The 72,089-nt window shown below is 61.1% G+C and overlaps 1 protein-coding gene across 1 annotated transcript; it reads right to left on the reverse strand.

Moving 5' to 3' along the window:
* Window positions 1-4,721: 4,721 nt before the first annotated feature.
* Window positions 4,722-14,018, reverse strand: LOC132389234 (fibroblast growth factor 12-like). Its single transcript, XM_059961728.1, has 5 exons — window positions 13,955-14,018; window positions 12,751-13,041; window positions 8,370-8,473; window positions 5,900-6,098; window positions 4,722-4,843 (listed from the first exon to the last, which is right to left on the reverse strand). Exons 1-5 carry the CDS (start codon window positions 14,016-14,018, stop codon window positions 4,722-4,724), a joined length of 780 nt encoding a protein of 259 aa, XP_059817711.1.
* Between the last annotated feature and the right edge of the window lie 58,071 nt (window positions 14,019-72,089).

A 72,089-nucleotide genomic window follows, 5' to 3' on the forward strand; every position in this document is an offset into this window, starting at 1 on the left:
TTCCTCCAACCTGAGTTTGGATTCATTTTGACAATAGAGGAGGCCATGGATAGACATATCAGAATGGGAATGGGACGTGGAATTAAAATGTGTGGCCACTGGGAGATCCTGCTTTCTCTGGCGGACCGAGCAACCATTCAGGGCCCCAGACAGTTCTTCCAGGTGAGGCGACACTTCACCTGTGAGTCGGCTGGTGTGGTATACTGCGTCCGGTGCTCCCGGTGTGGCCTTTTATATGTTGGTGAGACCCGACGCAGACTGGGAGACCATTTCGCTGAACACCTACACTCGATCTGCCAGAAAAAGCAGACCATTTACTCAATGGTGCCCCTGTGGAAAGTTCTTAGGATTTGGGGGCCCACACCAAAGTTCCTCAACCGTCTGAGCTGAAAGAGGCGTTGTTGTGCCCTCTTCACCACACAGCCGGTATGTACAGACCACGTGAGATCCTCAGTGATGTGTATGCCGAGGAACTTGAAGCTGTTCACCCTCTCAACCCCAGATCCATTGTTGTCAATAGGGGATTAGCCCGTCTCCATTCCTCCTGTAATCCACGACCAGCTCCTTTGTTTTTGCAACATTGAGGGACAGGTTGTTTTCTTGACACCACTGTGTCGGGGTGATGACTTCTTCCCTGCAGGTCACCTCGTTATTGTTTGAGATTAGGCCAATCAATGTAGTGTCGTCAGCAAATTTAATTAGCAGATTAGAGCTCTGGGTGGCAACGCAGTCATGGGTATACAGGGAGTAAAGGAGGGGACTTAGTACACAGCGCTGAGGGGCTCCTGTGTTGAGAGTCAGAAGAGTGGAGGTGAGGGAGCCCACTCTTACCACCTGCTGGCGATCTGACAGGAAGTCCAGGATCCAGCTACAATAAGGCAGAGGTCACTGAGCTTCTTGTCAAGCCTGGATGGAATTACAGTGTTGAATGCTGAACTGGAGTCCAAGAACAGCAATCTCACATAAGCATCCTTCTCCTGCAGACGTGGAAGAAGGGAACCGGTTGGGAACTTAGGGTGAGCACTAGTCTCCATTTCTGAGAGTGTTACAAGGATCCACCCTTCAGTAATAATGGTCAGAAAAGCACAGAGAGAACCTGTAAATACCGACAAGTACCTTTACTGTCTCCACAGTAAAGATCCGAGGTCCCCATGTTCTTTAACATTCCCTAGGGGTCTACATACAAGACCTCTGAGCAAGGCAGCCAGCCTCGCAGTGTCTCCGGAGAGGAATGACCAGTCGATGCCTCCGTCGTGAGTGGGTGAAGGGTCTTGGACCAGTCCAGGTGAAGGGCAGCAGGCTTTCACTTTTCTCCCCTGAGGCAGCCTGACCTGTTGAGTTCATCCAGCATTATGCATAGGTTTTGCCCTGACTCCCAGCATCTGCAGAACCTCTTGTGACATCCCAGGGCACAGATGTCCACGCAGAAGTCTACCTTGGTTTGTCTTCGTGGCTTCTTGGAGTGTAGATCTCACTCAGCTTTAGAGGGCTCATCCAGCTTGGTGCAGGCCAGGCTGAGTTTCCCAACATGTCCCAGAATAATTTGATTCCTACCCATCCCTGCAGGTCACCATCTGAGTCAAAACTTCATTCATTGGCCAACCAACGAGGGTGTTGTCATGTGACTGAATTCTGGCCAATCACGGTTAAGGTGCTATAATTGAACCCCAGTGTGACCAATGGGTGTGTGATGTCAGTCAAGACACAAGCACAAAGTTCTGGTTAACCTCGGCACCGCACGAGGGTGCCCCTTTATTTACACCATATGTCCAGATAGGATTGTAAGAAAAATAAATGCGATAAGAATAAATATACATTTTTAAAAAGGACAGCTCCACAGGTGACGTCAGAGTGGCTACTGCCAGGACCTTGTAGGAGACCATCCTGGGAGATGGAAGAGCAGAATTGGCCTTTGGTTTCAGGTTGGCTCATAAAAGTCCTGGATACTGAAGGAATTCAGACCAAAAAACACCCTGTTGTATGATTTTGAGCTTATATTTCTATGTATGTCTTGTTAAATCACACACACAGACATGCCATTCCGATAGGCCGGGTCTTCACTCTAAATGGCATTGACCATTCAATAGGACATCGGCCATTACACACTCACACGCTCACGCACACACTCACACACGCACACACACACTCAGGGATACATTCACACACGTACACACACTCAGGGATACACTCACACACGCATACACACACTCAGGGATACATTCACACACGTACACACACACTCAGGGATACACTCACACACGCACACACACACTCAGGGATACATTCACACACGTACACACACTCAGGGATACACTCACACACGCATACACACACTCAGGGATACATTCACACACGTACACACACTCAGGGATACATTCACACACGTACATACACACAGGGATACATTCACACACGTACACACACACACTCGGATACACTCACACACGTACACACACACTCAGGGATACATTCACAAAATGCTGGAGGAACTTACAGGTCAGGCAACATCTATGGAGAGGAATAAACAGTCGATGTTTTGGGCTGAGATCCTTCATCGGGGGTGCACGAAACATCAACTGTTTATTCCCCTCCGCTGATGCCTGCTGAGTTCTGTGTGTGTGTTGCTCAAGATTTCCAGCATCTGCAGAATCTCTTGTGTCAGACAGACATTCACCCTCATGCGGTTTGATACATGCTTCTGACATAAACCCAACCCTCCCCCCACCCTTCCCACCCAAAACCCTGCCAATTTGCGACGATGGGGTACAGAGTCAGTTACCCACATCGGAAGGCCAGTAAGCACCAGGGAGCCAGAGATGGGCCTAGCCTCCGGGCACGGGCAGTGATCCGACCCCGAGGGCAGTGTGAGAACAGGAGAGATGGTCCCACTGAAACAGAGAGGGATTCAACGGTTGGGGAGCAAAGGGCTGGGCATGTGTGGGGCTACTTCAAAGAGCCAGCATATCCACGATGGGCCGAACAGGTCACTGGCTTTGGAAAAACTTTCAAGCATTGGGAAGTTGGGCCTGAAACAGGCAGAGGTGGATAATCACACAGGGAGATGAGGACTGTGTGGACACAAAACATCCTGTGGCTCAGGGGTTAGTGATGAGGTGATCATTAACCTAACTTCATGGATGTATGTGATTAACTTGTGGACAGACACCGGTCTGTGGGGAGAGAGTGGGACAGTGGGATTAGTTTGGAGACTGATACAGGTCTGTGGGGAGAGAGTGGGATGGTGGGATTAGTTTGGGGACTGATACAGGTCTGTGGGGAGAGAGTGGGACAGTGGGATTAGTTTGTGGACTGATACATGTCTGTGGGGAGAGAGTGGGACAGTGGGATTAGTTTGGGGACTAATACAGGTCTGTGGGGAGAGAGTGGGACAGTGGGATTAGTTTGGGGACTGATACAGGTCTGTGGGGAGAGAGTGGGACGGTGGGATTAGTTTGGGGACTGATACAGGTCTGTGGGGAGAGAGTGGGACAGTGGGATTAGTTTGGGGACTGATACAGGTCTGTGGGGAGAGAGTGGGATGGTGGGATTAGTTTGGGGACTGATACAGGTCTGTGGGGAGACAGTGGGACAGTGGGATTAGTTTGGGGACTGATACAGGTCTGTGGGGAGAGAGTGGGACAGTGGGATTAGTTTGGGGAGTGATACAGGTCTGTGGGGAGAGAGTGGGACAGTGGGATTAGTTTGGGGACTGATACAGGTCTGTGGGGAGAGAGTGGGACAGTGGGATTAGTTTGGGGACTGACACAGAGCTGTGGGGAGAGAGTGGGACAGTGGGATTAGTTTGGGGACTGATACAGGTCTGTGGGGAGAGAGTGGGACAGTGGGATTAGTTTGGGGACTGATACATGTCTGTGGGGAGAGAGTGGACGGTGGGATTTGTTTGGGGACTGACACAGAGCTGTGGGGAGAGAGTGGGACAGTGGGATTAGTTTGGGGACTGATACAGGTCTGTGGGGAGAGTGGGACAGTGGGATTAGTTTGGGGACTGATACATGTCTGTGGGGAGAGAGTGGGACGGTGGGATTAGTTTGGGGACTGATACAGGTCTGTGGGGAGAGAGTGGGACAGTGGGATTAGTTTGGGGACTGATACATGTCTGTGGGGAGAGAGTGGGATGGTGGGATTTGTTTGGGGACTGACACAGAGCTGTGGGGAGAGAGTGGGACAGTGGGATTAGTTTGGGGACTGACGCAGGTCTGTGGGGAGAGAGTGGGACGGTGGAGTGCTTGGGGTCTTCACTGTCACTGGGAGCCCTGACGGTGGAGGGTGGGTCTGGGGGAGTGACGGTGGAGGGTGGGGACTGTGTTCTACCCTTCGGGGCAGTGTTCTGCAAGGGGGAGCCAATCTTTGCAACTCCAGGTGGCAAAGTCTGACTGATGGTCTGGGTTAGGATGGGTCACCCCTGTTTCTCATGCCACTGCTCTTTGCCCTCTCCCCACCACCCCCAGCTGATGTCTGCTGTCTGTCATGGAGCTGACTTTAGACAGTTTGGCACCCAAGTGTGCTGCGGAAAGTTGACTTGGACCTGGGTTTGTACAGTGGTTGACAGTGGAACCCTCTGGAGGGAAGCATCGCGGGGTGACTAACGTGGCCAGGATTTGGCAGGAGTCCTGACGGACAGACGCCCGCCCACACCCTTCCCCTTCCCGTTGCCCGCCATCGACAGTGTCGCCTCGTCACCCTCCCGGAGGGTGGGGGGGCTACGCCTCCGTCTTCAGTTTGGCCCCCTTCCCGCCGTTCATGGCCGCTGTCTTGGCTCCCTTCTTTGCCTCCGGCTGGTCCTCGCTCAGCTCGTGGAGGGAGGGCTCCTGGTAGAGGGCAGCTGGAAGAGACGGGGGTGGGGGGGAGAGGACCGTGAGAAACCCACGAGGACACCGCTCACATTGCCACCGGTGCCCTCCCCTTCCCGTTGGGCAGGTTGGGAGTTCAGTCACTGGGGAATCAGGTTGAATGTCACTGGTGTCCACCAGTTCATGTTCTGGTGTGTTTCTGCCTTCTGAGCGAGATTGAGCAGGGCAGACTTGCGCTGTCGCCTGCAGATAACCAGGGACATGGCGGCAGATTGAGCTGAGCTCAGCTGAACAGCTCATGCCGGGATTCCTTCCACGTCTCGGGGTTTCGTATTCTGCATTCCACGCCCATTTGTTTCCTTGCTGTTTGTGAGACTTGTTCCTTTTTCACTTTGAATGTTTGGGTCTGCGAAATTTGTCGATTTTGGAAAGACTTACATGAGTTATGAAGGGCGTGGACAGGTGAACGCACATGGCCATCTTCCCAGGGTCGGGGAATCAAGAACTCGAGGGTGCAGGCTTACGGTGGGAGGGGAGAGATTTAAAAAGAATCTGAGGAGCCCCAGCGGCTTACTGGACATTATCGATCAGTCAGTAAGGAAGGCAAAGCTGAGGTGGGTTACACAATGTTATTGATCGATTGGTAAGATGGACGGAGTGGTGGCAGATCACAGGGTCAGGAAGATGGGCCGAATGGCAGCAGGTTACAGGGTGTTGTAATATATATAGAATAAATGCATGCAGATCTTTTCCGCCGAGGTTGCGTGGGACTGCAACTAAAGGGTGAACGGTGAAAATTTTAAGAGGAACACCAGGGCAAACTTCTTCCTCAGAGGGAGGTGAGAGTGTAGAACGAGCTGGCAGCACAGGTGGTGCGTGCGAGCTCGATTTCAATGTTTAAGGGAAGTTTGATGTTTGGGGTGTGGAGGGCTACGGTCCCGATGCAGGTTGACGGCAGTAGGCAGTTCAAATGGTTCAGGACGGACTGGATGGGCTGAAGGGCCTGCTTCTGTGCTGTACTTTCTGATGACTCTATGAATCTAAATGGGGGAGTCAGTTTGGTAGGGTGAGGCTGCCCGGTACCGTACCTTCGACGAGCTTGGGCAGGAAATGTGCCGCCCTCTTGGTCTTCTTCACCCGGTTCCCCTTCATGGTCTGGCCGTCCTTGTCAATGCCGAGGTACCAGGAGCGCCCGGAGCCCTGCTGCCGGTACAGCACCGAGGAGTAGGTCACGTAGTAGTTCTCGAAAACGCACTCCTTGAACTTGCACTCGGGGGTGAAGTGTTCCTGTCAAGGGGGCGGTGGGGGGCAAGAGTCACAGAAAGTCCAGCAGCCACCTGCCCCTTCCCGGAATTCCGTGCCACAGCTCGGTCTGGGTGGGAGTCCTCCTCCCGATGGTGGGGCACTCCCACAGACCCCACCCTCCACCATCACTCCCCCAGACCCCACCCTCCACAGTCACTCCCACAGTCCCCACCCTCCGCCGTCACTCCCAGTCCCCACCCTCCGCCGTCACTCCCACAGACACCACCCTCCGCCGTCACTCCCACAGACCCCACCCTCCACCGTCACTCCCACAGACCCCACCCTCCGCCGTCACTCCCACAGTCCCCACACTCCGCCGTCACTCCCAGTCCCCACCCTCCGCCGTCACTCCCACAGACACCACCCTCCGCCGTCACTCCCACAGACCCCACCCTCCACCATCACTCCCACAGACCCCACCCTCCGCCGTCACTCCCACAGTCCCCACCCTCCGCCGTCACTCCCACAGTCCCCACACTCCGCCGTCACTCCCACAGACACCATCCTCCGCCGTCACTCCCACAGACCCCACCCTCCACCGTCACTCCCCCAGACCCCACCCTCCACCGTCACTCCCACAGTCCCCACCCTCCGCCATCACTCCCCCAGACCCCACCCTCCACAGTCACTCCCACAGTCCCCACCCTCTGCCGTCACTCCCACAGACCCCACTCCCCACAGTCACTCCCACAGACCCCACTCCCCACAGTCACTCCCACAGTCCCCACCCTCCGCCGTCACTCCCACAGACCCCACTCCCCACAGTCACTCCCACAGTCCCCACCCTCCACCGTCACTCCCACAGACTCCACCCTCCACCGTCTCCCACAGACCCCACCCCCCACAGTCACTCCCACAGTCACCACCCTCCACCGTCACTCCCACAGACCCCACCCCCCACAGTCACTCCCACACTCCCCACCCTCTACCGTCACTCCCCCAGACCCCACCCTCTACCGTCACTCCCTCAGACCCCACCCTCCACCGTCACTCCCCCAGACCCCACCCTCTACCGTCACTCCCTCAGACCCCACCCTCCACCGTCACTCCCCCAGACCCCACCCTCTGCCGTCACTCCCACAGACCCCACCCTCCGCCATCACTCCCACAGACCCCACACTGTCATTACTCCCACAATCCTCACCCCCTACCATCACTCCCAGATCCCCCACCTTTTGTCATCACTCCAACGGCCTCCACTCTGCACCCTCACTCCCACAGACCCACCACCTTCACTCCACACCCTCCACATCTCTCCCACACTTCCCTCACACCGGTGTCACTCCCCGCCCTTCATCGTCAGTCCCGCAGTCCCACACTTCACCATCACACTCACTCTCACCGCACCCTGGTGTCACTCCCATGTTCCCCTTCCTCCACTGTCACTCCCATCTGCCATGACTCTTACAGTTTCCACCCTCTGCCATCCCTCCCAGTCTCTCCACCTTTCGTCATCACTCCCACCGTTACTCCACACCCACCACAGTTACTCCGACAGGCCCACCCACCGTTGTCACTCCCACCGTCATTCCACACACACCACAGTTACTCCGACAGGCCCACCCACCATCATCACTCCCACCGTCATTCCACACACACCACAGTTACTCCGACAGGCCCACCCACCATCATCACTCCCACCGTCATTCCACACACACCACAGTTACTCCGACAGGCCCACCCACCATCATCACTCCCACCGTCATTCCACACACACCACAGTTACTCCGACAGGCCCACCCACCATCATCACTCCCACCGTCATTCCACACACACCACAGTTACTCCGACAGGCCCACCCACCGTTGTCACTCCCACCGTCATTCCAGACACACCACAGTTACTCCGACAGGCCCACCCACCGTCGTCACTCCCACATTCCCCATCGCTTTCACTCTCCTGGGGCTTTCCTCTTTGGAGCTGAGCAGGATGAGAGGAGATTTGATAGAGGGTTGAGAAACATCAGTCAAATGGATGGCCAGAGTCTTTTTCCCGGGGCACATGAGAAGTCATAATTTTAAGGAGATTGAAAGGAAGTACAGGCAGGTTGTTGGAGAGAGGTGTTTGACCCAAAGTGGTGGGTGTGTGAATGGGGTTAGACACAGTATGAAGGCCCGCCTGCCCTGTCCCAGTGGGTTAGTAGAGCACAACAAGGCACGGGTCTGCTATCTCTGCGATATTGCACCCGGTACCTTCAGACGGGGACAGAGTGGAGAGCCCCTTGCCCCCAGCCCACCCCGCTGGGTCACCCACCGATGTGTAGAGGTATCCGTTGCAGTTCATGGCGATGTAGAGGCCAGTCTTCACTCCCTGGATTGCCACCACCCGCAGACCCACAGGAATGAGATTGAAGAGTGCTGCGGGAAAGGAGAAGAAGTCAGCGATCAGCTCCTCCCCCGATGACAAGAATCCCCCTCACCTCTCTGTCCTATGCTAATCATGTCCCCCCCCCCAGTACTTTCCCACACAAGGTCTATGTTATCAATTTCTACAGCTCAGAAACAGGTCCATCGGCCCATCATGTCAATGCTGACCATGATGGCGGTTCCAGTGCGCAGGATCGAAAAAGGCACAAATACAGAAATCTTAGGCACATGTATACGTAGCATTCCTACTTTTAACAAAACAAAGAAGCCATTTTGATTAACATACGCAGTAACAAAGAAAAAGAAGAAACCCCCTTTACTGTGGTGTGCTATTGTTGGCGGGCTTTTGGGGAGTCGGGGCGAGGGGGGAGAGAGAGAGGACGTGATGCTGTAAGCTGGGCGACAGAACGGACCCCAAACAGGGGTCCGAGGCCAGGAGGTTCGGCGAGGAGAGGAGACGAAGACAGACGTGTCGGGGGTGCTTGGTTGATCACTTTGGGTTGAGGAAGACTGAGGGGATCGAGTGGTGGCCAGAAGACTTTGGTAATTGAGCTCCAACGGTTGTGCACAAAGTGGTTTGGACTTTGATAAGTTTTGGCACCTTTTCTTTATTTTCTTTTCCTTCATATATACTGTATCGTTATTAATCACTTAGTTCTTGTAAGATCTATAAAGTGTAATCATTTAATCGCATATGGTGTACTGTCTGGTTTTGGGCGAGGCGGGGACATCACACAGCATCCACACCAGCTGATTACCCAGTTTGGTGGGGCCGAAGGCTGCTCCCCCTAGACAGAAGCGAGCTGAGCCAGCCTGAGGCGACCCAGGGGGCGACATATACGTAGGCCTAAGGCTTTTGCACAGTCCTGTATTTGTCAACGTGGAGCGGAGAGCAAGTTTGTAAATCTGGTGGGAGCAAAGGATGTTGGGAATGGTGGGGGTGGAGCACCGCGGGAGGGGTGTGGGGCAGGTGTCAGGGGAGCAGTGCCAGTGGTGGGATGTGTGGCGTGGGTGCAGTCACACCCAGCCCTGAGGCACCAGCCAAGGCCATTTGATTCTAAACCATTGATTACTGATCATTACAGAATGTATCTCTGTTCCCTCGTCTCTCCCTTCCCCTTTTCCCAACCATGATTCCCCTCTCCCTGCCCCTTCCCATTCTCAGCCCACAACAGAGACCCAGATCAGAATCAGGTTTATCACTCACACATGTCAAGAAATTTTTGTTTTTGTAGCAGCAATACAGTGCAATACGTAAAATTACTACAATTCTGTGCAAAAGTCTTAGAAACGCTGGCTATATATATGTGCCAAAGACTTTTGCACGGTATTGTAAATCAGTGACAATAAAACGTGATTCTGTTTCTGATGCCTATCTAAGCCGATCTTATTTGACCGCGTTTGGCCAATATCCCTCCAAACCAGGGCTTCTGCAACCTTCTACAATGCCATGAACCAATCCCATTAACCAAAGTTGGGACCCACTGCTTTAAAGCTTTCGTATAATGCACCAGTCCAACTGCTTTTTAAAATGTTGTTCATGCACCTGCCTCAATCACTTCCTCGGGCAGTTCGTTCTGTATACGGACCAACGCCTGGGTGAAAAAGTTCCTATAGAATCTCTCCCCTTTAAACTTTAAACCTGTGCCCTCCTGTTCTTGATTCCCCGACCTGGGGAAAGAACGAATGGGTTCAGCCTGTCTCTGCCTCAGCTCAGTAAGGTTAGCCCACAGCCTCCCGTGCTCCAGTGAGTAAAGCCCCAGCCTATCCAACTCCCCCCATGGGTCAGGCCCTCAGGTCCTGGCAATATTCATAGGTCTCGGCACTCTTTCCTGCTCAATTACTTCTTTTAGGGATGCACTCAGCATTTAACACCATCATTCCCACAATCCTGATTGAGAAGTTACAGAACCTTGGCCTCTGTACCTCCCTCTGCAATTGGATCCTCAGCTTCCTTAACCAGAAGACCGCAGTCTGTGTGGATTGGTGATAATATCTCCTCCTCGCTGACGATCAATACTGGCGCACCTCAGGGGTGTGTGCTTAGCCCACTGCTCTACTCTCTCTATACCCCTGACTGTGTGGCTAGGCACAGCTCAAATACCATCTATAAATTTGTTGATGATACAACCATTGTTGGTAGAATCTCAGGTGGTGACGAGGAGGTGTACAGGAGTGAGATATGCCAACTAGCGGAATGGTGCCACAGCAACAACCTGGCACTCAAACTTCAGTAAGATGAAAGAGCTGATTGTGGACTTCCAGAAGGGTAAGACGAAGGAACACATACCAATCCCCATAGAGGGATCAGAAGTGGAGAGAGTGAGCAGTTTCAAGTTCCTGGGTGTCAAGATCTCTGAGGACCTAACTTGGTCCCAGCATATCGATGTAGTTATAAAGAAGGCAAGACAACGGCTATACTTTATTAGGAGTTTGAAGAGATTTGGCATGTCAACAAATACACTCAAAAAGTTGTATAGTTGTACCGTGGAGAGCATTCTGACAGGCTGCATCACTGTCTGGTATGGAGGGGCTACTGCACAGGACTGAAAGAAGCTGCAGAGGGTTGTAAATCTAGTCAGCTCCATCTTGGGTACCAGCCTACAAAGTATTCAGGACATCTTCAGGGAGCGGTGTCTCAGAAAGGCAGCGTCCATTATTAAGGATCCCCAGCACCCAGGGCATGCCCTTTTCTCACTGTCATCATCAGATGGGAGGTACAGAAGCCTGAAGGCACAAACTCAGCGATTCAGGAACAGCTTCCTCCCCTCTGCCATCTGATTCCTGAATGGACATTGAAGCTTTGAACACTACCTCACTTTTTTTTAATACACAATATTTCTGTTTTGAATGTTTTTTTTTAAACTAATCAATATTTGTAATTGATTTTCTTGTTTGTTTATAATTATTTTTATTTTATTTATTATTTTTTCTCTTCTATTTCCGTATGCATGCCACATGCTGGGGATAATAAACTTGATTCTGATTTTGAACCTTCCAAGTTATTCTTCTTGCCCCGTTAATTGAGTTTAGTAGTTGAGAGTTAATTTCTGTCTTTACTCTGTCCTGGTGCCACAAAACATGATGAATGTCAGTGTCAGTGGTTATAGAGTCAAAGAGGACCACAGCCCAGAAACAGGCCCTTCGGCCCATCTAGTCCGTGAAAGCCTGCTATTCTGCCTAGTCTCACCTACCTATACCTAGACCATAGCCTTTCATACCCCTCTAAATTTCTCTCAAATCTTACAATCGAAACCTTGTTCACCATCTCCGCTGGCAGCTCGTTCCGCAGTGGCAGTGCCCTCTGAGTGGAAAAGATCCCCCCCTCAGATCTTTCACCTTTCACCCTAAACCTCTAGTTCTCGTCTCAGCAATCTGAGTGGAGAAAGCCTGCATGCACACTCACCCTATGTATCATCACCATCGTTATGCATCGTGTTACACGGTGCGGGTGATCGTGGTCTTTCCTTGACCATGATTGTTCTTGGCAAGTTTTTCTACAGAAGTGGTTTGCCATTGCTGCCTTCTGACAGCGTCTTTACAAGAGGGGTGACCCCAGCCATTTTCAATTCTCTTCAGAGATTGACGTCAGTGGTTGCCTAACCAGGACTTGTGATCTGCACCAGCTGCTCGTACTACCATCCACCACCTGCCCCCATGGCTTCACGTGGAGGGATGAAGCACCTTACACACATCTCCTTTAATAGAGTAGAGACACATCTCCACCCCTCCGTCTATACCCCTATACTCTATAAGATTTCCCCTCATTCTCCTGCACTCCAGGTTTAAGGTCCTAAATTACTCCTCCTTTCCCTCTCCCTTGGGTCCTCAAGTCCCAGCAACACCCTTGTACATTTCCTTTGCCCCCTTTCAATCATATTGATATCGCTGCATTGACCAGAACTGCACACAATGCTCCAACTGCGACCTCACCAATGTCTTATACAACTTCACCATAACATCCCACCTCCTGTACTCAGTGCCCCAGGATTCTGTCCGGTTCTGCTGATCGCAAATCTGTCTGTACAATGTATATCTGACTGTACACACAAGAATACAAAGCAATTTTGTATACAATCTTGGTGTCTGGGCAATATCCACCCACATTTCCCTTCCTTACTGCTTGTACATTGCAACGGAGACACAACATAAACATTTTTGCTCTCTCATGTTGTGAAATGGATGTAAGAAATAGGATAAATCTTAATTTTAACTCTAGTTCTAACTCCTGACGTGGGAATGATGTTGCTCCCCAGACCCTGACTTACCGTACAAACTCATCTCATCCTCGGTCCCATCCAGTCTCCCCCCCGGCGTCAGGCGCAGGTAGTAACCGAGCTGGCAGAAGAGCTGGCTAACAATCCCCTTCAACAGGCCGTCTGGAAGGGCAGAGAGAAACAGTGTTTGGAATGCTCCACGGAGGCCCAGCACATCGACACACGCGCAAGGAAGACTCGCCAGCCTCTTAGGAGCACCCGACCAAGCTGCTGCAGGTGTACCGCTGGAAGCACCCTGACCGGCTGCACCAAGGTCTGGTCTGGCAATTCTAACGTAAGAAGCTGCAGATATTCAGTGCAGCGGTTAGCACAACGCTTTACAGTGCAGTTCAATTCTCGCCTCTGCTTGGAAGGAATTTGTACGTTCTCCACATGACGGTGTGGGTTTCCTCCCACAGTCCAAACACCTACCGGTTGGTAGGTTAATTGGTCATTGTAAATCGTCTGGTGATTAGGCTGGGGTTAAATCAAGGGACTTTGGTGGCACAACTCGAAGGCTGGAAGGGCCTATTCTGCCACTGTGGCTTAATTAATAAATAAATATTAGTGGACTTAGTCCAATACATCACAGACACATTCCCCAACCCCCTCTGGTAGTATCTACAGAAGTGGTTTGCAGTTGCCTTCTTCTGGGCAGTGTCTTTACAAGACGGGTGACCCCAGCCACTATCGATACTCTTCAGAGATTGTCTGCCTGGCGGCAGTGGTCACATAACCAGGACTTGTGGTCTGCACTGGCTGCTTGTACGACCATCCACCACCTGCCCCCATGGCTTCACGTGACCTGTATTGGGGGGGTGGGAGTGATTAAGATGGGGGGGTGCTAAGCAAGTGCAACACCTTGTCCAAGGGTGACCTGCAGGCCAGCGGAGGGAAGAAGCAGCACTTTGATAGGGTCGTATCTCCACCCACCATCTATACCCCTGACAATTCTGTAGACATTGCCTGTTCATTCATTCCCACAGATGTTGCCTGACCTGCTGAGTTTCTTCTATTTTCCAAGACTACAAAAGTTTACTTACACTAAAATAGACAAGATACAAACATCAAGTATTTGCAAGACAGTGAACAAATTCAAAATTAAAATATGATTCTTAATGTCTATAAAACAGTCAATTCCCTGGGGGGGGCCACTGTCACCAGAAATTCCCCACTGTACCCATCGTGACTGCACGTCCCCTCCCCAAGGACACACGTGCACGAGCGTATCCATGGGCGGTTGGACCTGTCAGAGCCCTCGACTGCCCGTCAATGACCATCCTGGTCTGGCACAGGAGCAAGCCCACCAGTAGATCCCCTGGGCGGCACCTCCACCGTGCTGGGTGCCGACAGGCAAAAGCTGTGCAGCAGCCCATTCAGATCCTGCGCAACACACACAAAATGCTGGAGGAACTCAGCAGGTCAGGCCCCATCTATGGGAAAGGGTACGCAGTCGACGGTTTGGGCTGAGACCCTTCTTCAAATGCGCTGAATAACTTCTACGCCCGGTTTGAGGCGGAAAATGACGTGGCAGCGAGGAAGTCCACCCCTCCTATGAATGACCAGGCGCTGTGTCTCTCCATGGCCGATGTGAGAAGAACCCTGTGCAGGGTCAACCCACGGAAGGCTGCTGGACCAGACAACATCCCTGGTAGAGTGCTCAGAGGATGAGCAGACCAGCTAGCAGATGTTCTCACTGACATCTTCAACATCTCCCTGAGCAGCGCCACCATTCCAACGTGCTTCAAGGCCGCCACCACCGTCCCTGTGCCGAAGAAGTCTTCACTGTCCTGCCTCAATGACCCGTCCCGTTGCACTCACATCCATCATCACGAAGTGTTTCGAGAGGCTCGTCATGAGGCATATCAAGACCCTGCTGCCCCCCTCACTGTACCCACTGCAGTTTGCGTACCGTCCCAACCGCTCAACACACGACACCATTGCCATCACCCTCCACCTGGCCCTGACCCACCTGGACAAAAAAGACACATACGTTCGGATGCTGTTCATAGACTTCAGTTCAGCATTCAACACCATCATCCCTCAGAAACTGATTGGAAAGCTGAGCCTATTGGGCCTGAACACCTCCCTCTGCAACTGGATCCTGGACTTCCTGACTGGGAGATCTCAGTCAGTCCGGATCGGGAGCAGCATCTCCAACACCATCACACTGAGCACGGGGGCTCCCCAGGGCTGTGTGCTCAGTCCACTGCTGTTCACTCTGCTGACCCATGACTGTGCTGCAACACACAGCTCGAACCATATCATCAAATTCGCTGATGACACGACCGCGGTGGGTCTCATCAGCAAGAACGACAAGTCAGCATAGAGAGGAGGTGCAGCAGCTAACGGACTGCTCTTTATGCAGTCCAGTGTAGGTCTGTAGTCTAGTGTAGCTTTCTCTGTGTTGTTTTTTACGTAGTTCAGTCTAGTTTTTGGTACTGTGTCATGTAACACCATAACTGTCTGCGCCAGCGGACAATGAGACCGAGGGTGACGTCCCACAAAACTGTTTCCTTCCCTTCACTTATGTCTTCCTTTTCTTTCACATGTGGCTCTGCTACTGCTGGAGCCTGTGATCCACATTTTGGTGGAGTATTTTCGTCTGGCACTTTGCTGTCTCCAAGGGAGTTTGGTGAGGTTTGGAGTGAAGTGTATGGATTCGAGGCCAAGAAGCCCGGAGGCGAGGTGCCAGCCCAGGATTGACTCCATTTCTTACCGATCTCATTGATTAAAGTGTCGAGGATGAGAACGGACGGCAGGCCGGTGTTCAGCACTGTCTACCTGTGTGTGTCCGCTCTCTGTCTCTCTCCCTCTCGCCTGCTGCTCCCGGAGGAAGCTTCCTGGGTTTGAATGGTCTCTCTCACTTGATGCTGCCGGACTCCTGGGTCTCGGGCGAGGTTTAATCGGCACGGTTTGTGGATCGGACTCTGTGGCTCATGTTATGATGTGTTTCTGGTTTCCGGTCGCTCCTTTTTGCTGTTTTGATCGGGGGTAGACTGGCTCTGCAGGCTGAAGTTGGCTTTTGACTCAGCGCTAGATTGAACTGAATACGCCTGGAGCCTCTCGATGACTTTGTGGTTTGGTGTTTCATTTTGTGTGTTTCTCGCTCATTTTTTGCTGTTTGCACTTTGTTTTTTTTTGCATGTGGGTGGGGTGGGGTTGGTAATGATTTCTCTTTGAACGGGTTCCATGATGTTTATTTGCTTCGTGACCATCTGTAGGTAGACAGATCTCAGGGCTCTGAATCTTTGAAAGGTTGTTGATGCGGAGACACAACAGACACCGGGATCTGAAGCAGACGTCTGCAGGAAAACTCAGTGGGCTAAGCAGCCTCTCCGGTGGAAGGAATAGTCGACGGCCAGGTCACGACCCCGCATCCAGTGGCACTGAGGTCAAAGAGCAGCCATGATCTTACCGATTGGGGTGGAGGCTGAATGGCTTCCTGTGTCGTTAGAACAGCAGAGATGCTCCCAGCGCAGTCAGCCATGCCGGTGGTGAAGGGGCCGAGAGACCTACCCCCTCTCTTGTTCCCTGGTCCCTGTCCCTGATAGCCCACCCTTTGGTAACAAAGGCCAGCACCTTCCACCCTGACCGGCAGCTTACAGCTCTCCCCCCTCAGCACTGAATTCAAGAAACTACAGAGAGCTGTGGACGCAGATACCAGCCCCCCCTCCAAGGAGTCCGTCTACACTTCCAGCTCTCTAGGGCATGCAGCGGGCATAATCATAGACCCCTCCCACCCCGGACATTCCCTCTCCTCCCCCTCCTCCCACCCCGGACATTCCCTCTCCTCCCCCTCCTCCCACCCCGGACATTCCCTCCTCTCATCCCGGACATTCCCTCTCCTCCCCCTCCTCCCACCCCGGACATTCCCTCTTCTCCCCCTCCTCCCACCCCGGACATTCCCTCTCCTCCCCCTCCTCCCACCCCGGACATTCCCTCTCCTCCCACCCCGGACATTCCCTCCTCTCATCCCAGACATTCCCTCTCCTCCCCCTCCTCCCACCCCGGACATTCCCTCTTCTCCCCCTCCTCCCACCCCGGACATTCCCTCTCCTCCCCCTCCTCCCACCCCGGACATTCCCTCTTCTCCCCCTCCTCCCACCCCGGACATTCCCTCTCCTCCCCCTCCTCCCACCCCGGCCATTCCCTCTTCTCCCCCTCCTCCCACCCCGGACATTCCCTCTCCTCCCCCTCCTCCCACCCCGGACATTCCCTCTTCTCCCCCTCCTCCCACCCCGGACATTCCCTCCTCTCCCCCTCCTCCCATCCCGGACATTCCCTCTTCTCCCCCTCCTCCCACCCCAGATGTTCTCTCTTCTCCCCCTCCTCCCACCCCGGACATTCCCTCTCCTCCCCCTCCTCCCACCCCAGACATTCCCTCTCCTCCCCCTCCTCCCACCCCGGACATTCCCTCCTCTCATCCCGGACATTCTCTCTTCTCCCCCTCCTCCCACCCCGGACATTCCCTCTCCTCACCCTCCTCCCATCCCGGACATTCCCTCTCCTCCCCCTCCTCCCACCCCGGACATTCCCTCTCCTCACCCTCCTCCCATCCCGGACATTCCCTCTTCTCCCCCTCCTCCCACCCCGGACATTCTCTCTTCTCCCCCTCCTCCCACCCCAGACATTCCCTCTTCTCCCCCTCCTCCCACCCCGGACATTCCCCCTTCTCCCCCTCCTCCCACCCCGGACATTCCCTCTCCTCCCCCTCCTCCCACCCCGGACATTCCCTCTTCTCCCCCTCCTCCCACCCCGGACATTCCCTCTTCTCCCCCTCCTCCCACCCCGGACATTCCCTCCTCTCATCCCAGACATTCCCTCTCCTCCCCCTCCTCCCACCCCAGACATTCCCTCTCCTCCCCCTCCTCCCATCCCGGACATTCCCTCTCCTCCCCCTCCTCCCACCCCGGACATTCCCTCCTCTCATCCCGGACATTCCCTCTCCTCCCCCTCCTCCCACTCCGGACATTCCCTCCACTCATCCCGGACATTCCCTCTTCTCCCCCTCCTCCCATCCCGGACATTCCCTCTCCTCCCCCTCCTCCCATCCTGGACATTCCCTCCTCTCCCCCTCCTCCCACCCCGGACATTCCCTCCTCTCCCCCTCCTCCCACCCCGGACATTCCCTCTTCTCATCCCGGACATTCCCTCTTCTCCCCCTCCTCCCACCCCGGACATTCCCTCTCCTCCCCCTCCTCCCATCCCGGACATTCCCCCTCCTCCCCCTCCTCCCACCCCGGACATTCCCTCCTCTCCCCCTCCTCCCATCCCGGACATTCCCTCCTCCCATCCCGGACATTCCCTCTTCTCCCCCTCTTCCCACCCCAGACATTCTCTCTTTTCCCCCTCCTCCCACCCCGGACATTCTCTCTTCTCCCCCTCCTCCCACCCCAGACATTCTCTCTTTTCCCCCTCCTCCCACCCCGGACATTCCCTCTTCTCCCCCTCTTCCCACCCCAGACATTCTCTCTTTTCCCCCTCCTCCCACCCCGGACATTCCCTCTTCTCCCCCTCTTCCCACCCCAGACATTCTCTCTTTTCCCCCTCCTCCCACCCCGGACATTCTCTCTTCTCCCCCTCCTCCCATCCCGGACATTCCCTCTTCTCCCCCTCCTCCCACCCCGGACATTCCCTCCTCTCATCCCGGACATTCTCTCTTCTCCCCCTCCTCCCACCCCGGACGTTCTCTCTTCTCCCCCTCCTCCCACCCCGGACGTTCTCTCTTCTCCCCCTCCTCCCACCCCGGATGTTCTCTCTTCTCCCCCTCCTCCCACCCCGGACATTCCCTCTTCTCCCCCTCCTCCCATCCCGGACATTCACTCTTCTCCCCCTCCTCCCACCCCGGACGTTCTCTCTTCTCCCCCTCCTCCCACCCCGGACGTTCTCTCTTCTCCCCCTCCTCCCACCCCGGACGTTCTCTCTTCTCCCCCTCCTCCCACCCCGGACATTCCCTCTTCTCCCCCTCCTCCCATCCCGGACATTCCCTCTTCTCCCCCTCCTCCCACCCCGGACATTCCCTCCTCTCCCCCTCCTCCCATCCCGGACATTCCCTCTTCTCCCCCTCCTCCCACCCCAGACGTTCTCTCTTCTCCCCCTCCTCCCACCCCGGACATTCACTCTTCTCCCCCTCCTCCCACCCCGGGCATTCCCTCCTCTCCCCCTCCTCCCACCCCGGACATTCTCTCTTCTCCCCCTCCTCCCACCCCAGACGTTCTCTCTTCTCCCCCTCCTCCCACCCCGGACATTCTCTCTTCTCCCCCTCCTCTCATCCCGGACATTCCCTCTTCTCCCCCTCCTCCCACCCCGGCCATTCTCTCTTCTCCCCCTTCTCCCACCCCGGACATTCCCCCTTCTCCCCCTCCTCCCATCCCGGACATTCTCTCTTCTCCCCCTCCTCCCACCCCGGACATTCCCCCTTCTCCCCCTCCTCCCACCCCGGACATTCCCCCTTCTCCCCCTCCTCCCACCCCGGACATTCCCTCTTCTCCCCCTCCTCCCACCCCGGCCATTCTCTCTTCTCCCCCTCCTCCCACCCCGGCCATTCTCTCTTCTCCCCCTCCTCCCACCCCGGACATTCCCTCTTCTCCCCCTCCTCCCACCCCGGACATTCTCTCTTCTCCCCCTCCTCCCACCCCGGACATTCCCTCTTCTCCCCCTCCTCCCACCCCGGACATTCCCTCTTCTCCCCCTCCTCCCACCCCGGACATTCCCTCTTCTCCCCCTCCTCCCACCCCGGACATTCCCTCTTCTCCCCCTCCTCCCATTGGGCAGAAGACATGAAAGTTTGAAAGCACATACCACCAGGCCCAAGGACAGCTTCTATCCCACTGTTATCAGACTGAAAGGTCCCCTGAGATGACAAGATGAACAATTGACTTCAGGCTCTACCTCGTAATGACCCTGCCCCTGGTTGTCTTCCTGCGCTGCCGTTTCCCTGTAACTGTAACGCTTTATTCTGCAATCTGTTATTGTTCTACCACAATGCACTGTGTAGTGATCTGTTCTGTGTGAACGGTTGGCATGACAAGCTTTTCACGGTATCTCGGTACACGTGACAATAATAAACCAATTTACCGAAGAAGGAGTGAGAAGTGCCTTTTCTGCTTGAGTCCAAATTTAACAAATCTCTGATGTTTGCTCAATTGTTTCCCTTCCTCCAGTGCCGTGTTTCTGGATTTTATTTCAGGTTTCCAGCATCTGCAGGGTTAACCTACCCACGGTAACGCCCAATCACTTTATAGCAGCATCTGTGAGATCGAGGTTCGATTTCTGCTGATGCCAGTATCCGACTCGTCATTCTCCGCAACCTCTGCCATCTTCAAAGGGATCCTTACTCACTGTCCATTACACCACGGACGTTTGGGGCAGCAGTGAAGCCCCTCCATCTCTGGTGGTGTCCAGGGCTTCCCTCATCGTGTCAGTAGCTTCCTCTCGGCTCTCAGTCATGTAAGTCCCAGGTGGAGATTCACACGCAGATGTAGAAGGAATTTTCACTGCTATTTCCAGAACAATTTTGTTTTACCAGTAAGAGTTGTTAGCCCTGAGCTGAACCCCTGGACTTGGAGGACCAGTGGACCACTCCTAGTCTGACCTCTACCCTTTGACCTGTTTGACATGGGTGACCCTACTAAGAGCCAAAGCATAAAGCCCTGACTCCAGCCAACATAGCTCTCCGGGTCATTGAGGCACACGAGCCTCCAAACTCATGGTTGTGATCCTCGTGGAGGCAAAAGGGTCCTACCTCCAAACATATCTTTACCTCTTACCCCCTCTCTCCGCACCCTCCGCTTTTTGCAAGGATTACTCCCTATGTGATTCCATTGTCCATTTGTCTCTCCCACTAATTTCCCTCCAAGCACTTATGACTGCAAGTGGGCAAAGTCCCCGTTCCCTCTTCCCTCACCTCCATTCAGGGCCCAGACAGTCCTTCTAGGTGAGGCAAAACTTCACCTGTGAATCTTCCCTCTTCCCTCACCTCCATTCAGGGCCCAGACAGTCCTTCTAGGTGAGGCAAAACTTCACCTGTGAATCTTCCCTCTTCCCTCACCTCCATTCAGGGCCCAGACAGTCCTTCTAGGTGAGGCAAAATTTCACCTGTGAATCTGCTGGGGCCATCTCCTCTACATTGGGGAGACCAGTCGTAAATTGAGGGGACCGCTTCTCCAAGCACCTCCACTCCATCTGCCACAAGTGGGACTTCATGGCGGCCAACATTTTAATTCCAATTCCCATTCCCTTTCAGACATGTCTCTCCATGGCCTCCTCTTGTGGTGTAAGTCCTGAGACTCCTGTAACTGTACCACCCTCAGGAAGCAAGAGCAACACCTTATATTCCATCTGGGTAGCCTCCAACCTGATGGCATGTACATCGATTTCTCCTTCCAGTCCAAAAAAACTTGTCTTCCCCTCCCTCTTCTTCTATTCCCCACTCAAGCCTCTTACCTCTTCTCACCTGCCTATCAGCTCACCCTGGGTCTCTCCTCCTTCCCTTTCTCCTATGGCCCACTCTCCTCTCCTAACAGATTCCTTCCTCTCCAGCCCTTGACCTTTTCTACCCACCTGGCTTCACCAATCACCCTCTAGCTATCCTCCTTCCCCTTCCCCCCACCTTTTTATTCTGGCGTCCTCCCCCTTCCCTTCCAATCCCGAAACGTTGACTGTTTATCCATCTCCATAGATGCCGGCTGGCCTGCTGAGTTCCTCCAGCATTTTGTGTGCTACTCTGGATTTACAGCACCCGCAGACTTTCTCACGTTCTCCGTGAGAAGTCTGTACGTTCTCCCCTTGATCGCATGGGTTCCCTCCCGCTGCTCTGGTTTCTTCCCACAGTCCAAAAACGTACTGGTTAGGGTTAGAGTAAGTTGTGACCATGCCGGCAACATGGCGACCAGCGGGCTGCCCCCAGCACCATCCTCGCTGATTTCACTGTATGATTCATCGTACATGGGACAAACAAAATGAATCTTTATTTTTTCTTTCACTCCCTAGAATCTTCAGCTATGTCCCCTAGTCTAGTCTCACCTTCTATAGATGTGTGATGGGAAGTATATTGACAGGCTGCATCACGGCTTGGTATGAAAACACCAATGTCCTTGAATGGAAAATCCCACTAAAAGTAACGGATACTGCCCAGTACGTCACAGGTAAAGCCCTCCTAACCATCTACATGAAACACTGTCGCAGGAAAGCAGCATCCATCGTTGGAGACCCCACCACCCAGGACATGCTCTCTTCTCGCTGCTGCCATCAGGTAGAAGGTACAGGAGCCTCTGGACTCACACCACCAGGTTCAAGAACAGTTCCCATTCCTCAACCATCAGACTCTTGAACTGAAGGGGATAACTTCACTTGCCCCATCATTGAACTGTCCCTAAAACCTAAGGATTCACTTTCAAGGACTCTTCATCTCATGTTCTTGATATTTATTGCTTATTTATTTATAATAATTATTATTATTATTATTATTTCTTTTTGCGTTTGCACAGTTTATTCTCTTCTGCACCCTGGCTGATCTTTCATTGATCCTGTTACAGTTACAACTCTATAGATTTGTAGGAAAATGAATCTCAGCGTTGTATATGTAGTTTGATAATAAGATTTGCTTTGAACTTTGAATTTAATGTTTCTCATTTCTTTCACATTAGGGGGATCTTGCATTCATCCCCGGCTGAGGTGCTACGTAAATGGAAGTGTGGTCCTTTAGGAGAGTGACCCTGGGGGCATGGGGAGGGGGGAGGAGACGAAGGATTAACCACCGGTGGGGGGGTCGAAGCCAGGATTTACTCGTCAGGGTGCTGCCAGTTCCCAGAGGCACGAGTCATTTCGAGGAAGCTTTTAAAGGAGCACGCAGGGCGTGATTCATGGGCATTCCTGACAGGTCAGTTCATCAACTGATGGTTGGCAAAGCCTCAACTACCTCGTTATTTATCAGCCGCCGACAACTACCGTCAGCACTTTGGAGCCATTACTTTCCTGTTTATCCGAGGAGCCAACAGGGAAGCGGAGGGTTGGGGGAGTGAAGGGGAGGGTGGGGTGGGGTCAGATTCTGGGCATCAGGCTCAGTACCCCTTATCAGTCTCCTCCACTTCCACCCTCTCTATTCTTCACTCTCTTCCCCTCTATTTCTCTCACTCTCTTTCTCCATTTCATTCCCTTTATCCCTCTCTTGTTCTTCCTGCCTCCTCTCCCTCTCTCCATCTCACTCTTGCTCCTTCTTCTCCCTGCCTCCGCTCCCTCCTCTACCTCTCACTCACTCTCCCTTTCCTCTCACCTTTTCTCTTTCTCCCTCCGAGTCACTTCCACTCGCTCTTTCTCTCTGCCTCATCTCCCCCCTGGTTCCTGCAGGTCGTTATAGCCGGGGGTGATAATGGGCACAAGCTCCCAATGGTGAGTCACTCAGGTAGCCTTTGACAACCAAGATCAGTTCCTTCACGAGTGGCTTAGCTACTGAGCCCAGCAGAACCGATTCTACTGACAGAAGAAGGGATTCTGGCACCTTAAAACCAGCTGCTTTGTGCAGGTGGGGCTCATCGGCCGTGGTTGGCAGCTCAACTAGGAGAAGAACTCGATCTCCGCTGCCTTGCAGCTACACCCACTCATGGGAAGGGCTTTGGGAGTAAACCCCGAGGGAAAGATCTGGAGCTGGGTCCCTAAGGCAGTCCTACATTGAGTTCAACGCTGACTGGCGACTCATGTGATGTTGCTGGTGCCAAACTGTATCGGTCTCTGCCGTTCCTTTGGGTTCATCAGCTGTGTGGAGAGGGGGAGCTTCCTGCATGGGCAACGGCCTGCCCTCCATATTGTGTTGCCCAGGCTTGTGTATCTAGACGGCTAGGATCCAACATCTGTGGTTGACCCCGACTGACAGAGGCCCTCTCTCATTTCTCTCTTCTCTTTTATTCCCTTTCTCTTTCACTCCTTCCTCTCACCTTCTCTCCCCCCACAACAGAGATTCAGCATTATAATGCTGCCTGGTTTAGAGGGCATGTGTTACCACGAGAGGCAGGATAAACTTGGGTTGTTTTTACTGGTGAGCCGGTGGCTGAGGGGAGATCTGATAGAGGTCTACTCGATTATGAGAGTCCTAGAGTACACAGGGAGTAAGCGGTTGAGTCCATGCATTGAAGGTGGGAGGTGATAAGGTGAGTTTTTCCACTGATTGGTAAGTTGCAGAACCTGCGCCTCTGTACCTCCCTCTGCAATCGGATCCTCGACTTCCTAACCGGAAGACCGCAGTCTTTGCGGATTGGTGATAACATTTCCTCCTCGCTGACGATCAATACTGGCGCACCTCAAGGGTGTGTGCTTAGCCCACTGCTCTACTCTCTCTATACACATGACTGCGTGGCTAGGCACAGCTCAAATACCATCTATAGATTTGCTGACGATACAACCATTGGTGGTAGAATCTCAGATGGAGATGAGAGGGCGTACTCGTCACGGGTGCTGCCAGTTCCCAGACTGTTCCCATGCCAACTAGTGGAATGGTGTCACAGCAACAACCTGGCACTCAACGTCAGTAAGACGAAAGAGCTGATTGTGGACTTCAGGAAGGGTAAGACGAAGGAACACATACCAATCCCCATAGAGGGATCAGAAGTGGAGAGAGTGAGCAGTTTCAAGTTCCTGGGTGTCAAGATCTCTGAGGATCTAACTTTGTCCCAGCATATCGATGTAGTTATAAAGAAGGCAAGACAGCGGCTATACTTTATTAGGAGTTTGAAGAGATTTGGCATGTCAACAAATACACTCAAAAACGTCTATAGTTGTACCGTGGAGAGCATTCTGACAGGCTGCATCACTGTCTGGTATGGAGGGGCTACTGCACAGGACTGAAAGAAGCTGCAGAAGGTTGTAAATCTAGTCAGCTCCATCTTGGGCACCAGCCTACAAAATACCCAGGGTATCTTCAGGGAGCGGTGTCTCAGAAAGGCAGTATCCATTATTAAGGACCTCCAGCACCCAGGGCATGCCCTTTTCTCACTGTTACCATCAGACAGGAGGTACAGAAGCCTGAAGGCACAAACTCAGCGATTCAGGAACAGCTTCCCCTCTGCCATCCGATTCCTAAATGGACATTGAATCTTTGGACACTACCTCACTTTTTTAAAATATACAGTATTTCTGTTTTTGCACATTTTTAATCTATTCTATATTCGTATACTGTAATTGATTTACTTATTTATTATTATTATTTTCCTCTCTCTCTTCTATATTATGTTTGCATTGAACTGCTGCTGCTAAGTTAACAAATTTCACGTAACATGCCGGTGATAATAAACCGGATTCTGATTCTATCTCACTACGTTTTTGCACTTCTTATTTAATTTAACTATTTAATGTATATACTTACTGTAATTCTTAGGTTTTGTGCTGATATATTGCAATGTACGGCTGCCACATAATAACAGATCTCGTGACATATGCCAATGATATTAAATTTGATCCTGATTCTCCTCCAAGAGGACTACAACTTTGTCGTAGGGTTTGGAGGCTTGCATGCCTCAATGACCCGGAGAGCTGTGCTGGCTGGAGGCAGGGGTTCACTCTTTGGTCTTGGTAGGGTCACTAACGCTAAACAGGTCAAAGGTTAGAGGCCAGACTAAGAGTGGTCCACCGGTCCTCCAGGTTCAGGGGTTCAGCTCAGGGCCAACAACCCTGACAGGTGAAACAAAATTATTACAGAAACAGCAACGAAGAATCTCTCTACATGTGAGTGTGACGGTATTCCTGAGTCTCCACCCGGGACTTGTGTGACTGACAGTAGTGAAAACCGAGAGGAAGCTACTGACAGGATGAAGGAAGCCCTGGACACCGCCAGAGATGGAGGGGCTTCATTGCTGCCCCGAACGCCAGCGGTGTAACGGGCACTGAGTAAATAAGTGATTCTGATTCTGCCCGGCACTGCACTGTAAAGCTTTATTCTGCATTCTGTAATTGCTTTTCCCATAACATACTGATACCATAACACGATCTGTACGCACGGCAAGCAAAACAGAGCTTTGTATTGTACAACGGTACACGGCATGAAAATCAATAACCAATTACCAAAACCAATCGGATTGTCCCTGCCTCTGGATCCAGCCCAGTCCTTGTTATATCCAGCAACTTCAAAACATTAAACTCCTCCAAAAGAGTCTGAACTGTCGGTCTAATTTAGTGCTTACTTTAAGCATGTCGTGCACGTATCACATGGTAGCGTGATGACACGTACTTTTACTTATAATCCGCTATGAAATATTTAAAGGAACAAGAATGCTTAATTAACATATATACAGGTTTACTCAAGTTATAGAGCCATAGAAAAATACAGCACAAAACAGGCCCTTTGGCCCATCTAGTTCATGTGGAACCATTTAGACTGCCTACTCTCACCGGCCTGCACCAGGACCATCGCCCACCATGTACCTATTACATTGAAATCGAGCTCGCATGCACCACTTGCACTGGCCGCTCGTTCCACACTCTTACCACCCTCTGAGTGAAGAAGTTTCCCCTCGTGTTCCCCTTAAACCTTTCACCTTTCACCCTGAACCCATGACCTATGACTGTAGTCACACTCAACATCAGTGGCAAAAGCCTGCTGACGTCAGCTCTATTTCAACCCCTCCATAATTTTGTTTACATCGATTGAATCTCTGCTCAGTCACCTACATTCCAAGGAATTCAACCTTTCCCTATAACTCAGGTCCTCCAGCCTTGGCAACATCCTTGTAAATTTTCTCTGTACTCTTTCAACTTTATTTACATCTTGCCTGTAGGTCGGAGACCAAAACTGCACATAATACTCCAAAGTATTACTGGGATATTAAACACGCCATCTTCTTGCCCTCTGCCCTGCGGCCAGAGCCCCCACCCCCCACTGGGTGGCCCTCATTTGTGAGAGTGACCCCGTCGGATCCCGGGAGCGTGCGGCGCAGAAGTGTCAAGCTGATCGTCACCTGCCCGAGCGCATGTACGCGCAGGGGCAATGGAAGCTTACTCGCAGGAGCCTCACAGGCACGCAGTATCAGACACAACGCTCGCAAGAAAAACGTGATTCAAACATGGATTATGGACGCAATGGCTCCTTAAGGTTGTTATAACAAGGGGTGGTAATAGGGACAAGCTCCCACTACTTATTAAATGCTCCCACTGACGGGCATTCGCAAGGACGTTGATAGATAATTGGGGGGGGGGGGGGGCAGTTCAGTTACGTTAGAGGCCTATTCGGGACAAAACTACAAAACACTGTGTTTCTCTCCCGAACCCGAAAGGACCGGACTGGACCGTGCTGGAGCAGCCTCCATTAGGGGATTACTGTGCAGAACCTGGGTAGATTTCTATTACTTCAGAGGAGGGATGCTTTTAAATGCGCTGTTACTGGTGTGATGAATTGCCAGTTCCCTCGTAAAAGCACGCATTCAATTAGTTAGTAGTCATTCCTGACTGTGCTGGCAGTGACCCAGTGATCAATGGTGCAGTGTGTGGAGAAGTTTTCAGAACAATCCATCAGTGTCACATGGCATCTGAGGCGTCAGACAGAGTGAATCTCCCTCTACACCGTCCCATCACAAACTCCCGGGGTCAGACACAGAGTGAAGCTCCCTCTACACTGTCCCATCACACACTCCCAGGGTCAGACACAGAGTGAATCTCCCTCCACACCGTCCCATCACACACTCCCGGGGTCAGACACAGAGTGAATCTCCCTCTACAGTGTCCCATCACACACTCCGGGGTCAGACACAGCGAATCTGTTCTGAATCCGCTGGGAGAAATCGAGGAAAATCTACTGTATGAAGGTCGTGATTTACTTGGAGTTGGTTTGAAACGCCTTTTGCACATCTAAGCGAGCGGCTGGTTTAGTGTGGAAGCTTCGTTTGGAGTTTTTCTGCCAGTTTGGACTGGGTTCGTTGACGGCTGCGAGCTGCATAGCACCCTGCTGTGGCCGCTGGCAACTCGCCAGGAAGCAGGGCCGCTCCAAAAACCGGAGACAAAAGCCGTCATTCCCCCACTGACATCGGGACAACCTCCTTCCATCTTTACCGTCGGGATTCTCGTTCGGTGCAGGAGCCGAAGCATCGTTTGAGACGTCTCGACCTCTCACGGCCTGGAGATTCTGCAGGATTAACGGAGCCTTTCCTGGCGTTGGAATTTCTGGCGCTGAGCCAGCAAGGTATTCCGGCCAGTTACTCAACTCGATCCAGGACTTTATAACCAGCACCACCACCGTATCATTCTCGATTCAGACATTGAACCAACATGCCGGACCAGTCTCCAGGAGTCGCAGGCCTTCGGGGAGTTATGCAAAGGCGGCTGCCTCTCCAGCCTCGGACAACGCCCTGTTTCGGACGGTGAAAGTTGAACGCGGGGTGCAATGTATTTTGCATCCTGGAACTACTCTGGAAAAGTGCGCGGAGGCTATGGAGGAATTGTTGGGGAGAGATGCTGTTTTGGCCACTGAGAAAGAGTTCGGGAAGGCGGTGTTTTATCTGAGGAATGATGAGTTGGTGCATCGGGCCCTCAGTAGAGGGATCACGGTGGAGAACATCTTTTTACAGATGGAGCTGGTGACAGCTCCCACACAAATTATCGTCCTCGGTCACGTAAAGCCTTTCATCCCCAACGAGGACCTGCTTCCCGCACTGGCCTGCCTGGGGCAAGTACGGTCAGAGATAACTGCCATCAGGCACAAATTCAGGAGACGCACCCTCCGGACCGTAATCTCTTTCCGGCGACAGGTATTCATGAAACTGGAAAGGGAGGATGAAGTTGAGGGCCGGTTTACTGTCAGGCACGAGGGGGTAGATTATCAGGTGTATTGGAGCTCTGAGCGCCCACGGTGCCATGCGTGCGGGGAGGTGGGGCACTTTCGGAGGGACTGTCCTAGCACCCGAAAACCCAGGGAGTCCACTTCGGGAACTAGTGCCCTAGGTACCTCTGCCCCTGATCCCATTCCTGCGCCTACACCTGTGCCGGCCCCTGCTCCTGCCCCTGACCCTGTCTCTACCCCTATGTCTGTTCCAGTCTCTGCTCCTACCCCTGTGGTTCAGGAGGGTGATCCTGGGGCTACGTGCAGGGAGGTTCAGGCGAGGGACGGTGTGGAGCCTGTGCGGGGAAGGAAAGCGAGGCAGAAATCCAAGCACATGAAGAAGTCGGCCCCCGAGACCGCAGAGCTCACGCCCATTTGCCCTGAAGTGGAGCGGGAGGCTCGGGGAAGTGCACAGTTGGACGGGGTGATGGAAGTGGAGAGTAATGTTCCGTCGGTGAATCCCGCACCTGTGTGCTCCTCCCGCTTGAAGAGAAGGGAATGCTCCCCCAAGAGGGCAGGGAATGTAGATGAGGGGAGTCCCAGAAAGGGGTGGGGATCCGGATGGGAGTTGTGTCTAACCCTGAATCCCCAGATGTAGACACCAGTCCTGGGGTGGGTGGTGTGGTTGTGCAGGAAGCTAGTGCTGGGCCTGTTTGCACAACTAAAACAGACCTGGAGCCCTCCACCCAGGACTTAGCAGTCAGCGCCTCCCTGGAGGGAAATGTATTAAGTAGTACAGGTGGAGAGGAGACCAGGCTCTCTCACAGTCAGCATCAGGCTGCCAGTGAATCCCTTGGACCAGAGCTGCTGGGGTCCCCTTCATACCTGTCTCCTGGGGAGAGTGATATAACCTGCATGCCGACCCCATCCACTAATGGCCTACAGGGAGTTCCTGGGGATTTCCCTCCATCGTCGTAACTGTGGATAAGACTGATGTGACGGTGGAGCTGGAAGGTATAGGGGAGGTACCCGCTGCGCAGTGTGGGTTCCAGGGGCAGAAACCTTATACACCACCTGAGGAGGACGGTGAGGGATCTGTCTGCAGTGAGGGGTTGGAGGGAGATTCTATTGATAGCGAGACAATGGACATCCTCACCCCTCCAGAGAAATCCCCATTGATACCTGTGGAGGAGATCAGAGAGTTTACTCACTCCTCTGTGGGTGCAAAGCATCGGCCTAAACGAGCCTCGCTTCGCTGGCCTAGCATGCCGAGGCTGGTGAAGTCCCTGAGGGTCATCCTCAGACGGAAGGGGAAGGGGAAGAGGAATGCTGTGTCGGGGAACGACAGGCGGCAGCTGAAATCCTTCCTGGATGACCTGGTGCGGGACATCAGGATGAGAAGCAGCCTCGCTCCTTCGGGAGATGGTGGGTCACAGGGTAGCGATGGTAGCAGTCGGGCCCGGAAAGCGAAGGATATTCTCGGTTTTCTTCGGGAGAGTGCGGCTGAGGGCGCCATCGCTCTCAGTGGGAAGGGGACTGGTGCTGAGGCCTAGTGTGCTCCCGACATGAAGCTTACCATAGCTAGTCTCAATGTGAACGGTAGCAGGGGTTCTCTCAGCAGGTTTAACAATCTCTCAGTCCTCAGGGACGGGAGATACGCGGTGAGTTTCCTGCAGGAAACCCATACCACCCCGGGGGACGAGTCCGCTTGGCTCCCGGAGTGGCAGGGCGGGGTCTACATGAGTCACCTTAGCTCCAACTCTAGTGGGGTGGCGATCCTGTTGGCCCCAACCTTCCGGCCAGAAATCGTAGGAGTCCAAGATGTTGTGCCCGGCCGTCTGCTCCACCTGGCTGTGCGCCTGGATGGAGTACCGTTACATTTTATCAACGTGTACGCTCCGAGGCGCGGGGTGATGCAGACGCGCCTATTCTGTCAGCTGTCCACCTTGCTGAGTTCCATCGACCCGGGGGACTGCCACATCCTCGGGGGAGACTTCAACTGTACCCTCGAGGTGGAGGACCGCTCGGGCCTCCAACGCGACCCGGCATCGGCGAAAAAGTTAAAGGAGCTGGTCGGCTCCTTTGACTTGGTGGACAGCTGGCGGAATCTTCACCCCGACTCTAGCGCCTTCTCCAGAAGATCGAGAGGGGGGTTCCCGGATAGACCGCCTGTATATCTCTCGGGCCTATGTCTCCCGCGTGTCGGATTCCTCCATGCGGCCGGTGTCGTGCTCGGATCATCACCTTGTGTGGATGGAATTTACTCCTCTGCACCCTCGGGTGGGATCCGGGTATTGGCACTTTAACAACCGGCTGCCGGAGGACAGCCGGTTCCGGGATTCATTCCGAGCGTTCTGGGCCACCTGGAGAGGGAGACGGAGAGAGTTTGGCTCCCCACGGCTGTGGTGGGATGTGGGCAAGGCCCAAATCCGGTTTTTATGTCGGGAGTACACTAGGGGGTCGACAAAGAGGCGGGGCTCTGAGATTGAGCGGCTTGAGAGAGCGTTGCTTGACCTAGAGTCCCGTCTTGGTCCGACCGGTGGCGACCAACAGCTGTGGCAGGAATACCAGGAGAAGAAAGACGCACTCAGGAATCTGCAGCTTCAGCAGTCCCGAGGTGCGTATGTGAGGTCGCGGATCCAAATGCTGCAAGATTTGGACCGCGGCTCACCCTTCTTCTACTCGTTGGAGAAGTGGCGGTGTGTTCAAAAGCAGCTGGTGGAGCTACTAGCTGCTGATGGCTCCTCCATCATGGACCCTGACGAAATTATCAAAGTCCGCACTTTCTATCGGTGCTTATTCTCACCGGATCCGTCCAATGCGGGGGCGTGCAGTGAGGTCTGGGAAGATTTGCCAAAGGTCAGCCCAGAAGACACAGCGCGTCTGGACGCCTCCCTTACTCGGGAGGAGCTGTCTGCTGCCCTTCGGCAACTCCGGAGGGGTAAATCCCCTGGCTTAAATGGTCTGAGTGTAGAGTTTTATCAGGCTTTATGGGATGTCCTGGGGGTCGATTACAGCCTTGTTCTAGGGGAGAGCCTAGCCACCGGGGAATTGCCCCTCTCATGGCGGAGAGCAGTCGTGGTCCTGCTGCCCAAGAAGGGAGACCTTCGCCTGCTAAAGAACTGGCGCCCGGTCTCCCTCTTGTGTGCGGACTACAAGATCTTCGCCCGGGCAATGGCCAACCGTCTTGGTTCAGTACTGAGACAGGTGATTCATCCTGACCAATCCTACACGGTCCCGGGCCGCTCCATCCAGGACAATGTCCACCTAGTACGGGACCTGATCCACCTGCACCAGGAGACTGGGTCCCCGGCAGCGTTTCTTTCTCTTGACCAGGAGAAGGCGTTTGACCGGGTAGACCACAGTTTCCTGGTGGGCACTCTGCAGGCCTTTGGGCTCAGACCACACTTTGTGGCCCGAGTTCGGCTCCTATACTCTGCCGCAGAGTGCCCTGTTAAGGTCAATGGATCACTGGCAGCGCCCATTCCCTGCAGGAGGAGAGTATGTCAGGGGTGCCCCATGTCCGGTCAATTGTACGCGATCTGTGTCGAGCCATTCCTGAGCCTCCTACGGCGAAGGCTGACAGGTCTGGTTCTGCGTGAACCGGCCTACGCCGATGATGTACTCCTCATGATGACAGATCCCAATGACCTGCGGAAGATGCGCGAGTGCCAAGACATTTTCTCGGCAGCATCCTCCACCAGGATCAACTGGGCGAAATGTTCCGGACTCTTAGTGGGTCAGTGGCAGGTGGACTCCCTGCCGGAGGAGATGAGAGCTTTTGAGTGGAGCACTAGACGTCTCCTCTATCTGGGAGTCCACCTGAGTCCTTCTGGGGAGACCTGGCTGGCGAACTGGCAGGACCTGGAGACGAAAGTCATGGCCCGGCTGGGGTGCTGGTCAGGCCTTCTCAGGGTGCTTTCCTATCGAGGCAGGGTGGTGGTCATAAACCAGCTGGTGGCCTCCATGTTGTGGTATCGTATGGGCACCTTGGCCCCTCCTGCCCCGTTTGTTGCAAGACTGCAGAGGAAATTAGTGGACTTCTTCTGGGGCAACAGGAACCACTGGGTCTCTGCAGCGGTCTTGAGTCTCCCAGTGGGAGAGGGCGGACAGTCGCTGGTGTGCGTCCGAACGCAGCTGGCGGCTCTCCGCCTCAGGACTCTGCAGAGATTCCTGTACGCCGAGCACCCTCCCAGGTGGCACGTGTTGGCGACTTTCTTCCTCCGGAGGGGCTGCTGTCTTCACGAAGACATGCGGCTACCACCGGCGGGTGTCAGCCGTACTGCTTTGCGGAGTCTGCCCGGCTTCTATCAGGACCTACTGAGAGTCTGGAACGTGGTTGCCTCAGGCCGGGAATCCCCTCCTCAGGCGGAGGGCGGTGTCCTGGCCGGCCCTTGCCCTACCTCAATGGCTGTCGGTGCGGCTCAGTTGTGTGGACCGACTCAGGCCGAGCTGCTGGTCGGGCGCAGACCCCGCAATCTTCTCCGGGAGCCGTGTCCACACAACTTGAGCCGTCTCTCATCGATACCCACAGTCCCGTTCAGGGATGCAAGTAGGAGGTATCTGTATGGGCTGCTACTCCACATCCTCCACTTCCTTGCCCTTGTACACCATCCCGACACACCATGGCGGTCGGTCCTTCCACCCAGAGGTGAGGAGGGTCCCCACTGGAAGTCCCTTTACGCCGGGGTTCTTCCCATGCACCTGGGGGATCTCAGCTGGAGGGTACTGCATAGGGCAGTGCCCTGCAATAAGTTTTTCAGTTTGTACATGGACTTCCCACCCACACGCCACTTCTGCGGGCTGGAGGAGACCGTGTACCACATGTACATGGAGTGTGTGAGGCTGCAGCCTCTTTTTGCATATTTACGTAGGCTGCTTCTCGCCTTCTGGCTGCATTTTAGCCCCACCCTGTTTATATATGGTCATCCAGTAAGGAAGGGGGCATGGAGGGATGAGGATGTCCTAGTCAACTTGCTCCTGGGGCTGGCGAAATCCGCCATCCGTGGGTCTTGGAAACGGGTGGCGGGAGGATCTCCCCGGGCAGACTGCCTGGCAATGTTTAGGGGGTATGTTCGTGCCCGGGTAACTATTGAAAAGGAACACGCGCAGTCCACAGCGGCCTTGGAGGAGTTTCGAGACCGTTGGGCTCCGCGGGGTGTAACTGCCATCGTGGATAGAGATGGCAACATTCTGCTGTAATGTCTATTGTCTATTTGTAGTGCAGTAATTGTGTTTGCCACTGTTTTGTATATATTGTATAGCACCGAAATTTGTAATAAAGGATTTTGTAATAAAAAAAAAGGGTCAGACACAGAGCGAAGCTCCCTCCACACTGTCCCATCACACACTCCCAGGGTCAGACACAGAGTGAAGCTCCCTCCACACTGTCCCATCACACACAATCCCAGGGTCAGACAGAGTGAAGCTCCCTCTACACCGTCTCATCACGCACTCCCAGGGTCAGACACAGAGTGAAACTCCATCTACACTGTCCCATCACACACTCCCAGGGTCAGACACAGAGTGAAGCTCCCTGTAGCATCATAGCTCCCTGAATCCATGCACAGTTTTAGGAAGAGACTTTTGGTAGAGGGACTGTGGTGTTGACTGGGATGAGTGAGGTGAGCTCAAGGGCTGATCAGGCACATTGGATGGGACAGTGTGTGAGTGTGGAGGCAGAGCCATTCCCCTGTCCTGCTGCCCGCGTCCCTTTCCGGTGGCCGGGCTGATGGGTTTGGGGGTGGCTGTCTGTGTCGACGGTCGAGGGACAGAGGTGTGTTTTCCAGCTACAGTGGGAGTGTTCCGGAGGTAGATGGGGTGCCGATCGAGGTGAGTGTGTGTTCTGGACGGTGCTGAAATGTTTTGTGGCCCTTTGAGCTGCTCCGACCTGTAGCCCAGCCTAATCACGGGGCAATTTACAATCACCAATTAACTTACCAACAGCTATGTCTTTGGACTGTGGGAGGAAACCGGAGAACCCGGAGAAAACCCACACGCACTGGGAAGGAATGTACTAATGACCCCGCGATTGAACTCTGAACTCTGACGCCCCCGGCTGCGATAGTGTCGTGCCAGTTTCTCGAGTGTTGTTGGAGTTGCACTCACTCAGTGGCGAGTGTTCCATCGCACTCCAGACTGGTGCCTTGTAGACGGGGGACAGGCCTCGGGGTGTCAGGAGGAGTCACCCGCCACAGGATTCACAGTCACTTCTCACACATACATTGAAACGTACGTGTTACAGAAACAGCAAAGAAGAAGCTTTAGAAGAGGTTTACCAGGAGGGCCTAAGAGGCCGGATAAACTCGGGTCATTTTCTCTGGAGTGCCGGAGGCTGAGGGGAGATCTGACAGAGGTTTACAAGATTATGAGAGGCATCGTTAGAGTGGACAGTGAGTATCTGTTTCCCAGGGTAGAAATGTCTGATACCAGAGGGGATGCATTGAAGGTGAGAGGGGGGAGGTTCAAAGGGGATGAGGGGTAAGTGTTTTACTCAGAGGGGTGGATGTCTGGAATGCTCTGCCCGGTATGATGGTAGAGGCAAATACATTAGAGGCTTTTAAGAGGCATTTGGATGTGAGGAAGATGGAGGGATATGGACATGGTGTAGGTCGGAGGGATTAGTGTTTGGGTGTTTCTGATTTGCTTTTTAGCTGGTTCAGTACAGAATTGTGGGCCGAGTGGCCTGATCCCATGAGGTACTCCTCTGTGTTCTATGTTCTGTCTGAGTGAGTCTCAACCCGGGACCTGTGTGACTGACAGTGGTGAAAACCGAGAGGAGGCTACTGACAGGATGAAGGAAGCCCTGGACACCGCCATGGATGGAGAAGCTTCATTGCTGCCCCGAACGCCAGCGGTGTAACAGCAATGAGTGAGGGTTGAAACGTGCAGTGAAACGCCGCATTTGTGTTAACATAAATATGTGCTGGGGGAAGCCCGCACTGTTGCCACTCTTTCTGCCTCCACAACACAAATCAAAACCACCAAACCAAGCCCCTTGCCCACTCTCCCACCCCCACTCCCGCTGCACCCACTCCCCACCCCCACTCCCCCTGCACCCACTCCCCACCCCCACTCCCCCTGCACCCACTCCCCACCCCCACTCACCCTGCACCCACTCCCCACCCCCACTCCCCCTGCACCCACTCTCCCCCACCCCACAACTCTCCGACCCCCACTACCCCTGCACCCACTCTACCAACCCCACTCGCCCTGCACCCAACTCTCAGACCCTCACTCCCCCTGCACCCACTCCCCACCCCCACTCCCCCTGCACCCACTCTCCCCCACCCTCACTCCCCCTGCACCCACTCTCCCCACCATTCAACTCTCCCATCCCCACTCCACCTGCACCCACTCTCCCCCACCCCCAACTCTCCTACCCCACTCCCCCTGCACCAAATCTCCCACCCCACTCCCCCTGCACCCACTCTCCCACACCCAATCCCCCTGCACCCACTCTCCCACACCCACTCCCCCTGCACCCACTCTCCCCCACCCCCCAACTCTCCCACCCCCACTCCACCTGCACCCACTCTCCCCCACCCCCAACTCTCCTACCCCACTCCCCCTGCACCAAATCTCCCACCCCACTCCCCCTGCACCCACTCTCCCACACCCAATCCCCCTGCACCCACTCTCCCACACCCACTCCCCCTGCACCCACTCTCCCCCACCCCCCAACTCTCCCACCCCCACTCCCCCTGCACCCACTCTCAAACCCCCCAATTCTCCCACCCCCACTGCACCCACTCTCCCACCCCCACACCTCCTGCAACCACTCTCCCCCACCCCCAACTCTCCCACACCCACTCCCCATGCAGCCACTCTCCCACCCCCACTCCCACTGCACCCACTATCCCCCACCCCCACTCCTCCTGCACCCACTCTCTTCCACCCCCAACTTTCCCACCCCACTCCCGCTGCACCCACTCTCCCACCCCCACTCCCCCTGCACCCACTCTCCCCCAACCCCCAATTCTCCCACCCCCACACCCCCCTGCAGCCACTCTCCCACCCCCACTCCCACTGCACCCACTCTCCCACCCCCACTCCCACTGCACCCACTATCCCCCACCCTCCAACTCTCCCACCCCCACTCCCCCTGCACCCACTCTCCCCCACCCTCCAACTCTCCCACCCCCACTCCCCCTGCACCACTCCCCCCTGCACACACTCTCCCCCACCCCCCAGCTCTCTGACCCCCACTCCCCCTGCACCCACTCTCCCAACCCCACTCCCCCTGCACCCACTCTCCCACCCCCACACCTCCTGCACTCACTCTCCCACCCCCACTCCCCCTTGCCCACTCTCCCACCCCCACTCCCCCTGCAACCACTCTCCCCCACCCCCAACTCTCCCACACCCACTCCCCCTGCAGCCACTCTCCCACCCCCACTCCCACTGCACCCACTATCCCCCACGCCCAACTCTTTCACCCCCACTCTCCCTGCACCCACTCTCCCCCACCCCCAACTCTCCCACCCCCACTCCACCTGCACCCACTCTCCCCCACCCCCAACTCTCCTACCCCACTCCCCCTGCACCCACTCTCCCACCCCCACTCCCCCTGCACCCACTCTCCCACCCCACTCCCCCTGCACCCACTCTCCCCCACCCCCCAACTCTCCTACCCCACTCCCCCTGCACCCACTCTCCCAACCCCACTCCCCCTGCACCCACTCTCCCACCCCCACTACCCCCTGCACCGACTCTCCCCCAACCCCCAACTCTCCCACCCCCACTCCCCGTGCACCCACTCTCCACCACCCCCAACTCCCTCCTGCACCCACTCTCCCCCACCCTCACTCCCACTGCACCCACTCTCCACCACCCCCCAACTCTCCTACCCCACTCCCCCTGCACCCACTCTCCCAACCCCACTCCCACTGCACCCACTCTCCCAACCCCACTCCCCCTGCAACCACTATCCCCCAGCCCCCAACTCTGCCACCCCCACTCCCCCTGCACCCACTCTCAAAGCCCCCAATTCTCCCACCCCCACTCCCCCTTGCCCACTCTCCCACCCCCACTCCCACTGCAACCACTCTCCCCCACCCCCAACTCTCCCACACCCACTCCCCCTGCAGCCACTCTCCCACCCCCACTCCCACTGCACCCACTATCCCCCACGCCCAACTCTTTCACCCCCACTCTCCTCCACCCCCAACTCTTCCACCCCCACTCCACCTGCACCCACTCTCCCCCACCCCCAACTCTTCCACCCCCACTCCACCTGCACCCACTCTCCCCCACCCCCAACTCGCCTACCCCACTCCCCCTGCACCAAATCTCCCACCCCCACTCCCCCTGCACCCACTCTCCCACACCCACTCCCCCTGCACCCACTCTCCCCCACCCCCCAACTCTCCCACCCCCACTCCCCCTGCACCCACTCTCAAACCCCCCAATTCTCCCACCCCCACTGCACCCACTCTCCCACCCCCACTCCCCCTGCAACCACTCTCCCCCACCCCCAACTCTCCCACCCCCACTCTCCCTGCACGCACTCTCCTCCACCCCCAACTCTTCCACCCCCACTCCCCCTGCAACCACTCTCCCCCACCCCCAACTCTCCCACACCCACTCCCCATGCAGCCACTCTCCCACCCCCACTCCCACTGCACCCACTATCCCCCACCCCCACTCCTCCTGCACCCACTCTCCCTGCACCCACTCTCTTCCACCCCCAACTCTCCCACCCCACTCCCCCTGCACCCACTCTCCCCCAACCCCCAATTCTCCCACCCCCACACACCCCTGCAGCCACTCTCCCACCCCCACTCCCACTGCACCCACTCTCCCACCCCCACTCCCACTGCACCCACTATCCCCCACGCCCAACTCTCCCACCCCCACTCCCCCTGCACCCACTCTCCCCCACCCTCCAACTCTCCCACCCCCACTCCCCCTGCTGCCACTCTCCCACCCCCACTCCCACTGCACCCACTATCCCCCACGCCCAACTCTCCCACCCCCACTCCCCCTGCACCCACTCTCCCCCACCAACTCTCCCACCCCCACTCCCCCTGCACCACTCCCCCCTGCACACACTCTCCCCCACCCCCCAGCTCTCTGACCCCCACTCCCCCTGCACCCACTCTCCCAACCCCACTCCCCCTGCACCCACTCTCCCACCCCCACACCTCCTGCACTCACTCTCCCACCCCCACTCCCCCTTGCCCACTCTCCCACCCCCACTCCCCCTGCAACCACTCTCCCCCACCCCCAACTCTCCCACACCCACTCCCCCTGCAGCCACTCTCCCACCCCCACTCCCACTGCACCCACTATCCCCCACGCCCAACTCTTTCACCCCCACTCTCCCTGCACCCACTCTCCCCCACCCCCAACTCTCCCACCCCCACTCCACCTGCACCCACTCTCCCCCACCCCCAACTCTCCTACCCCACTCCCCCTGCACCCACTCTCCCACCCCCACTCCCCCTGCACCCACTCTCCCACACCCACTCCCCCTGCACCCACTCTCCCCCACCCCCCAACTCTCCCACCCCCACTCCCCCTGCACCCTCTCAAACCCCCCAATTCTCCCACCCGCACTGCACCCACTCTCCCACCCCCACACCTCCTGCACTCACTCTCCCACCCCCACTCCCCCTTGCCCACTCTCCCACCCCCACTTCCCCTGCAACCACTCTCCCCCACCCCCAACTCTCCCACACCCACTCCCCCTGCAGCCACTCTCCCACCCCCACTCCCACTGCACCCACTCTCCCACCCCCACTCCCACTGCACCCACTATCCCCCACCCCCAACTCTTTCACCCCCACTCTCCCTGCACCCACTCTCCTCCACCCCCAACTCTCCCACCCCCACTCCACCTGCACCACTCCCCCCTGCACACACTCTCCCCCACCCCCAACTCTTCCATCCCCACTCCCCCTGCAAACACTCTCCCCCACCCCCAACTCTCCCACACCCACTCCCCCTGCAGCCACTCTCCCACCCCCACTCCCCCTGCACCCACTCTCCCCCAACCCCCAATTCTCCCACCCCCACACCCCCCTGCAGCCACTCTCCCACCCCCACTCCCACTGCACCCACTCTCCCACCCCCATTCCCCCTGCACCCACTATCCCCCACGCCCAACTCTCCCACCCCCACTCCCCCTGCACCCACTCTCCCACGCCCACTCCCACTGCACCCACTATCCCCCACGCCCAACTCTCCCACCCCCACTCCCCCTGCACCCACTCTCCCCCACCCTCCAACTCTCCCACCCACACTCCCCCTGCAGCCACTCTCCCACCCCCACTCCCACTGCACCCACTATCCCCCACGCCCAACTCTCCCACCCCCACTCCCCCTGCACCCACTTTCCCCCACCCTCCAACTCTCCCACCCACACTCCCCCTGCAGCCACTCTCCCACCCCCACTCCCACTGCACCCACTATCCCCCACGCCCAACTCTCCCACACCCACTCCCCCTGCATCCACTCTCCCCCACCAACTCTCCCACCTCCACTCCCCCTGCACCACTTCCCCCTGCACCCACTCTCCCCCACCCCCCAGCTCTCTGACCCCACTCCCCCTGCACCCACTCTCCCAACCCCACTCCCCCTGCACCCACTCTCCCACCCCACTCCCCCCTGCACCCACTCTTCCCCAACCCCAACTCTCCCACCCCCACTCCCACTGAACCCACACTCCCCCACCCCCCAACTCCCACCCCCACACCCCCTGCACCCACTCTGCTCCACCCCCCAATACTCCCACCCACACTCCACCCTGCACCCACTCTCCCCCACCCCCAACTCTCCCACCCCCACTTTCCCTGCACCCACTCTCCCCCACCCCCCAACTCTCCCGCCCCCACTCTCTCTGCACCCACTCTCCCACCCCCACCCCCTGCACCCACTCTCCCCCACCCTCAACTCTCCCACCCCCACTCCCCCTGCACCCACTGTCCCACCCCCACTCCCCTGCACCCACTCTCCCCCACCCCCACTCCCCCTGCACCCACTCTCCCCACCCCACTCCCCTCTGCACCCACTCTCCCCACCCCCCAACTCTCCCACACTCCCCCTGCACCCACTCTCCCACCCCCACTCCCCCCTGCACCCACTCTCCCCCACCCCCAACTCTCACCCCCACTCCCCCTGCACCCACTCTCCCACACCCCCAACTCTCCCACCCTCACTCCCCCTGCACACACTCTCCCCCACCCCTCAACACTCCCACCCCAACTCCACCTGCACCCACTCTCCCCCACACCCCAACTCTCCCACCCCACTCCCGCTGCAACCACTCTCCCACCCCCACTCCCCCTGCACCCACTCTCCCCCAACCCCCAATTCTCCCACCCCCACACCCCCTGCACCCACTCTTCCCAACCCCAACTCTCCCACCCCAACTCCCCCCTGCACCCACTCTCCCCCACCCCAACTCTCCCACCCTCACTCCCCCTGCACCCACTCCCCCACCCCTCAACTCACTCACCCCCACTCCCCCTGCACCCACTCTCCCCCACCCCCAACTCTCCCACCTCACTCCCCCTGCACCCACTCTCCCACCCGAACTCCCCCTGCACCCACTCGCCCACCCCCACTCCCCCTGCACCCACTCTCCCCCAGCCCCCAACTCTCCCTCCCCCACTCCCCCTGCACCCACTTTCCCACCCCCACTCCCCCTGCACCCAATATCCCCCACCCCCACTCCTCCTGCACCCACTCTCCCACCCCCACTCCCCCTTGCCCACTTTCCCACCCCCACTCCCCCTGCAAGCACTCTCCCCCACCCCCCAACTCTCCCACCCCCACTCCCCCTGCACCCATTCTCCCACCCTCACTACCCCTGCACCCACTCTCCCACCCCCACTCCCCCTGCACCCATTCTCCCACCCCCACTCCCCCTGCACCCATTCTCCCACCCCCACTCCACCTGCACCGTCCCCCTGCACGCACTCTCCCAACCCCACTCCCCCTGCACCCACTCTCCCACCCCCACTCCTCCTGCACTCACTCTCCCACCCCCACTCCCCCTTGCCCACTCTCACACCCCCACTCCCTCTGCAACCACTCTCCCACACCCCCCAACTCTCCCACCCCCACTCCCCACTGCACCCATTCTCCACCCCCACTACCCCCTGCACCCACACTCCCCCTGCACCCACTCTCAAACCCCCCAATACTCCCACCCACACTCCCACTGCACCCACTCTCCCACCCCCACACCTCCTGCACTCACTCTCCCACCCCCTCTCCCCCTTGCCCACTCTCCCACCCCCACTCCCCCTGCAACCACTCTCCCCCACCCCCAACTCTCCCACACCCACTCCCCCTGCAGCCACTCTCCCACCACCACTCCCCCTGCAACCACTCTCCCCCACCCCCCAACTCTCCCACCCCCACTCCCCCTGCACCCACTCTCCCACACCCACTCCCCCTGCACCCACTCTCCCCCACCCCCCAACTCTCCCACCCCCACACCTCCTGCACTCACTCTCCCACCAGCACTCCCCCTTGCCCACTCTCCCACCCCGACTCCCCCTGCAACCACTCTCCCACACCCCCCAACTCTCCCACCCCCAGTCCCCCTTGCCCACTCTCCCACCCCGACTCCCCCTGCAACCACTCTCCCCTACCCCCAACTCTCCCACACCCACTCCCCCTGCAGCCACTCTCCCCCACCCCTCAACTCTCCCACCCCTACTCCACCTGCACCCACTCCCACACCCCCCAACTCTCCCACCCCACTCCCCCTGCACCCACTCTCCCACCCCCACTCCCACTGCACCCACTCTCCCACCCCCACACCCCCTGCACCCACTCTTCCCAACCACAACTCTCCCACCCCTACTCCCCCCTGCACCCACTCTCCCCCACCCCAACTCTCCCACCCTCACTCCCCCTGCACCCACTCCCCCACCCCTCAACTCACTCACCCCCACTCCCCCTGCACCCACTCTCCCCCACCCCCAACTCTCCCACCTCACTCCCCCTGCACCCACTCTCCCACCCGAACTCCCCCTGCACCCACTCGCCCACCCCCACTCCCCCTGCACCCACTCTCCCCCAGCCCCCAACTCTCCCTCCCCCACTCCCCCTGCACCCACTCTCCCACCCCCACTCCCCCTGCACCCAATATCCCCCACCCCCACTCCTCCTGCACCCACTCTCCCACCCCCACTCCCCCTTGCCCACTTTCCCACCCCCACTCCCCCTGCAAGCACTCTCCCCCACCCCCCAACTCTCCCACCCCCACTCCCCCTGCACCCATTCTCCCACCCTCACTACCCCTGCACCCACTCTCCCACCCCCACTCCCCCTGCACCATTTCTCCCACCCCCACTCCCCCTTGCCCACTCTCACACCCCCAATCCCTCTGCAACCACTCTCCCACACCCCCCAACTCTCCCACCCCCACTCCCCACTGCACCCATTCTCCCAACCCCACTACCCCCTGCACCCACACTCCCCCTGCACCCACTCTCAAACCCCCCAATTCTCCCACCCCCACTCCCACTGCACCCACTCTCCCACCCCCACACCTCCTGCACTCACTCTCCCACCCCCTCTCCCCCTTGCCCACTCTCCCACCCCCACTCCCCCTGCAACCACACTCCCCCACCCCCAACTCTCCCACACCCACTCCCCCTGCAGCCACTCTCCCACCCCCACTCCCACTGCACCCACTCTCCCACCCCCACACCCCCTGCACCCACTCTTCCCAACCCCAACTCTCCCACCCCAACTCCCCCCTGCACCCACTCTCCCCCACCCCAACTCTCCCACCCTCACTCCCCCTGCACCCACTCCCCCACCCCTCAACTCTCTCACCCCCACACCCACTGCACCCACTCTCCCCCACCCCCAACTCTCCCACCTCACTCCCCCTGCACCCACTCTCCCACCCCAACTCCCCCTGCACCCACTCTCAAACCCTCAATTCTCCCACCCCCAATCCCACTGCAACCACTCTCCCACCCCCACTCCCCCTGCACCCACTCTCCCCCAACCCCCAATTCTCCCACCCCCACACCCCCTGCACCCACTCTTCCCAACCCCAACTCTCCCACCCCAACTCCCCCCTGCACCCACTCTCCCCCACCCCAACTCTCCCACCCTCACTCCCCCTGCACCCACTCCCCCACCCCTCAACTCACTCACCCCCACTCCCGCTGCACCCACTCTCCCCCACCCCCAACTCTCCCACCTCACTCCCCCTGCACCCACTCTCCCACCCGAACTCCCCCTGCACCCACTCGCCCACCCCCACTCCCCCTGCAACCACTCTCCCCCAGCCCCCAACTCTCCCTCCCCCACTCCCCCTGCACCCACTCTCCCACCCCCACTCCCCCTGCACCCAATATCCCCCACCCCCACTCCTCCAGCACCCACTCTCCCACCCCCACTCCCCCTTGCCCACTTTCCCACCCCACTCCCCCTGCAAGCACTCTCCCCCACCCCCCAACTCTCCCACCCCCACTCCCCCTGCACCCATTCTCCCACCCTCACTACCCCTGCACCCACTCTCCCACCCCCACTCCCCCTGCACCCATTCTCCCACCCCCACTCCCCCTGCACCCATTCTCCCACCCCCACTCCCCCTGCACCGTCCCCCTGCACGCACTCTCCCAACCCCACTCCCCCTGCACCCACTCTCCCACCCCCACTCCTCCTGCACTCACTCTCCCACCCCCTCTCCCCCTTGCCCACTCTCCCACCCCCACTCCCCCTGCAACCACACTCCCCCACCCCCAACTCTCCCACACCCACTCCCCCTGCAGCCACTCTCCCACCCCCACTCCCACTGCACCCACTCTCCCAACCCCACACCCCCTGCACCCACTCTTCCCAACCCCAACTCTCCCACCCCAACTCCCCCCTGCACCCACTCTCCCCCACCCCAACTCTCCCACCCTCACTCCCCCTGCACCCACTCCCACACCCCTCAACTCTCTCACCCCCACACCCACTGCACCCACTCTCCCCCACCCCCAACACTCCCCCTGCACCCACTCTCCCACCCCAACTCCCCCTGCACCCGCTCGCCCACCCCCACTCCCCCTGCACCCACGCTCCCCCAGCCCCCAACTCTCCCTCCCCCACTCCCCCTGCACCCACTCTCCCACCCCCACTCCCCCTGCACCCAATATCCCCCAACCCCACTCCTCCTGCACCCTCTCCCACCCCCACACCCCCTTGCCCACTTTCCCACCCCCACTCCCCCTGCAAGCACTCTCCCCCACCCCCCAACTCTCCCACCCCCACTCCCCACTGCACCCATTCTCCCACCCTCACTACCCCTGCACCCACTCTCCCACCCCCACTCCCCCTGCACCCATTCTCCCACCCCCACTCCCCCTGCACCGTCCCCCTGCACGCACTCTCCCAACCCCACTCCCCCTGCACCCACTCTCCCACCCCCACTCCTCCTGCACTCACTCTCCCACCCCCACTCCCCCTTGCCCACTCTCACACCCCCACTCCCTCTGCAACCACTCTCCACACCCCCCAACTCTCCCACCCCCACTCCCCACTGCACCCATTCTCCCACCCCTACTACCCCCTGCACCCACACTCCCCCTGCACCCACTCTCAAACCCCTCAATTCTCCCACCCCCAATCCCACTGCACCCACTCTCCCACCCCCACACCTCCTGCACTCACTCGCACCCCCTCTCCCCCTTGCCCACTCTCCCACCCCCACTCCCCCTGCAACCACTCTCCACCACCCCCAACTCTCCCACACCCACTCCCCCTGCAGCCACTCTCCACCCCCACACCCACTGCACCCACTCTCCCAACCCCACTCCCCCTGCAACCACTCTCCCCCACCCCCCAACTCTCCCACCCCCACTCCCCCTGCACCCACTCTCACACACCCACTCCCCCTGCACCCATTCTCCCCACCCCCCAACTCTCCCACCCCCACAACTCCTGCACTCACTCTCCCACCCCACTCCCCCTGCACCCACTCTCCCCCAACCCCCAACTCTCCCACCCCACTCCCCCTGCACCCACTCTCCCAACCCCACTCCCCCTGCACCCACTCTCCCACCCCCACTACCCCCTACACCGACTCTCCCCCACCCCCCAACTCTCCCACCCCCACTCCCCGTGCACCCACTCTCCACCACCCCCAACTCCCCCCTGCACCACTCTCCCCCACCCTCACTCCCCCTGCACACACTCTCTCCCACCCCTCAACTCTCCCACCCCAACTCCACCTGCACCCACTCTCCCCCACACCCCAACTCTCCCACCCCACTCCCGCTGCAACCACTCTCCCACCCCCACTCCCCCTGCACCCACTCTCCCCCAACCCCCAATTCTCCCACCCCCACACCCCCTGCACCCACTCTTCCCAACCCCAACTCTCCCACCCCAACTCCCCCCTGCACCCACTCTCCCCCACCCCAACTCTCCCACCCTCACTCCCCCTGCACCCACTCCCCCACCCCTCAACTCACTCACCCCCACTCCCCCTGCACCCACTCTCCCCCACCCCCAACTCTCCCACCTCACTCCCCCTGCACCCACTCTCCCACCCGAACTCCCCCTGCACCCACTCGCCCACCCCCACTCCCCCTGCACCCACTCTCCCCCAGCCCCCAACTCTCCCTCCCCCACTCCCCCTGCACCCACTCTCCCACCCCCACTCCCCCTGCACCCAATATCCCCCACCCCCACTCCTCCTGCACCCACTCTCCCACCCCCACTCCCCCTTGCCCACTTTCCCACCCCACTCCCCCTGCAAGCACTCTCCCCCACCCCCCAACTCTCCCACCCCCACTCCCCCTGCACCCATTCTCCCACCCTCACTACCCCTGCACCCACTCTCCCACCCCCACTCCCCCTGCACCCATTCTCCCACCCCCACTCCCCCTGCACCCATTCTCCCACCCCCACTCCCCCTGCACCGTCCCCCTGCACGCACTCTCCCAACCCCACTCCCCCTGCACCCACTCTCCCACCCCCACTCCTCCTGCACTCACTCTCCCACCCCCACTCCCCCTTGCCCACTCTCACACCCCCACTCCCTCTGCAACCACTCTCCCACACCCCCCAACTCTCCCACCCCCACTCCCCACTGCACCCATTCTCCCACCCCACTACCCCCTGTACCCACACTCCCCCTGCACCCACTCTCAAACCCCCCAATACTCCCACCCACACTCCCACTGCACCCACTCTCCCACCCCCACACCTCCTGCACTCACTCTCCCACCCCCTCTCCCCCTTGCCCACTCTCCCACCCCCACTCCCCCTGCAACCACTCTCCCCCACCCCCAACTCTCCCACACCCACTCCCCCTGCAGCCACTCTCCCACCACCACTCCCCCTGCAACCACTCTCCCCCACCCCCCAACTCTCCCACCCCCACTCCCCCTGCACCCACTCTCCCACACCCACTCCCCCTGCACCCACTCTCCCCCACCCCCCAACTCTCCCACCCCCACACCTCCTGCACTCACTCTCCCACCCCCACTCCCCCTTGCCCACTCTCCCACCCCGACTCCCCCTGCAACCACTCTCCCCTACCCCCAACTCTCCCACACCCACTCCCCATGCAGCCACTCTCCCCCACCCCTCAACTCTCCCACCCCTACTCCACCTGCACCCACTCCCACACCCCCAACTCTCCCACCCCACTCCCCCTGCACCCACTCTCCCACCCTCACTCCCCCTGCACCCACTCTCCCACCCCCACACCCCCTGCACCCACTCTTCCAACCCCAACTCTCCCACCCCAACTCCCCCCTGCACCCACTCTCCCCCACCCCAACTCTCCCACCCTCACTCCCCCTGCACCCACTCCCACACCCCCCAACTCTCCCACCTCACTCCCCCTGCACCCACTCTCCCACCCGAACTCCCCCTGCACCACTCGCCCACCCCCACTCCCACTGCACCCACTCTCCCCCAGCCCCCAACTCTCCCTCCCCCACTCCCCCTGCACCCACTCTCCCACCCCCACTCCCCCTGCACCCAATATCCCCCACCCCCACTCCTCCTGCACCCACTCTCCCACCCCCACTCCCCCTTGCCCACTTTCCCACCCCCACCCCCTGCAAGCACTCTCCCCCACCCCCCAACTCTCCCACCCCCACTCCCCCTGCACCCATTCTCCCACCCTCACTACCCCTGCACCCACTCTCCCACCCCCACTCCCCCTGCACCCATTCTCCCACCCCCACTCCCCCTGCACCCATTCTCCCACCCCCACTCCCCCTGCACTGTCCCCCTGCACGCACTCTCCCAACCCCACTCCCCCTGCACCCACTCTCCCATCCCCACTCCTCCTGCACTCACTCTCCCACCCCCACTCCCCCTTGCCCACTCTCACACCCCCACTCCCTCTGCAACCACTCTCCCACACCCCCAACTCTCCCACCCCCACTCCCCACTGCAGCCATTCTCCCACCCCCACTACCCCCTGCACCCACACTCCCCCTGCACCCACTCTCAAACCCCCCAATACTCCCACCCACACTCCCACTGCACCCACTCTCCCACCCCCACACCTCCTGCACTCACTCTCCCACCCCCTCTCCCCCTTGCCCACTCTCCACCCCCACTCCCCCTGCAACCACTCTCCCCCACCCCCAACTCTCCCACACCCACTCCCCCTGCAGCCACTCTCCCACCACCACTCCCCCTGCAACCACTCTCCCCCCACCCCCCAACTCTCCCACCCCCACTCCCCCTGCACCCACTCTCCCACACCCACTCCCCCTGCACCCACTCTCCCCCACCCCCCAACTCTCCCACCCCCACACCTCCTGCACTCACTCTCCCACCCTCACTACCCCTGCAACCACTCTCCCCCACCCCCAACTCTCCCACACCCACTCCCCCTGCAGCCACTCTCCCACCCCCACTCCCACTGCACCCACTCTCCCAACCCCACTCCCCCTGCAACCACTCTCCCCCAGCCCCCAACTCTCCCTCCCCCACTCCCCCTGCACCCACTCTCCCACCCCCACTCCCCCGGCACCCAATATCCCCCAACCCCACTCCTCCTGCACCCTCTCCCACCCCCACACCCCCTTGCCCACTTTCCCACCCCCACTCCCCCTGCAAGCACTCTCCCCCACCCCCCAACTCTCCCACCCCCACTCCCCACTGCACCCATTCTCCCACCCTCACTACCCCTGCACCCACTCTCCCACCCCCACTCCCCCTGCACCCATTCTCCCACCCCCACTCCCCCTGCACCGTCCCCCTGCACGCACTCTCCCAACCCCACTCCCCCTGCACCCACTCTCCCACCCCCACTCCTCCTGCACTCACTCTCCCACCCCCACTCCCCCCTTGCCCACTCTCACACCCCCACTCCCTCTGCAACCACTCTCCCACACCCCCCAACTCTCCCACCCCCACTCCCCACTGCACCCATTCTCCCACCCCTACTACCCCCTGCACCCACACTCCCCCTGCACCCACTCTCAAACCCCTCAATTCTCCCACCCCCAATCCCACTGCACCCACTCTCCCACCCCCACACCTCCTGCACTCACTCCCACCCCCTCTCCCCCTTGCCCACTCTCCCACCCCCACTCCCCCTGCAACCACTCTCCACCACCCCCAACTCTCCCACACCCACTCCCCCTGCAGCCACTCTGCCACCCCCACACCCACTGCACCCACTCTCCCAACCCCACTCCCCCTGCAACCACTCTCCCCCACCCCCCAACTCTCCACCCCACTCCCCCAGCACCCACTCTCACACACCCACTCCCCCTGCACCCACTCTCCCCACCCCCCAACTCACCCACCCCCACACCTCCTGCACTCACTCTCCCACCCCACTCCCCCTGCACCCACTCTCCCCCAACCCCCAACTCTCCCACCCCACTCCCCCTGCACCCACTCTCCCAACCCCACTCCCCCTGCACCCACTCTCCCACCCCCACTACCCCCTACACCAACTCTCCCCCACCCCCCAACTCTCCCACCCCCACTCCCCGTGCACCCACTCTCCACCACCCCCAACTCCCCCCTGCACCCACTCTCCCCCACCCTCACTCCCCCTGCACACACTCTCCCCCACCCCTCAACTCTCCCACCCCAACTCCACCTGCACCCACTCTCCCCCACACCCCAACTCTCCCACCCCACTCCCGCTGCAACCACTCTCCCACCCCCACTCCCCCTGCACCCACTCTCCCCCAACCCCCAATTCTCCCACCCCCACACCCCCTGCACCCACTCTTCCCAACCCCAACTCTCCCACCCCAACTCCCCCCTGCACCCACTCTCCCCCACCCCAACTCTCCCACCCTCACTCCCCCTGCACCCACTCCCCCACCCCTCAACTCACTCACCCCCACTCCCCCTGCACCCACTCTCCCCCACCCCCAACTCTCCCACCTCACTCCCCCTGCACCCACTCTCCCACCCGAACTCCCCCTGCACCCACTCGCCCACCCCCACTCCCCCTGCACCCACTCTCCCCCAGCCCCCAACTCTCCCTCCCCCACTCCCCCTGCACCCACTCTCCCACCCCCACTCCCCCTGCACCCAATATCCCCCACACCCACTCCTCCTGCACCCACTCTCCCACCCCCACTCCCCCCTTGCCCACTTTCCCACCCCCACTCCCCCTGCAAGCACTCTCCCCCACCCCCCAACTCTCCCACCCCCACTCCCCCTGCACCCATTCTCCCACCCTCACTACCCCTGCACCCACTCTCCCACCCCCACTCCCCCTGCACCCATTCTCCCACCCCCATTCCCCCTGCACCCATTCTCCCACCCCCACTCCCCCTGCACCGTCCCCCTGCACGCACTCTCCCAACCCCACTCCCCCTGCACCCACTCTCCCACCCCCACTCCTCCTGCACTCACTCTCACACCCCCACTCCCCCTTGCCCACTCTCACACCCCCACTCCCTCTGCAACCACTTCTCCCACACCCCCCAACTCTCCCACCCCCATTCCCCACTGCACCCATTCTCCCACCCCCACTACCCCCTGCACCCACACTCCCCCTGCACCCACTCTCAAACCCCCCAATACTCCCATCCACACTCCCACTGCACCCACTCTCCCACCCCCACACCTCCTGCACTCACTCTCCCACCCCCTCTCCCCCTTGCCCACTCTCCCACCCCCACTCCCCCTGCAACCACTCTCCCCCACCCCCAACTCTCCCACACCCACTCCCCCTGCAACCACTCTCCCACCCCAACTCCCACTGCACCCACTCTCCCAACCCCACTCCCCCTGCAACCACTCTCCCCCACCCCCCAACTCTCCCACCCCCACTCCCCCTGCAGCCACTCTCCCACCCCCACTCCCACTGCACCCACTATCCCCCACCCCCCAACTCTCCCACCCCCACACCTCCTGCACTCACTCTCCCACCCCCACTCCCCCTTGCCCACTCTCCCACCCCGACTCCCCCTGCAACCACTCTCCCCTACCCCCAACTCTCCCACACCCACTCCCCCTGCAGCCACTCTCCCCCACCCCTCAACTCTCCCACCCCTACTCCACCTGCACCCACTCCCACACCCCCCAACTCTCCCACCCCACTCCCCCTGCACCCACTCTTCCCAACCCCAACTCTCCCACCCCAACTCCCCCCTGCACCCACTCTCCCCCACCCCAACTCTCCCACCCTCACTCCCCCTGCACCCACTCCCACACCCCTCAACTCACTCACCCCCACTCCCCCTGCACCCACTCTCCCCCACCCCCAACTCTCCCACCTCACTCCCCCTGCACCCACTCTCCCACCCGATCTCCCCCTGCACCCACTCGCCCACCCCCACTCCCACTGCACCCACTCTCCCCCAGCCCCCAACTCTCCCTCCCCCACTCCCCCTGCACCCACTCTCCCACCCCCACTACCCCTGCACCCAATATCCCCCACCCCCACTCCACCTGCACCCACTCTCCCACCCCCACTCCCCCTTGCCCACTTTCCCACCCCCACTCCCCCTGCAAGCACTCTCCCCCACCCCCCAACTCTCCCACCCCCACTCCCCCTGCACCCATTCTCCCACCCTCACTACCCCTGCACCCACTCTCCCACCCCCACTCCCCCTGCACCCATTCTCCCACCCCCACTCCCCCTGCACCCATTCTCCCACCCCCACTCCCCCTGCACTGTCCCCCTGCACGCACTCTCCCAACCCCACTCCCCCTGCACCCACTCTCCCATCCCCACTCCTCCTGCACTCACTCTCCCACCCCCACTCCCCCTTGCCCACTCTCACACCCCCACTCCCTCTGCAACCACTCTCCCACACCCCCCAACTCTCCCACCCCCACTCCCCACTGCACCCATTCTCCCAACCCCACTACCCACTGCACCCACACTCCCCCTGCACCCACTCTCAAACCCCTCAATTCTCCCACCCCCAATCCCACTGCACCCACTCTCCCACCCCCACACCTCCTGCACTCACTCGCACCCCCTCTCCCCCTTGCCCACTCTCCCACCCCCACTCCCCCTGCAACCACTCTCCACCACCCCCAACTCTCCCACACCCACTCCCCCTGCAGCCACTCTCCCACCCCCCACACCCACTGCACCCACTCTCCCAACCCCACTCCCCCTGCAACCACTCTCCCCCACCCCCCAACTCTCCCACCCCCACTCCCCCTGCACCCACTCTCACACACCCACTCCCCCTGCACCCATTCTCCCCACCCCCCAACTCTCCCACCCCCACAACTCCTGCACTCACTCTCCCACCCCACTCCCCCTGCACCCACTCTCCCCCAACCCCCAACTCTCCCACCCCACTCCCCCTGCACCCACTCTCCCAACCCCACTCCCCTGCACCCACTCTCCCACCCCCACTACCCCCTACACCGACTCTCCCCCACCCCCCAACTCTCCCACCCCCACTCCCCGTGCACCCACTCTCCACCACCCCCAACTCCCCCCTGCACCCACTCTCCCCCACCCTCACTCCCCCTGCACACACTCTCTCCCACCCCTCAACTCTCCCACCCCAACTCCACCTGCACCCACTCTCCCCCACACCCCAACTCTCCCACCCCACTCCCGCTGCAACCACTCTCCCACCCCCACTCCCCCTGCACCCACTCTCCCCCAACCCCCAATTCTCCCACCCCCACACCCCCTGCACCCACTCTTCCCAACCCCAACTCTCCCACCCCAACTCCCCCCTGCACCCACTCTCCCCCACCCCAACTCTCCCACCCTCACTCCCCCCTGCACCCACTCCCCCACCCCTCAACTCACTCACCCCCACTCCCCCTGCACCCACTCTCCCCCACCCCCAACTCTCCCACCTCACTCCCCCTGCACCCACTCTCCCACCCGAACTCCCCCTGCACCCACTCGCCCACCCCCACTCCCCCTGCACCCACTCTCCCCCAGCCCCCAACTCTCCCTCCCCCACTCCCCCTGCACCCACTCTCCCACCCCCACTCCCCCTGCACCCAATATCCCCCACCCCCACTCCTCCTGCACCCACTCTCCCACCCCCACTCCCCCTTGCCCACTTTCCCACCCCACTCCCCCTGCAAGCACTCTCCCCCACCCCCCAACTCTTCCACCCCCACTCCCCCTGCACCCATTCTCCCACCCTCACTACCCCTGCACCCACTCTCCCACCCCCACTCCCCCTGCACCCATTCTCCCACCCCCACTCCCCCTGCACCCATTCTCCCACCCCCACTCCCCCTGCACCGTCCCCCTGCACGCACTCTCCCAACCCCACTCCCCCTGCACCCACTCTCCCACCCCCACTCCTCCTGCACTCACTCTCCCACCCCCACTCCCCCTTGCCCACTCTCACACCCCCACTCCCTCTGCAACCACTCTCCCACACCCCCCAACTCTCCCACCCCCACTCCCCACTGCACCCATTCTCCCACCCCCACTACCCCCTGTACCCACACTCCCCCTGCACCCACTCTCAAACCCCCCAATACTCCCACCCACACTCCCACTGCACCCACTCTCCCACCCCCACACCTCCTGCACTCACTCTCCCACCCCCTCTCCCCCTTGCCCACTCTCCCACCCCCACTCCCCCTGCAACCACTCTCCCCCACCCCCAACTCTCCCACACCCACTCCCCCTGCAGCCACTCTCCCACCACCACTCCCCCTGCAACCACTCTCCCCCACCCCCCAACTCTCCCACCCCCACTCCCCCTGCACCCACTCTCCCACACCCACTCCCCCTGCACCCACTCTCCCCCACCCCCCAACTCTCCCACCCCCACACCTCCTGCACTCACTCTCCCACCCCCACTCCCCCTTGCCCACTCTCCCACCCCGACTCCCCCTGCAACCACTCTCCCCTACCCCCAACTCTCCCACACCCACTCCCCATGCACTCTCCCCCACCCCCTCAACTCTCCCACCCCTACTCCACCTGCACCCACTTCCCACACCCCCCCAACTCTCCCACCCCTCCACTCCCCCTGCACCCACTCTCCCACCCTCACTCCCCCTGCACCCACTCTCCCACCCCCACACCCCTGCACCCACTCTTCCCAACCCCAACTCTCCCACCCCAACTCCCCCCTGCACCCACTCTCCCCACCCAACTCTCCCACCCTCACTCCCCCTGCACCCACTCCCACACCCCCCAACTCTCCCACCTCACTCCCCCTGCACCCACTCTCCCACCCGAACTCCCCCTGCACCCACTCGCCCACCCCCACTCCCACTGCACCCACCTCTCCCCCAGCCCCCAACTCTCCCTCCCCCACTCCCCCTGCACCCACTCTCCCACCCCCACTCCCCCTGCACCCAATATCCCCCACCCCCACTCCTCCTGCACCCACTCTCCCACCCCCACTCCCCCTTGCCCACTTTCCCACCCCCACCCCCCTGCAAGCACTCTCCCCCACCCCCCAACTCTCCCACCCCACTCCCCCTGCACCCATTCTCCCACCCTCACTACCCCTGCACCCACTCTCCCACCCCCACTCCCCCTGCACCCATTCTCCCACCCCCACTCCCCCTGCACCCATTCTCCCACCCCCCATCTCCCCCTGCACTGTCCCCCTGCACGCACTCTCCCAACCCCACTCCCCCTGCACCCACTCTCCCATCCCCACTCCTCCTGCACTCACTCTCCCACCCCCACTCCCCCTTGCCCACTCTCACACCCCCACTCCCTCTGCAACCACTCTCCCCACACCCCCCAACTCTCCCACCCCCACTCCCCACTGCAGCCATTCTCCACCCCACTACCCCTGCACCCACACTCCCCCTGCACCCACTCTCAAACCCCCCAATACTCCCACCCACACTCCCACTGCACCCACTCTCCCACCCCCACACCTCCTGCACTCACTCTCCCACCCCCCTCTCCCCTTGCCCACTCTCCCACCCCCACTCCCCCTGCAACCACTCTCCCCCACCCCCAACTCTCCCACACCCACTCCCCCTGCAGCCACTCTCCCACCACCACTCCCCCTGCAACCACTCTCCCCCACCCCCTCAACTCTCCCACCCCCACTCCCCCTGCACCCACTCTCCCACACCCACTCCCCCTGCACCCACTCTCCCCCACCCCCCAACTCTCCCACCCCCACACCTCCTGCACTCACTCTCCCACCCTCACTACCCCTGCAACCACTCTCCCCCACCCCAACTCTCCCACACCCACTCCCCTGCAGCACTCTCTCCACCCCCACTCCCACTGCACCCACTCTCCCCAACCCCACTCCCCCTGCAACCACTCTCCCCCAGCCCCCAACTCTCCCTCCCCCACTCCCCCTGCACCCACTCTCCCACCCCCACTCCCCCGGCACCCAATATCCCCCAACCCCACTCCTCCTGCACCCTCTCCCACCCCCACACCCCCTTGCCCACTTTCCCACCCCCACTCCCCCTGCAAGCACTCTCCCCCACCCCCCAACTCTCCCACCCCACTCCCCACTGCACCCATTCTCCCACCCTCACTACCCCTGCACCCACTCTCCCCACCCCCACTCCCCCTGCACCCATTCTCCCACCCCCACTCCCCCTGCACCGTCCCCCTGCACGCACTCTCCCAACCCCACTCCCCCTGCACCCACTCTCCCACCCCCACTCCTCCTGCACTCACTCTCCCACCCCCACTCCCCCCTTGCCCACTCTCACACCCCCACTCCCTCTGCAACCACTCTCCCACACCCCCCAACTCTCCCACCCCCACTCCCCACTGCACCCATTCTCCCACCCCTACTACCCCTGCACCCACACTCCCCCTGCACCCACTCTCAAACCCCCTCAATTCTCCCACCCCCAATCCCACTGCACCCACTCTCCCACCCCCACACCCTCCTGCACTCACTCCCACCCCCTCTCCCCCTTGCCCACTCTCCCCCCCCACACTCCCCCTGCAACCACTCTCCACCACCCCCAACTCTCCCACACCCACTCCCCCTGCAGCCACTCTGCCACCCCCACACCCACTGCACCCACTCTCCCAACCCCACTCCCCCTGCAACCACTCTCCCCCACCCCCCAACTCTCCACCCCACTCCCCCAGCACCCACTCTCACACACCCACTCCCCCTGCACCCACTCTCCCCACCCCCCAACTCACCCACCCCCACACCTCCTGCACTCACTCTCCCACCCCACTCCCCCTGCACCCACTCTCCCCCAACCCCCAACTCTCCCACCCCACTCCCCCTGCACCCACTCTCCCAACCCCACTCCCCCTGCACCCACTCTCCCACCCCCACTACCCCCTACACCAACTCTCCCCCACCCCCCAACTCTCCCACCCCCACTCCCCGTGCACCCACTCTCCACCACCCCCAACTCCCCCCTGCACCCACTCTCCCCCACCCTCACTCCCCCTGCACACACTCTCCCCCACCCCTCAACTCTCCCACCCCAACTCCACCTGCACCCACTCTCCCCCACACCCCAACTCTCCCACCCCACTCCCGCTGCAACCACTCTCCCACCCCCACTCCCCCTGCACCCACTCTCCCCCAACCCCCAATTCTCCCACCCCACACCCCCTGCACCCACTCTTCCCAACCCCAACTCTCCCACCCCCAACTCCCCCCTGCACCCACTCTCCCCCACCCCAACTCTCCACCCTCACTCTCCCCTGCACCCACTCCCCCACCCCTCAACTCACTCACCCCCACTCCCCCTGCACCCACTCTCCCCCACCCCCAACTCTCCCACCTCACTCCCCCTGCACCCACTCTCCCACCCGAACTCCCCCCTGCACCCACTCGCCCACCCCCACTCCCCCTGCACCCACTCTCCCCCAGCCCCCAACTCTCCCTCCCCCACTCCCCCTGCACCCACTCTCCCACCCCCACTCCCCCTGCACCCAATATCCCCCACACACCACTCCTCCTGCACCCACTCTCCCACCCCCACTCCCCCTTGCCCACTTTCCCACCCCCACTCCCCCTGCAAGCACTCTCCCCCACCCCCCAACTCTCCCACCCCCACTCCCCCTGCACCCATTCTCCCACCCTCACTACCCTGCACCCACTCTCCCACCCCCACTCCCCCTGCACCCATTCTCCCACCCCCATTCCCCCTGCACCCATTCTCCCACCCCCACTCCCCCTGCACCGTCCCCCTGCACGCACTCTCCCAACCCCACTCCCCCTGCACCCACTCTCCCACCCCCACTCCTCCTGCACTCACTTCTCACACCCCCCACTCCCCCTTGCCCACTCTCACACCCCCACTCCCTCTGCAACCACTCTCCCACACCCCCCAACTCTCCCACCCCCATTCCCCACTGCACCCATTCTCCCACCCCCACTACCCCTGCACCCACACTCCCCCTGCACCCACTCTCAAACCCCCCAATACTCCCATCCACACTCCCACTGCACCCACTCTCCCACCCCCACACCTCCTGCACTCACTCTCCCACCCCCTCTCCCCCTTGCCCTACTCTCCCACCCCCACTCCCCCTGCAACCACTCTCCCCCACCCCCAACTCTCCCACACCCACTCCCCCTGCAACCACTCTCCCACCCCAACTCCCACTGCACCCACTCTCCCAACCCCACTCCCCCTGCAACCACTCTCCCCCACCCCCCAACTCTCCCACCCCCACTCCCCCTGCAGCCACTCTCCCACCCCCACTCCCACTGCACCCACTATCCCCCACCCCCCAACTCTCCCACCCCCACACCTCCTGCACTCACTCTCCCACCCCCACTCCCCCTTGCCCACTCTCCCACCCCGACTCCCCCTGCAACCACTCTCCCCCTACCCCCAACTCTCCACACCCACTCCCCCTGCAGCCACTCTCCCCCACCCCTCACTCTCCCACCCTACTCACCTGCACCCACTCCACACCCCCAACTCTCCCACCCCACTCCCCCTGCACCCACTCTTCCCAACCCCAACTCTCCCACCCCAACTCCCCCCTGCACCCACTCTCCCCCACCCCCAACTCTCCCACCCCTCCTCCCCTGCACACCACTCACACCCCTTCACCACTCACTCACTACCCCACTCCCCCTGCACCCACTCTCCCCCACCCCCAACTCTCCCACCTCACTCCCCTGCACCCACTCTCCCACCCGATCTCCCCCTGCACCCACTCGCCCACCCCCACTTTCCCACTGCACCCACTCTCCCCCAGCCCCCAACTCTCCCCTCCCCCACTCCCCCTGCACCCACTCTCCCACCCCCACTACCCCTGCACCAATATCCCCCACCCCCACTCCACCTGCACCCACTCTCCCACCCCCACTCCCCCTTGCCCACTTTCCCACCCCCACTCCCCCTGCAAGCACTCTCCCCCACCCCCCAACTCTCCCACCCCCACTCCCCCTGCACCCATTCTCCCACCCTCACTACCCCTGCACCCACTCTCCCACCCCCCACTCCCCCTGCACCCATTCTCCCACCCCCACTCCCCCTGCACCCATTCTCCCACCCCCACTCCCCCTGCACTGTCCCCCTGCACGCACTCTCCCAACCCCACTCCCCCTGCACCTACTCTCCCATCCCCACTCCTCCTGCACTCACTCTCCCACCCCCACTCCCCCTTGCCCACTCTCACACCCCCACTCCCTCTGCAACCACTCTCCCACACCCCCCAACTCTCCCCACCCCCACTCCCCACTGCACCCATTCTCCCACCCCTACTACCCCCTGCACCCACACTCCCCCTGCACCCACTCTCAAACCCCCCAATTCTCCCACCCACACTCCCACTGCACCCACTCTCCCACCCCCACACCTCCTGCACTCACTCTCCCACCCCCTCTCCCCCTTGCCCACTCTCCCACCCCCACTCCCCCTGCAACCACTCTCCCCCACCCCCAACTCTCCCACACCCACTCCCCCTGCAGCCACTCTCCCACCACCACTCCCCCTGCAACCACTCTCCCCCACCCCCCAACTCTCCCACCCCCACTCCCCCTGCACCCACTCTCCCACACCCACTCCCCCTGCACCCACTCTCCCCCACCCCCCAACTCTCCCACCCCCACACCTCCTGCACTCACTCTCCCACCCTCACTACCCCTGCAACCACTCTCCCCCACCCCCAACTCTCCCACACCCACTCCCCCTGCACCCACTCTCCCACCCCCACTCCCACTGCACCCACTCTCCCAACCCCACTCCCCCTGCAACCACTCTCCCCCACCCCCCAACTCTCCCACCCCCACTCCACCTGCACCCACTCTCCCACACCCACTCCCCCTGCACCCACTCACCCCCACCCCCAACTCTCCCACCCCCACACCTCCTGCACTCACTCTCCCACCCCCACTCCCCCTTGCCCACTCTCCCACCCCGACTCCCCCTGCAACCACTCTCCCCTACCCCCAACTCTCCCACACCCACTCCCCCTGCAGCCACTCTCCCCCACCCCTCAACTCTCCCACCCCTACTCCACCTGCACCCACTCCCACACCCCCCAACTCTCCCACCCCACTCCCCCTGCACCCACTCTCCCACCCCCATTCCCCCTGCACCCACTCTCCCACCCCCACACCCCCTCCACCCACTCTTCCCAACCCCAACTCTCCCACCCCAACTCCCCCCTGCACCCACTCTCCCCCCACCCCAACTCTCCCACCCCCTGCACCCACTCCCCCACCCCTCAACTCACTCATCCCCACTCCCCCTGCACCCACTCTCCCCCACCCCCAACTCTCCCACCTCACTCCCCCTGCACCCACTCTCCCACCCGAACTCCCCCTGCACCCACTCGCCCACCCCCACTCCCCCTGCACCCACTCTCCCCCAGCCCCCAACTCTCCCTCCCCCTCTCCCCCTGCACCCACTCTCCCACCCCCACTCCTCCTGCACCCAATATCCCCCACCCCCACTCCTCCTGCACCCACTCTCCCACCCCCACTCCCCCTTGCCCACTTTCCCACCCCCACTCCCCCTGCAAGCACTCTCCCCCACCCCCCAACTCTCCCACCCCCACTCCCCCTGCACCCATTCTCCCACCCTCACTACCCCTGCACCCACTCTCCCACCCCCACTCCCCCTGCACCCATTCTCCCACCCCCACTCCCCCTGCACCCATTCTCCCACCCCCACTCCCCCCTGCACTGTCCCCCTGCACGCACTCTCCCAACCCCACTCCCCCTGCACCCACTCTCCCACCCGCACTCCCCCTTGCCCACTTTCCCACCCCCACTCCCCCTGCAAGCACTCTCCCCCACCCCCCAACTCTCCCACCCCCACTCCCCCTGCACCCATTCTCCCACCCTCACTACCCCTGCACCCACTCTCCCACCCCCACTCCCCCTGCACCCATTCTCCCACCCCCACTCCCCCTGCACCCATTCTCCCACCCCCACTCCCCCTGCACCGTCCCCCTGCACGCACTCTCCCAACCCCACTCCCCCTGCACCCACTCCCACCCCCACTCCTCCTGCACTCACTCTCCCACCCCCACTCCCCCTTGCCCACTCTCACACCCCCACTCCCTCTGCAACCACTCTCCCACACCCCCCAACTCTCCCACCCCCACTCCCCACTGCACCCATTCTCCCACCCCCACTACCCCCTGCACCCACACTCCCCCTGCAACCACTCTCAAACCCCCCAATTCTCCCACCCCCACTCCCACTGCACCCACTCTCCCACCCACACACCTCCTGCACTCACTCTCCCACCCCCTCTCCCCCTTGCCCACTCTCCCACCCCCACTCCCCCTGCAACCACTCTCCCCCACCCCCAACTCTCCCACACCCACTCCCCCTGCAGCCACTCTCCCACCCCCACTCCCACTGCACCCACTCTCCCAACCCCACTCCGCCTGCAACCACTCTCCCCCACCCCCCAACTCTCCCACCCCCACTCCCCCTGCACCCACTCTCCCACACCCACTCCCCCTGCACCCACTCTCCCCCACCCCCCAACTCTCCCACCCCCACACCTCCTGCACTCACTCTCCCACCCCCACTCCCCCTTGCCCACTCTCCCACCCCGACTCCCCCTGCAACCACTCTCCCCTACCCCAACTCTCCCACACCCACTCTCCCTGCAGCCACTCTCCCCCACCCCTCAACTCTCCCACCCCTACTCCACCTGCACCCACTCCCACACCCCCCAACTCTCCCACCCAACTCCCCCTGCACCCACTCTCCCACCCCCACTCCCCCTGCACCCACTCTCCCAACTCCACTCCCCCTGCAACCACTCTCCCCCACCCCCCAACTCTCCCACCCCCACTCCCCCTGCACCCACTCTCCCACACCCACTCCCCCTGCACCCACTCTCCCCCACCCCCGAACTCTGCCACCCCCACTCCCCCTGCACCCACTCTCAAAGCCCCCAATTCTCCCACCCCCACTCCCACTGCACCCACTATCCCTGCACCCACTCTCTTCCACCCCCAACTCTCCCACCCCCACACCCCCCTGCAGCCACTCTCCACCCCCACTCCCACTGCACCCACTCTCCCACCCCCACTCCCACTACACCCACTATCCCCCACGCCCAACTCTCCCACCCCCATTCCCCCTGCACCCACTCTCCCCCACCCTCCAACTCTCCCACCCCCACTCCCCCTGCACCCACTCTCCCCCAACCCCCAATTCTCCCACCCCCACACCCCCCTGCAGCCACTCTCCACCCCCACTCCCACTGCACCCACTCTCCCACCCCCACTCCCACTACACCCACTATCCCCCACGCCCAACTCTCCCACCCCCATTCCCCCTGCACCCACTCTCCCCCACCCTCCAACTCTCCCACCCCCACTCCCCCTGCAGCCACTCTCCCACCCCCACTCCCACTGCACCCACTATACCCCACGCCCAACTCTCCCACCCCCACTCCCCCTGCACCCACTCTCCCCCACCAACTCTCCCACCCCCACTACCCCTGCACCACTCCCCACTGCACCCACTCTCCCCCACCCCCCAACTCTCCCACCCCCACTCCCCCTGCACCCATTCTCCCACCCTCACTACCCCTGCACACACTCTCCCACCCCCACTCCCCCTGCACCCATTCTCCCACCCCCACTCCCCCTGCAAGCACTCTCCCCCACCCCCCAACTCTCCCACCCCCACTCCCCACTGCACCCATTCTCCCACCCTCACTACCCCTGCACCCACTCTCCCACCCCCACTCCCCCACTCCCCCTGCACCGTCCCCCTGCACGCACTCTCCCAACCCCACTCCCCCTGCACCCACTCTCCCACCCACACTCCTCCTGCACTCACTCTCCCACCCCCACTCCCCCTTGCCCACTCTCACACCCCCACTCCCTCTGCAACCACTCTCCCCCACCCCCCAACTCTCCCACCCCCACACCTCCTGCACTCACTCTCCCACCCCCACTCCCCCTTGCCCACTCTCCCACCCCGACTCCCCCTGCAACCACTCTCCCCTACCCCCAACTCTCCCACACCCACTCCCCCTGCAGCCACTCTCCCCCACCCCTCAACTCTCCCACCCCTACTCCACCTGCACCCACTCCCACACCCCCCAACTCTCCCACCCCACTCCCCCTGCACCCACTCTCCCACCCCCACTCCCCTGCACCCACTCTCCCAACCCCACTCCCCCTGCAACCACTCTCCCCCACCCCCCAACTCTCCCACCCCCACTCCCCCTGCACCCACTCTCCCACACCCACTCCCCCTGCACCCACTCTCCCCCACCCCCCAACTCTGCCACCCCCACTCCCCCTGCACCCACTCTCAAAGCCCCCAATTCTCCCACCCTCACTCCCACTACACCCACTCTCCCACCCCCACACCTCCTGCACTCACACTCCCACCCCCACTCCCCCTTGCCCACTCTCCCACCCCCACTCCCACTGCACCCACTATCACCCACGCCCAACTCTTTCACCCCCACTCTCCCTGCACCCTCTCTCCCCCACCCCCAACTCTCCCACCCCCACTCCACCTGCACCCACTCTCCCCCACCCCCAACTCTCCTACCCCACTCCCCCTGCACCCACTCTCCCACCCCCACTCCCCCTGCACCCACTCTCCCACACCCACTCCCCCTGCACCCTCTCTCCCCCACCCCCCAACTCTCCCACCCCCACTCCCCCTGCACCCACTCTCAAACCCCCCAATTCTCCCACCCCCACTGCACCCACTCTCCCACCCCCACACCTCCTGCACTCACTCTCCCACCCCTCTCCCCCTTGCCCACTCTCCCACCCCCACTCCCCCTGCAACCACTCCCCCCACCCCCAACTCTCCCACACCCACTCCCCCTGCAGCCACTCTCCCACCCCCACTCCCACTGCACCCACTATCCCCCACCCCCAACTCTTTCACCCCCACTCTCCTCCACCCCCAACTCTTCCACCCCCACTCCCCCTGCAACCACTCTCCCCCACCCCCAACTCTCCCACACCCACTCCCCCTGCACCCACTCTCCCAACCCCACTCCCCCTGCACCCACTCTCCCACCCCACTCCCCCCTGCACCCACTCTTCCCCAACCCCAACTCTCCCACCCCCACACCCCCTGAACCCACTCTGCTCCACCCCCCAATACTCCCACCCACACTCCACCCTGCACCCACTCTCCCCCACCACCCAACTCTCCCACCCCCACTTTCCCTGCACCCACTCTCCCCCACCCCCCAACTCTCCCGCCCCCATTCTCTCTGCACCCACTCTCCCACCCCCACCCCCTGCACCCACTCTCCCCCACCCCCAACTCTCCCACCCCCACTCCCCCTGCACCCACTGTCCCACCCCCACTCCCCTGCACCCACTCTCCCCCACCCCCACTCCCCCTGCAACCACTCTCCCCACCCCACTCCCCTCTGCACCCACTCTCCCCACCCCCCAACTCTCCCACACTCCCCCTTGCCCACTCTCCCACCCCGACTCCCCCTGCAACCACTCTCCCCTACCCCCAACTCTCCCACACCCACTCCCCCTGCAGCCACTCTCCCCCACCCCTCAACTCTCCCACCCCTACTCCACCTGCACCCACTACCACACCCCCCAACTCTCCCACCCCACTCCCCCTGCACCCACTCTCCCACCCCCACTCCCCCTGCACCCACTCTCCCAACCCCACTCCCCCTGCAACCACTCTCCCCCACCCCCCAACTCTCCCACCCCCACTCCCCCTGCACCCACTCTCCCACACCCACTCCCCCTGCACCCACTCTCCCCCACCCCCCAACTCTGCCACCCCCACCCCCTGCACCCACTCTCAAAGCCCCCAATTCTCCCACCCCCACTCCCACTGCACCCACTCTCCCACCCCCACACCTCCTGCACTCACACTCCCACCCCCACTCCCCCTTGCCCACTCTCCCACCCCCACTCCCCCTGCAACCACTCTCCCCCACCCCCAACTCTCCCACACCCACTCCCCCTGCAGCCACTCTCCCACCCCCACTCCCACTGCACCCACTATCACCCACGCCCAACTCTTTCACCCCCACTCTCCCTGCTCCCACTCTCCCCCACCCCCAACTCTCCCACCCCCACTCCACCTGCACCCACTCTCCCCCACCCCCAACTCTCCTACCCCACTCCCCCTGCACCCACTCTCCCACCCCCACTCCCCCTGCACCCACTCTCCCACACCCACTCCCCCTGCACCCACTCTCCCCCACCCCCCAACTCTCCCACCCCTACTCCCCCTGCACCCACTCTCAAACCCCCCAATTCTCCCACCCCCACTGCACCCACTCTCCCACCCCCACACCTCCTGCACTCACTCTCCCACCCCCACTCCCCCTTGCCCACTCTCCCACCCCCACTCCCCCTGCAACCACTCTCCCCCACCCCCAACTCTCCCACACCCACTCCCCCTGCAGCCACTCTCCCACCCCCACTCCCACTGCACCCACTATCCCCCACCCCCAACTCTTTCACCCCCACTCTCCTCCACCCCCAACTCTTCCACCCCCAATCCCCCTGCAACCACTCTCCCCCACCCCCAACTCTCCCACACCCACTCCCCATGCAGCCACTCTCCCACCCCCACTCCCCCTGCACCCACTCTCCCACACCCACTCCCCCTGCACCCACTCTCCCCCACCCCCCAACTCTCCCACCCCCACACCTCCTGCACTCACTCTCCCACCCCCACTCCCCCTTGCCCACTCTCCCACCCCGACTCCCCCTGCAACCACTCTCCCCTACCCCCAACTCTCCCACACCCACTCCCCCTGCAGCCACTCTCCCCCACCCCTCAACTCTCCCACCCCTACTCCACCTGCACCCACTACCACACCCCCCAACTCTCCCACCCCACTCCCCCTGCACCCACTCTCCCACCCCCACTCCCCCTGCACCCACTCTCCCAACCCCACTCCCCCTGCAACCACTCTCCCCCACCCCCCAACTCTCCCACCCCACTCCCCCTGCACCCACTCTCCCACACCCACTCCCCCTGCACCCACTCTCCCCCACCCCCCAACTCTGCCACCCCCACTCCCCCTGCACCCACTCTCAAAGCCCCCAATTCTCCCACCCCCACTCCCACTGCACCCACTCTCCCACCCCCACACCTCCTGCACTCACACTCCCACCCCCACTCCCCATTGCCCACTCTCCCACCCCCCACTCCCCCTGCAACCACTCTCCCCCACCCCCAACTCTCCCACACCCACTCCCCCTGCAGCCACTCTCCCACCCCCACTCCCACTGCACCCACTATCACCCACGCCCAACTCTTTCACCCCCACTCTCCCTGCACCCACTCTCCCCCACCCCCAACTCTCCCACCCCCACTCCACCTGCACCCACTCTCCCCCACCCCCAACTCTCCTACCCCACTCCCCCTGCACCCACTCTCCCACCCCCACTCCCCCTGCACCCACTCTCCCACACCCACTCCCCCTGCACCCACTCTCCCCCACCCCCCAACTCTCCCTCCCCCACTCCCCCTGCACCCACTCTCAAACCCCCCAATTCTCCCACCCCCACTGCACCCACTCTCCCACCCCCACACCTCCTGCACTCACTCTCCCACCCCCACTCCCCCTTGCCCACTCTCCCACCCCCACTCCCCCTGCAATCACTCTCCCACACCCCCAACTCTCCCACACCCACTCCCCCTGCAGCCACTCTCCCACCCCCACTCCCCCTGCACCCACTCTCCCCCAACCCCCAATTCTCCCACCCCCACACCCCCCTGCAGCCACTCTCCCACCCCCACTCCCACTGCACCCACTCTCCCACCCCCACTCCCACTGCACCCACTATCCCCCACGCCCCTCTCCCACCCCCACTCCCCCTGCACCCACTCTCCCCCACCCTCCAACTCTCCCACCCCCACTCCCCCTGCAGCCATTCTCCCACCCCCACTCCCACTGTACCCACTATCCCCCACGCCCAACTCTCCCATCCCCACTCCCCCTGCACCCACTCTCCCCCACCAACTCTCCCACCCCCACTCCCCCTGCACCACTCCCCCCTGCACCCACTCTTCCCCAACCCCAACTCTCCCACCCCCGCTCCCCCTGAACCCACTCTCCCCCACCCCCCAACTCCCACCCCCACACCCCCTGCACCCACTCTGCTCCACCCCCCAATACTCCCACCCACACTCCACCCTGCACCCACTCTCCCCCACCCCCCAACTCTCCCACCCCCACTTTCCCTGCACCCACTCTCCCCCACCCCCCAACTCTCCCGCCCCCACTCTCTCTGCACCCACTCTCCCACCCCACCCCCTGCACCCACTCTCCCCCACCCCCCAACTCTCCCACCCCCACTCCCCCTGCACCCACTGTCCCACCCCCACTCCCCTGCACCCACTCTCCCCCACCCCCACTCCCCCTGCACACACTCTCCCCACCCCACTCCCCTCTGCACCCACTCTCCCCACCCCCCAATCCCACACTCCCCCTGCACCCACTCTCCCACCCCCACTCCCCCCTGCACCCACTCTCCCCCACCCCCCAACTCACACCCCCACTCCCCCTGCACCCACTCTCCCACACCCCCAACTCTCCCACCCCCACTCCCCCTGCACCCAGTCTCCCCCACCCCCACCAACTCTCCCAACCCCACTCCCCCGCACCCACTCCCCCACCCCCCAACTCTCACCCCCACTCCCCCTGCACCCACTCTCCCACACCCCCAAATCTCCCACCCCCACTCCCCCTGCACCCAGTCTCCCCCACCCCACCAACTCTCCCAACCCCACTCCCCCGCACCCACTCTCCCCCACCCCCCAACTCTCCCACCCCCACTCCCCCTGCACCCACTCTCCCCACCCCGAACTCTCCCAGCCCCACTCCCCCTGCACCCACTCTCCCCCCACCCTCACTCCCCCTGCACCCACTCTCCCCCACCCCCAACTCTCCCACCCCCACTCCCCCTGCTCCCACTCTGCCCCACCCCCAATTCTCCCACCCCCACTCCCCCCTGCACCCACTCTCCCCCCACCCCCAACTCTCCCACCCCAACTCCCCCTGCACCCACTCTCCCCCACCCCCCAACTCTCCCACCCTCACTCCTCCTGCACCCACGCTCCCCCACCCCAACTCTCCCTCCCCCACTCCCCCTGCACCCACTCTCCCCCACCCCCAACTCTCCCATCCCCACTCCCCCTGCACCCACTCTCCCCCATCCCCAACTCTCCCAATCCCACTCCCCCCTTCACCCACTCTCCCTACCCCCGCTCTCCCCAGCACCCACTCTCCCCCACCCCCAACTTTCCCACCCCCTCTCCCCCTGCACCCACTGTCCCATCCCCACTCCCCCCTGCACCCTCTCTCCCCACCCCCAACTCTCCCACCCCCACTCCCCCTGCACCCACTCTCTCACCCCCACTCCCCCTGCACCCACTCTCCCACCCCCACTCCCTCCTGCACCCACTCTCCCTCACTACCCAACTCTCACACCCCCCACTCTCCCCCACACCCACTCCCACCACCCCCACTGTCCCACCCCCATTCTCCCATCACCCCCACTCTCCCACCCACACTCTCTCACCACCCCCACTGTCCCATCCCCACTCCCCTGCACCCACTCTCCCCCACCCCCAACTCTCCCACCCTCACTCCCCCTGCACCCACTCTCCCCACCCCCCAACTCTGCCACCCTCACACACTCCCCCGCCCGCCCTACCCACACCCTCTCCCACCCCCCACTCTCTCTCACCATCCCCACTGTCCCACCCCCATTCTCCCATCACCCCCACTCTCCCACCCACACTCTCTCACCACCCCCACTGTCCCATCCCCACTCCCCTGCACCCACTCTCCCCCCACCCCCAACTCTCCCACCCTCACTCCCCCTGCACCCACTCTCCCCACCCCAACTCTGCCACCCTCACACACTCCCCCGCCCGCCCCCTACCCACACCCTCTCCCACCCCCCACTCTCTCTCACCATCCCCACTGTCCCACCCCCATTCTCCCACCACCCCCACTCTCCCACCCACACTCTCACCACCCCCACTGTCCCATCCCCACTCCCCTGCACCCACTCTCCCCCACCCCCAACTCTCCCACCCTCTCTCCCCCTGCACCCACTCTCCCCACCAACTCTGCCACCCTCACACACTCCCCCGCCCGCCCCCTACCCACACCCTCTCCCACCCCCCACTCTCTCTCACCATCCCCACTGTCCCACCCCCATTCTCCCATCACCCCCACTCTCCCACCCACACTCTCTCACCACCCCCACTGTCCCATCCCCACTCCCCTGCACCCACTCTCCCCCACCCTCCAACTCTCCCACCCCCACTCCCCCTGCAGCCATTCTCCCACCCCCACTCCCACTGCACCCACTATCCCCCACGCCCAACTCTCCCATCCCCACTCCCCCTGCACCCACTCTCCCCCACCAACTCTCCCACCCCCACTCCCCCTGCACCACTCCCCCCTGCACCCACTCTTCCCCAACCCCAACTCTCCCACCCCCGCTCCCCCTGAACCCACTCTCCCCCACCCCCCAACTCCCACCCCCACACCCCCTGCACCCACTCTGCTCCACCCCCCAATACTCCCACCCACACTCCACCCTGCACCCACTCTCCCCCACCCCCCAACTCTCCCACCCCCACTTTCCCTGCACCCACTCTCCCCCACCCCCCAACTCTCCCGCCCCCACTCTCTCTGCACCCACTCTCCCACCCCACCCCCTGCACCCACTCTCCCCCCACCCCCCAACTCTCCCACCCCCACTCCCCCTGCACCCACTGTCCCACCCCCACTCCCCTGCACCCACTCTCCCCCACCCCCACTCCCCCTGCACACACTCTCCCCACCCCACTCCCCTCTGCACCCACTCTCCCCACCCCCCAATCCCACACTCCCCCTGCACCCACTCTCCCACCCCCACTCCCCCCTGCACCCACTCTCCCCCACCCCCCAACTCACACCCCCACTCCCCCTGCACCCACTCTCCCACACCCCCAACTCTCCCACCCCCACTCCCCCTGCACCCAGTCTCCCCCACCCCACCAACTCTCCCAACCCCACTCCCCCGCACCCACTCCCCCACCCCCCAACTCTCACCCCCACTCCCCCTGCACCCACTCTCCCACACCCCCAACTCTCCCACCCCCACTCCCCCTGCACCCAGTCTCCCCCACCCCACCAACTCTCCCAACCCCACTCCCCCGCACCCACTCTCCCCCACCCCCCAACTCTCCCACCCCCACTCCCCCTGCACCCACTCTCCCCACCCCGAACTCTCCCAGCCCCACTCCCCCTGCACCCACTCTCCCCCACCCTCACTCCCCCTGCACCCACTCTCCCCCACCCCCAACTCTCCCACCCCCACTCCCCCTGCTCCCACTCTGCCCCACCCCCAATTCTCCCACCCCCACTCCCCCCTGCACCCACTCTCCCCCACCCCCAACTCTCCCACCCCAACTCCCCCTGCACCCACTCTCCCCCACCCCCCAACTCTCCCACCCTCACTCCTCCTGCACCCACGCTCCCCCACCCCAACTCTCCCTCCCCCACTCCCCCTGCACCCACTCTCCCCCACCCCCAACTCTCCCATCCCCACTCCCCCTGCACCCACTCTCCCCCATCCCCAACTCTCCCAATCCCACTCCCCCTTCACCCACTCTCCCTACCCCCGCTCTCCCCAGCACCCACTCTCCCCCACCCCCAACTTTCCCACCCCCTCTCCCCCTGCACCCACTGTCCCATCCCCACTCCCCCCTGCACCCTCTCTCCCCACCCCCAACTCTCCCACCCCCACTCCCCCTGCACCCACTCTCTCACCCCCACTCCCCCTGCACCCACTCTCCCACCCCCACTCCCTCCTGCACCCACTCTCCCTCACTACCCAACTCTCACACCCCCCACTCTCCCCCACACCCACTCCCACCACCCCCACTGTCCCACCCCCATTCTCCCATCACCCCCACTCTCCCACCCACACTCTCTCACCACCCCCACTGTCCCATCCCCACTCTCCTGCACCCACTCTCCCCCACCCCCAACTCTCCCACCCTCACTCCCCCTGCACCCACTCTCCCCACCCCCAACTCTGCCACCCTCACACACTCCCCCGCCCGCCCCTACCCACACCCTCTCCCACCCCCCACTCTCTCTCACCATCCCCACTGTCCCACCCCCATTCTCCCATCACCCCCACTCTCCCACCCACACTCTCTCACCACCCCCACTGTCCCATCCCCACTCCCCTGCACCCACTCTCCCCCACCCCCAACTCTCCCACCCTCACTCCCCCTGCACCCACTCTCCCCACCCCCAACTCTGCCACCCTCACACACTCCCCCGCCCGCCCCCTACCCACACCCTCTCCCACCCCCCACTCTCTCTCACCATCCCCACTGTCCCACCCCCATTCTCCCACCACCCCCACTCTCCCACCCACACTCTCACCACCCCCACTGTCCCATCCCCACTCCCCTGCACCCACTCTCCCCCACCCCCAACTCTCCCACCCTCTCTCCCCCTGCACCCACTCTCCCCACCAACTCTGCCACCCTCACACACTCCCCCGCCCGCCCCCTACCCACACCCTCTCCCACCCCCCACTCTCTCTCACCATCCCCACTGTCCCACCCCCATTCTCCCATCACCCCCACTCTCCCACCCACACTCTCTCACCACCCCCACTGTCCCATCCCCACTCCCCTGCACCCACTCTCCCCCACCCCCAACTCTCCCACCCTCACTCCCCCTGCACCCACTCTCCCCCACCCCCAACTCTCCCACCCCCACTCCCCCTGCTCCCACTCTGCCCCACCCCCAATTCTCCCACCCCCACTCCCCCCTGCACCCACTCTCCCCCACCCCCAACTCTCCCATCCCAACTCCCCCTGCACCCACTCTCCCCCACCCCCCAACTCTCCCACCCTCACTCCTCCTGCACCCACGCTCCCCCACCCCAACTCTCCCTCCCCCACTCCCCCTGCACCCACTCTCCCCCACCCCCAACTCTCCCATCCCCACTCCCCCTGCACCCACTCTCCCCCATCCCCAACTCTCCCAATCCCACTCCCCCTTCACCCACTCTCCCTACCCCCGCTCTCCCCAGCACCCACTCTCCCCCACCCCCAACTTTCCCACCCCCTCTCCCCCTGCACCCACTGTCCCATCCCCAGTCCCCCCTGCACCCTCTCTCCCCACCCCCAACTCTCCCACCCCCACTCCCCCTGCACCCACTCTCCCACCCCCACTCCCCCTGCACCCACTCTCCCACCCCCACTCCCTCCTGCACCCACTCTCCCTCACCCCCCAACTCTCACACCCCCCACTCTCCCCCACACCCACTCCCACCACCCCCACTGTCCCACCCCCATTCTCCCATCACCCCCACTCTCCCACCCACACTCTCTCACCACCCCCACTGTCCCATCCCCACTCCCCTGCACCCACTCTCCCCCACCCCCAACTCTCCCACCCTCACTCCCCCTGCACCCACTCTCCCCACCCCCAACTCTGCCACCCTCACACACTCCCTCGCCCGCCCCCTACCCACACCCTCTCCCACCCCCCACTCTCTCTCACCATCCCCACTGTCCCACCCCCATTCTCCCACCACCCCCACTCTCACCACCCCCACTGTCCCATCCCCACTCCCCTGCACCCACTCTCCCCCACCCCCAACTCTCCCACCCTCTCTCCCCCTGCGCCCACTCTCCCCACCAACTCTGCCACCCTTACACACTCCCCCACCCGCCCCCCACCCGCACCCACTTTCCCACCCCCATTCTCCCAGCCCCACTCTCCCCCCACTCTCCCACCACCCCCACTCTCTCTCACCATCCCCACTCTCCCACCCCCATTCTCCCACCCCCATTCTCCCAGC

This window comes from Hypanus sabinus, unplaced genomic scaffold (assembly GCF_030144855.1).
Source record: "Hypanus sabinus isolate sHypSab1 unplaced genomic scaffold, sHypSab1.hap1 scaffold_507, whole genome shotgun sequence".
NCBI lineage: Eukaryota > Metazoa > Chordata > Chondrichthyes > Myliobatiformes > Dasyatidae > Hypanus > Hypanus sabinus.

Bases quoted from the DNA above. Each gene is read 5' to 3' on its own strand.
- LOC132389234 (XM_059961728.1), bottom strand. From the start codon at position 14,018: ATGGTCATTGACGGGCAGTCGAGGGCTCTGACAGGTCCAACCGCCCAT. The intron at 13,042-13,954 runs GTGTGTCCTTGG...GAATATCTGCAG, and splicing joins CCATGGATACGCTCGTGCAC to CTTCTTACGTTAGAATTGCC. The intron at 8,474-12,750 runs GTAAGTCAGGGT...CCTTTCCCGCAG, and splicing joins GGATGAGATGAGTTTGTACG to CACTCTTCAATCTCATTCCT.